The sequence below is a fragment of the Chanodichthys erythropterus genome, chromosome 11 (genome assembly GCF_024489055.1).
Source record: "Chanodichthys erythropterus isolate Z2021 chromosome 11, ASM2448905v1, whole genome shotgun sequence".
Classification (NCBI taxonomy): Eukaryota; Metazoa; Chordata; class Actinopteri; order Cypriniformes; family Xenocyprididae; genus Chanodichthys; species Chanodichthys erythropterus.
Window position 1 is genome coordinate 32,182,703 of NC_090231.1, and position 60,948 is coordinate 32,243,650.

At 40.7% G+C, this 60,948-nt stretch overlaps 1 protein-coding gene across 4 annotated transcripts; it reads right to left on the minus strand.

Moving 5' to 3' along the window:
- Positions 1–3,203: 3,203 nt before the first annotated feature.
- On the minus strand, positions 3,204–60,510 carry kcnc1a (potassium voltage-gated channel, Shaw-related subfamily, member 1a). 4 transcript variants are annotated; one of them, XM_067400761.1, is made up of 4 exons: positions 59,653–60,510; positions 19,521–20,451; positions 7,203–7,388; positions 3,204–3,268 (listed from the first exon to the last, which is right to left on the minus strand). In XM_067400761.1, exons 1-4 carry the CDS (start codon positions 60,220–60,222, stop codon positions 3,204–3,206), a joined length of 1,752 nt encoding a protein of 583 aa, XP_067256862.1. In that variant the 5' UTR covers positions 60,223–60,510. The 4 variants fall into 4 exon arrangements, with proteins under 4 accessions (XP_067256862.1, XP_067256860.1, XP_067256861.1 ...); XM_067400759.1 differs by lacking the exon at positions 3,204–3,268 and adding an exon at positions 4,205–4,344; XM_067400760.1 differs by lacking the exon at positions 3,204–3,268 and adding an exon at positions 6,448–6,575.
- Positions 60,511–60,948: the final 438 nt, after the last annotated feature.

Here is a 60,948-nt window from a genome sequence, read left to right on the forward strand (position 1 = left end):
GTCAGATGCTAGGGCAAGTGTTATTGTCACAGATGTTCATTGATCATTTTTTTTATGCCTTCCGATTTTTTTCTGTGCATCTGTGTGATGTACTGAACATTACAGTTGCAAATTATGCTGAAAAATGCCACCAAGATCAAGATTATTTGGCTTATGCACAAAATGTGAAGTTTCTTTGAATGCTGCAAATTAACCCAAAAATAAAAAAAATGGCATAATTTACTCACCCTCATGTAATTCCAAACATGTATGTCTTTCTTTTTTCTGCAGAACATAAATTAAGATATTTTGAAGATTATTGGCAATCATTTTGCTTCCCATTGACTTCCATTATATGAACAAAAAATGTAAATCAATGGGAAAAGTAACAGTTTGGATACCAGCATTCTTCAAAATATCCTCTTTCATGTTCCACAGAAGAAAGAAAGACATGCAGGTTTAGAACAACATGACAGTGAGTAAATTATGATAGAGATTTCATTTTTGGGGGAAATATCCCTTTAACATAACAAGTAGTAATAAAAACCTAATCAATTATTTGATGTAAAAACGTAAACTTAAATGTTCAAATATATAAATCTGTTTTTCTAACATATATGACCCTGGACCACAAAACCAGTCATACGGGTAATTTTTTTGGAATTGAGATTTATACATCATATGAAACTTGAATAAATAAGCTTTCCACTGATGTATGGTTTGTTACAATATTTTGCCGAGATACAACTATTTGAAAATCTGGAATCTGAGGGTGAAAAAAACGCCTTTAAAGTTGTCCAAATGAAGTCCTTAGCAACACATATCCACTCACAGAAATACATTTTTGATATGTTTACAGTAGGAAATTTACAAAATATCTCCATGGAACATGATCTTTACTTAATATCCTAAAGATTTTTGGCATAAAAGAAAAATCTATAATTTTGACCCATATATGCATTGCTGGCTATTGCTACAAATATACCCGTGCGACTTATGACTGGTGTAGTGGTCCAGGGTCACATATTTAATAATGTTACTAAAAGTAATAACATTTATCTGTGATGGCGCCAGCGGGAAAAATTCTTATTGTTGAGTCCTGAAGTGCAAACAGCAAACAAAGGCAACTGATGACTTACAGCAGCAGCAAAACAGAGAACAACATCATTAGTTTGAGCCCATTCTAATTTAAAGGCAGCTTTGTGAATATTTGTTGTGATCCACAAAAACAACAAAAAGTTAATGGATAGGTTTGACCTTATAACCCTGTAAACATTACTAGATACTCTAAATATTCATTCGCAAGCGTGGGCAACACGAAAAGCAGATTTACAGTACAGACACATGTACAAAACACACACATATTGAACACGCATGCACTCAAATACACATTTTACACACCACTTCAAGTTGACAACACTGTCAGCCACCAACAAAAATGTCCCTCTGAAATACATTTAGTCAAAACGGGTCTTCCATCTATTCTTGTACAACAAACAGGCTTATAGAGCTCTATCAGGAAGTGGGAGGGGTGTTCTGGGCCATGCACACAGTGGTTGGAACACCACGATTCATGACACACACAGAGTCTGCAGGCGGTTTGTGCCGGCCCAGCCGGGAAGCCTCTACAGACATGAAAAAGAAGAGAGACAACAGACAAGTTATTACCCAGACACCTAGAGAACAAAGACGGGTGAAGAGGGTGCGAGATGACGTGCGAGCCAGCGCAGAGGAGAGATGGAAAGGGTCAGGAGGAGTAGGAGGAAGGGATGAAAGGAGAGCAGAGGGTGACGTTAATGCGGTCTGCTAGCAGGCACGTTTAGCTGGCGTAAGGCAGGCTTTAGCATCATACCTCATTGAGCAGAGAGTATGTTGACACCGCTTGTTCAAAACTTCAGCTTGTTCACAGCATGCAGGTGTTTCACTGTTTCCTTCAAATGTTAATGGTTTAATTCATCACCATGCTCATCAGTGCAGTCTGCCATGCTGCTCCACCTGGAGACACATTTTTTTTGTTCCTTTTCATTTGCTTTTTCACCTTCCAATCCAGCTCTTTGTGCCTGTCAACTTCAGGTCAAAGAGAGTATTGGTGCAGAGAAACATCAATGGGAATCAATGGGAAAAAAACAAAAACCAAGCACGCTAACAAGTTTCATACAAAATTTATTTCATGCTATGATTGTAGTCATGTTTTCCTGTTTTTCTATGCAGTTATTGTTGCATAACCTAGTGCATGCATTTGTTTTCCCCCAAAGTTCTAAATTGCATACAATTCTCTTATAATGTAAATATACATCTGTCTTTTTTGCTTTTCTCTGTTTTAGTACCTAAAAGTAATGAGCGAAAACATCTCGACAGGATGCCATTTTTCTTATTTTTGATGTTTTTTCTCCAAAAATAACACTGTCAAAAGTTTGCACTTGATATGTGAAATAAACAGTTGCTCACGACAGTTTCCACAGGACCTATTCACTGATAATTATGACATAAAACAGAAAAATAACTCATTTTGCTCAGTTTTTTTTTCTCTATAAGATCCAGAATCACAAGCATGCCAGACAGAAACAAAGTCGAAAAGTGGAATTTACAATCTATCTCATGACAGTAACCACTAGTGTCTCATTCAGAATGTGAGGTCAATGTGACCAGAGCCGAGTCATGTGGTTAACAACAAAGACAGAATGAAACGAAGGAAATCTGTTGCTGAAATAAAGAACATCGTGTCTGAACATCTCATTATTCATGGCTACATGTCAATTCTGCAAAAGTCAAGAACTCTTGAAAGAAAATATTTGCTTTATACAGATATTCATAACAGATATAGAATATTTTCCTCTTTTTTTTTTTTTAATGTAACACCATGCAGCTCATGCTAAAATGAACAGGTAAGAGTCCACTACATCTGTCACTGCAGGTACTTTCATTAGTATTATGATTATAAAACTCATTTTGCTGGCTTCAAAGCCATCCATTCGTGTCACTCTGCAGTCGATGGTCCTTAAGGTCTTCCTTAAAAAAAGTCCTGGTCCGTGAGATCCCACACACAGTCGGAATCTGAATAAAAACGCTTGCCGCTGCGTCGACTGGCAACATCCTCAATTGTGCTCTTTTTCTCCCTACATGTACGTCCCTCCTTTGAATTCCAGCCTGAAATCCCTCCGGCCATTCTGGAGTCCAGCAAGGCTGGAGAAGGGAACCCAAGGTTTTGAGATGCTGCTGCCTTCTCAGGTCACTTTGAGCACCTCTGACTGCATATACTTAACTAGGGCAGTTTCCTCTTTGCAGGGATCTGCAGTAGAAAATACAGGGGAGGATGGGATTGCTCAGGGTCATCCAGCCATTGGGCCTTGTTTTCATTCAGCTCACAGAATGAGGAAGAAATGGGCTGAGAAAATAAGACTTCCTTTTTCTGTATGGTAAAAACGTTCATTTGGGTTGCTTTCGCAATCCAGGGCTAAAAAGTTTGGAGAAAGAGAGATGGACAGAAATGCACAGGGAGAATGAAAGAACTGCAGAGGAAGGAGAGACATTTGCCGGAGACAGCGGAGGAGAGGAAAAGGGAGTCCTGATACCTCCTACCTGGGGTCTCATTAAACAAGTGATGAAGAAAGAAGGGAGCAAGACTCCACTAGAGCAAAGGAAGTACAGCAAAAATTAAATGGGGAATCTAAACAAAAATGAAACTGAGAGAGGATAGAGATGGCTATTGTTTTGTCTTCCAGATGTCAGAAAGCATTTTATGCAAGAATGTACTCAGACGGGAGAGGATTTATGAGTAAATATTCATAAAAATGTCATGATTTATATCATTTGAAGGGAGGTTTTCCCTCATTAGATGGCAGTCTTTCTATCAGAAGTTTCCAGTTCTGAAGTGGTCCCTGGAAAAATAATGTGCTCTTAAAGAAAGGTTTACCTTCCTCATCCCCGTTCTTTTATTATGTCTGATAAACACTCGTAACTAGGGAATCCTTAAAAATTTCCCTGAGATCTTTTGGAGGTTTTCTTTCTCTGATGGCTTTGCATGAGTCAAGAGGCGGTGTATGTAAAGACAAGAAACAAGCAAAACGGACGGAAGAGGAGAGGAGGAGACAAAAACACAGCTCCAGAAGACAAGGACCAGAGAACAAGACAAACCAGACCAAATCAAACACTGCAGAGAACAGAAGGCAGCAGAGCAGGAGGAAGACCCAGGGAGACAGCTCTAACTACACCACTGCTCCATTTCTTAGAGAATGGAGGGGATTGGAGAATGGGACCGCCGCAGGAGAACAGGTGGGCCGCAGGACCCGGTGGACATCGATACTACCTCGGCCAGTGTTCGGGCCTTGCTGGTTATGGTGCCCAGGCTTCGGGACTTTTGATAACCTTGGTTTATTGGAGAGAAATGTGCACATGGCAGTTGCTGAGACTCAAAGGTTTAGTCTTGACATCTGTCAGTTTTCTCCACACCATGTTTGCTGCTATGGGTCAGGTTTAAAGGGTTTAAGATTGCATGCAATCTCTGTGTGAGGGCATGCAGAAAGATCGGTTGGTTAATCTGGCATTAGAGCGAGCAAAGAAGGCTGTGGATTGCAAGGCAAAGGTTTCAAGTTGAATTTAGCAGTTCACAGATTTGTTGATCTAGAAAATCAAATTAACTGAATTTGAAATTAAGGCAACCGAGAATCCAATCCATTGATTTGTCAGGGTCAGACTCTCAGTTTCAGGCACTTTTCCATAGTCTATATAAATGACTTACGCTATCATTTTGAGTCATTTTGACCAAAAAACATTTTCATTATATGCACAATGAAATGCATAATCTCTGCTTTCAAATGATATCGTTTTTATGTTTACAAACTGTTATCGAGATATAATCATTTAAATTGTGCCTGTCATGAAAAACAGTTGTTTTTTTTTCAGACTTGTTTTTCCAGAAATAGGACATTTATTCAAACATACAATAAACAATTAAAACATAATGCTAATATACTGCATATATTTAACAATATATTTACGATTTAAAAGCTATGCTATTTTTTTATGGTAAAAAGGTTTTAATTTATTAACACTCAAAAGTTATTCTTTGAATTAATGTAATTAAATCATGGGAAGGATTTCCGCGTGATTAAATGGCTTTCTTTCAGCATTAAGCACTTTTGTTAGGCTAACCTAAATTGCATAGATTGGATCAACTTAAGTAAATGAGTTGGTCCAAAACATTGCAAATTAGTTGGGCTGACACTCTTAAATTAAGCTGTACCCAACCATAGTAAATAAGTTGAATCAACCTTAATAAATTAAGTTGACCCAACATAAGTACATTAAATTGGAATAACAGAATAGCATAATGCTGAAATAAAACTTAATCAAGTGGAAATCCTTTCCATGATTTTTTTTTTTATGTTCGTTCAAAGAGTTATTTTTTTGAGTGTAGCAAGCTATGGGCAGTGAATGAATTTACTGGGGAAACTGTATGAATTGTTTTGTTGACATCTTTCTGCATTTATTGGCCGATTACTTGAGAGATTATGAAATAACAGATAAACTGAACATACCTCTGATGTTCATTCATTTTGGCTTATTTTGTGTGATACAACTATTAGTAAAAAGAAAGAGATGATCATATATGAATCTTAAAATGTACATAATTTGAAAGCAGAAGCATTGTTTTATTAAAAATGAAGAATTTTTGGCTTATCACTTTTCTCCACTAATGGCTCATTGCGACATTTGACTCAAAATGAAAGAGTGTGTCACATAATGTCAGTGGTGTATACTGCACACCATCTCCAACATATTCTTTGCCTTTGTGCAAAACCAAGTCTTCCCTTTCTCATCCAATACCACATAGGCATCAGGACAGATTGTGCAGCAAGGATCGTAAGACTGTCCCAACACATGCACAACATAATGCTACGGAAAGAAAACAGCACTCCGAAAAAGCACTACATGCGTGCACGCACGCACACACACCTCACACACATCTCTAAACTTACACAAACATATAAAAAACACAAAGACAAAGAAACACATTTGTTGGGAACAGTGTGTGTAGTTTTGCTCGGTGATGATATTGACCATCTTGTGTTGCTTTTGGCTGCGGGTAAGATCTGGAGTCAAACAGAGCATGCTCACACAGAGCAACATGTCATAAGACACAGACAGACAGCGTTACTGGTTAGAAAATGACCATGTTACAAATTGGTGGACGGTAACAGGATATTCTTTTGAATGTAATCAGAAATGGCCAGTTTATGTTGATGCTGTAGGTGGAAAGTTCCCTCTGTATGCGATCTGAAGTCTATATATAAACTACAACAGTGATGTCAGATGATATGAAAACGTGTTTATCTTAATATCACTACATTTGCTGTTGTTAATTGACAGCCTGTGAAGCTACATAGCGTGTAGGGGCCTTTGATTTATCTAAGGCTGCTGTGAGAGGTTTGAATGCTATGACTTATGACAGCGAAACAGGGATGGATATCAGGTGGTGACCCTGGCATGGCCGTCTTCTGGGCTGTGCGCCCAGCCTAGCTGCAGCAGTGGGTAACCCTGTGTGCCATGCGTCGGGCCGGCCGGCTCCGCCCCTGACCTCCCTGAGAACATTCCGGCTATGAGCCAATCGGGTAGCATAAGGAAGTCGGGAGAGAGGGAGAGATGGAAGGAGGTACAAACATAGAGACAGACGACAGGCATGTACAGTGGTGGAAGAAACAAGTAAAAAAACAAACAAACAACAAAGAAAAACAGAAAAAAGGGAATATTAAGGTTGGCCCCAGAAGGCAGTTGTATGTGTGTTAATATGAGTTTGACATAATGCAGCGTGGTGTGGAAAAAAAACTTATTTACAATATGTTAAAAGAGAAGAAGGTTGAAGAAATGTGGCTTGTGGAAGGATCTGAGCGTGCAGGGAAGGGTCTTTATTGGATATTCCCTGTCTAATCTTATTCACATATGAAAAATTTGACAGTAGTGTTTGATATTATAAGAGAACTAATGGAAATGATACTTTAAACAAAAGATGCAGTTTGTGACTGAGGAAATTTAAGTATAAATTTGGTCTTTTATTTAATTTGTGATAAAAATGGCAGCTTTGCATCATTGTTACTGTCTGTTGTGGGCGCGCTCTGCTTGTCTGTGTGCTTGGACTGTCTTTATTTACTGTGTAATGCACCTGATATACATTTGTTCATGTGCATGTGTATGTCAGACAACAGCCTCACGCAGAGATAACATACCCTTCCTCACTCGGGTGCCCGTGTTTGTAGATCGTCTGCCGACGTTCAGCAGAAAACATGGAGTGTCTCCCCGTGACTCGCTTGGGTTAAAGAGCTGGCCGTCCTCAGGGGAAATGGCTTGGTCTATGTGGGGACAATCCTCATTGGCCAGCGCTGCTTTCGCTGCCTCACCGTTCACTTTGGGATCTTCAAACACACAAGCACATGTAAGAACAACATGTAGCCATGGCAATACACCAAGGCTGATGCAAGCGAGGACGAGAGAGGGTAATGGGAAGCACAGCTTGTGACATGGATGTAAATCTGTGATGTATGCATGCATTTGAGGTGTAAATAAGCAGCTAGTGGTTTTGAAGCATACTCATTCAACAACAACAGTAATGTTCACCTGATACAGTGTTTCAGTAGGGGTTCTGGTTTAACTATGATGCTTAAACGTTTCTGGTAAAATACACTCCAAAAATAAAATTGGTTAATGTCTGAGAACCACTAAATTTGCTTTTTCACATGCTTTTCACAGGCTAGGCCACATAGGCCTTCACTTTACTCTATCTCTATCCATTGTTTAGATTAAAAGTCATTTTTAAGTAAAATCCAGTTCAAACTAATATTAAAAAACTAAAAGGTCCCAGGAATTTGTTAAGTTGTCTTTGATCATGTAAACTAACTGTTTTCATAATATGCAGTTAATAATATGCAATAGTAAAAATTACTATTGCATATTGTTAACTAGTAATAATAGTAATATGCAATAGTAAAAATATGGTGCAAAATAATAATGTGCAAAAGTAAAAATTAGTTTTTTTGTTTTCATAATTTCCATCCTATATATTCTATGTAATTTAAATTATCAACCAAATTAAAGGGATAGTCTCGATTCGTTTGGTCTGATCGCGCTCTGACAGCGGCAGTGATGTCTCGCGCATATACTTCAATGAGAGCTAGACATCACTGCCGTTGTCAGAGCGTGATCAGACCAAACGAATCGAGTGATGAACGCGGTTGGACATAGTGTTGTATTAGAGTTAAAAAATGATATAAATACTGTTCGGCTTCTCGCACAAACCGATCGTTTCGTGTCTTAGGACATCGATGTGTCGTCACGAGCCGCAGGGTTTAATTTGGATTTGTCTATGCAAGTTTTATTTACTCTTATAGTAGAAGTTCCCATCCACTAGCATTATTCTACTGAATAACAAAGTCACCTACATCTTGGATGCGCTGGGGGTAAGCAGATAAACATAATCTAACTGTATCCCACGTTTTTATCCATATATTTATTGTATGGGAATAAATTTAGCTGAGAATTAGAAAAAAAATCCAAACCTCTCTTGTTTTCAGCACTACATTTGACCAAACAGCAGGGTGCAGCTCTGGTTTTGTTCCAAAAAAAAAAAAAAGGAGGAGCAATGAATTATAGCCCCTAATATATAGAAACAGCTCATGGCAACCTGCCTTTTCACCTGTGAGCTCTCTGGCAGACAGAAGCTTCTGCTCAGTCGATTTACGCCTCATCGATCAGACCTGGGAGAGCACTGCCAAAGCTCCTCAGAGGAAAGAGCGCTGTGAACTATCATTTCTCCTACCTGGGCTTTCCATTGTATCCCCAACACTGATTCAAGCAGGCTCTTGCTAACATTTTAGTGTCAACAAAAGAGCATCTATCAGCAAGTACGTCAGGCTTCAACTTTGCGGTTATTCAAATGGGACAGGAGTCCTGTTGGTCATATTAGATGGGCTACATTTCATTATGGTCTATTGATAGATAGTACAACATGCATACCTTGGAGACACATGTGCACTATGGTGTACTTTACCATGGTGACTCAACAAATGATTAATAACTGCTTGAAGGGTCATTTCACCCAAAAATAAAATGAAAATTCTATCATCATTCACTCACCATCATGTCGTTCCTAACCTGTATGACTTCTTCCGTGGAATACAACAGAAAAAATGTATGTACTGGTTGTTCTTTTCCATTTACAATTTGCAATTACAGTGAATGGGGACTGGAGCTTTTAAGCTTCTAAAGGCATAGCAAAAGTATCATAGAGATATCATTAAAGTAGTCCATATGACTTGTACACTATATTTCAAGTCTTCCAAAGACATACAAAAGTTTTGTGATGAACAAACTGAATCAACTGGAAAGATTTAAAAGAATGATTTGTTCAACAATTCTTGTATAAACTCTGATATTTGCACCAAGGAGTCTGTTCTTCACACAAAGCTATCATTAAGCTTCTGGCTAGGAATTTAAATATATATAGAGCACAAGTCATATGAACCACTTTCATGATACTTTATGAAACAGCCCCAGGTCCTTTTCACTTTTATTATACATAAAAGAGCGGTCAGGATATTCTTCAAAAATAACAGAAGAAAGTCATACAGGTTTGGGATGGCATGAGGGTGAGTAAATGATGGCAGAATTTTCATTTTAGTAAACTATCCCATTAATTGGTGTTTTAATTCCCTTTAGGTCATGTTCTTCCAGAAAATAAAATATGAGGCTAAGCATGATCTCATATTGTCATTTGTCCAGTCTAGCAGGTTTAACTCTGCAACTATGAATAGAAAATAGAGAATTCTAAGAAATTTCAAGGCTGCTGATATTTGTATTTGTATATTCTGAGTGTGTTTATTCATGGGTCATGGTGTGTGCGCATTTATAGTATGAGCTAACTTAAACACACACACACACACACACACACACAGGAAAAGTTGTGAAGTGATACAAGCCTCTTAGATGGATGACTCATCTTTATGAATAATCTGATGAACAGGCATTCCTCTCACTCTCTCTACTGTTGTTTCTGTTTTTCTTACACTTTCCCACTGCAGGCAAAAAAAAACTGTTTCTCCATGATGGCCATTTAATGGCCAAGAAGTATTGTAAAACAAAGAAAAAAATCAAGCAAATATAAAGTCCCTTTTTCATTATATTAACAAATATTTTGTGGAGTGGCTGGTCACATGGCATTTACAGCTCAGGTGATTGACTTAAAAAGTTTCAAATATTGTTTGTAAAGTTATTTTAATATGCATACACAGTATACTTTTTTTTTTTTCTCATGTAAAATGCATTAGTAGAAAGTATTAGTCTGTATTGTCTGTATCCACATAAATTGTCATGTCTGAATGCTGGTTACTGATTCAGTGTTTGGTGCTGCTATGCCTGGTTTTGCCACCTGTCGCAGTCACATTTTTGATGTCTGTCAATTTCCTAGTCACAACACATGAATAATTTGTAACTTGTTTAAAAATGTATGAAATGTATAAGAATATATAGTACCATTAAATATAACTAAAATCTCAAAGGCATTTGAGACATTGGTAACACTTTAGAATAACTCACGCTATGAAGCATTAGTTAAGCATTAGTAAATAGTTAATTTATCATTTATAAAACATTAATAGACATTAGTAAGCCATTTATAAATACAGCTATAAATGCTTTGTTCTTGATTTATAAGCATATCTATAAAGAGTTTAATAATTGTATTTTCATACTTTATTAATGATCAATTTATCATTTCTAAATTATGTATTACATTATTCACAAAGCAGTAATTTAGGAGTTGTCAGTGGTTCATAAGATCATTTAGGAAGTGTAAGTAAATGATTAATAAAATATTTAAATGTACATTTATGCATCTTATTATTTAGACATATAGCATTAGTTACTCAGTGTGTTAATAAATGCTTTATTAACATATTCCTAGTGTCAAAACTACCTCGGTACTAACTTTAAAACATTAGAGAACAGCAGTGCAGAAGATCACTGAACCTTTAAATCTCATTTATAAAAGCTTTACAAAGCATAAACAGTCCTCACTTTAGATGAGCTCACAAAAATAGTTAACTGACCACTTCTAAATGTTTTATAATTACCTGAATTAATCATGAATTGCAGTAGGAATATGTGTTAATAAAACATTTATTAGCACACTAAGTAACTATTACTATGTGTCTAAATAATAAGATGTATAAATGAATGTTTAAATAGTTTATTAATCATTTACTTACACTTCCTAAATGAACTACTGACAACTCCTAAATAACTGGTTTGTAAATAATGTAATACTTAATTTAGAAATGATAAATTGATTATTAATAAAGTATGAAAATACAATTATTAAACACATTATATATATGCTTATAAATCAAGAATAAAGCAATTATAGCTGTATTTATAAACTACTTACTAATGTCTATTAATGCTTTATAAGTGATGAAATAACTATTAACTAATGCTTAACTAATGCTTCATAGTGTGCAGTTATTATAAAGTGTTACCGAGACGTTTTGTTCAGCTGGTTAGTGTATAGAATATAGAAAAAAATCATCCAATAATGATTCTCAATTCAATATTATGTGTACAGTATGTGTGGTTAAAGTGTATGAATACATGAAAATGGCTACATGATAACTGCAATAATGACTATATTTCTGCTGAAAAAAAAATTAAAAAAAATCCAAAGACTTCTACCTGCAGACAACGTGTTATCTCCTCAAGCAGCTCTATTTTTGAATGAATGAGAGCCTGCTCACTTTAAGTACACACACGGTCATTATTAATTACATATTTGAGGTAGAGCCCCAGTGAAGGACAGATCTGCTGGGACCCTGCTGCACCTGCCCTACTTCCTCACAGCTATTTCTGCTCTGAGTGTTTAACACTATCAAATCCTTCTCTTCACCAGTCCCCTCACTTTCTGCACTTCCCTCATTTTTATCAATTTATAAACCCCTTTCATATGACAGACCATAAAGTTTAGGCATCAATTCATATCATTGGCCACATACATAGTACATAATGGTTTTATGTTGTTCTGTACACACTGTTCAGTTGTTTATGGATTACTGGGAACAACTATTCTACAACCAAATTCAGTTTTGAAAAATTCACAAGCACATTTACAGTAAAAAAAAAAAAAATGTAGATTGTGCAGGATCACATATATGTGCATAGCATCTTCTTTGATTCTTTTCCAGCATTGACTGTATGATTTTAAGATCTTTTGGACATGCTTAGAGGAAAACTGAGGGTATCATACAGAACATTTGTGGTTGTATTCTGTACATTAACTGTATATTCTATTCCTCTACACAAACCCTATCCATCACAAAAAAAATTTGAATTTCAAAAAACACTGGTTCTGTTTTTTTTAAGCCATTTGGTTTATGAGGACACAGGAAGCATTTACGTTGTAAGCCATATAAGAACATACAGAGAGTGAGAGAGAGAGAGAGAGAGAGAGAGAGAGAGAATGAGTCAGTGGAGGAACATTATTAAAATGATGCAACTATTCCTTAAAATATACAGGGGTGCAGATTATATACACTATGTTGAACCCAAACTATGTATTAATGATAAATATTACAATATTTATATTCTGTGTTATCTTTAAATCTATGAATGACACCATTTTCAGTGAAATCAAGAGCAGCTCTTAAAATACCATTATGCTGGATGTGTTAAGTGTGAGTGGACCATTTTGAATAAAAAACAGGGCCAAAAGCATAATGATAATTACACAATTCATATTTCTCAAGAGACCTCAGATTTAGAAATAACTATACGACAGGGATGGATATAGGCACTGTCTATAGAGGACAGAGTGACTGTTGACTCATCTCAAACAGTGTGTGTGTGCGTGAGTGTGCGTGTGTGTGCGGCAGCGAGAGTGTTTGCTGTGTTTCTCTGCGGCCGTGGCCAATTCAACAGATGCTTTCGCTCTATGTGCTGGTGATTCTTACGGTTCTCTGCCCAAAGTCAAATGGATGGAGCTGATAATCAAGGCCTTTGTGCCATCTGTAAACTCATTTACAAGAGAGATTTAGAAAAGCTCCTCTAAAGAGAGAGGCAGGGAGAGAGAGAGAGAGAGAGAGAGAGAGAGAGAGAGAGAGAGAGAGAGACAATAAAGGAAAGGAACAATATCTATAGTTTTTTTAAGTAAAGAATGTAAAGACCAAAATTGAATTGGTTTCAATATGTATTATGCGTCTCGCTCTCATCTAAATTCTAAACATTACAAATGGTGCAGATGATCCCTAAAAAACAACCAGAGACATTTTATTCCTAAAAACCAGAGCACCAATTAACAGTAGGTCACGCGTTGATTTATACTGCATTCATCCTCAGACAATCTAACTGTGTGTGTTTTTGCAGTACCGTGTGAACAGCACAGGAGTCGTGCAAGGCGAGTGAATGACTGCAGCTCATTGCAGAGCGCGATTCCTATTGTGCGGTTGCTTGGACACTGTTGCCATAGCAACAGGCTCTAGTGCAGTGTAAAAATACAGAGATTGAAATAATAAAAAAATTGTGTGAAAACCCATCCTTTCACTTCATAACAAAGCTTTGTCTTAAACTAAAGGAAATTTAAAAACCCTATAAGGTATAGCCTTATAGGCTTTTCTGCCTTGTATAAATAACTGACATAGACATTGAGCTCTGTCTCTAATAGCATCATTATTCACTGAGTGAGTTCTCAAAGTTAAGTGTTTGTCACAAACTCTCACAACTATGGGATGATCCAATGATCCACCTTAAATGCTAAAGAAAGCACCGTTTGTGCTGTAGCTTTCAATGGAGTAACTCCTTTCTGCCTTTGTCTTTAGCTTTATATTTTAGGAAGTGGGTCACTCACAAAGGTATATATCATAATATTTGGGGGTCTTTGGCAGTAAAAGGCTTGAAAGCCCATTGATTATTCCATGTGAAGCCAGGATGTGATTATGCCATTTAGAAATAGGGGAAACCTTCCAGTCAGACTTATGAAGGAGTCACTCACAATTACTCTCTCACAGATTAATGAGAGATTCTTTACCCAGTCTGATCAGACACAGCCAACAAGCCCATCTCTTCACTTCTCTATTACAGCTATCCATATAATCTCCAAATTAAGGCACTCTCCACCACTTACTCATGGTGAGAATGCTGAGTGGAGTGGTTTGGAATATCTTATTTATGCTGGTCAGGCCCTCTTACTGTGTCACATTCACACATGAGTGCATGTGGTGGATAGGCAACAATGAATTTAATTCTTATTTACTTATCTAATTTGTAATTTTACCACAAAACTGAACTCAAACCAACATGAATAACATGGATACCATACCAGTGGTGGACGAAGTACGCAAATCAAGTAGGCTACTTGAGTAAAAGTACAGATACTATTAAAAGCGGGGTATGCCATTTTTCAAAAACGCTGTAGGACATTGTTGATATTTGAAATCACCCCAATCAAACCCACCCCTCCCTTCATTGATCTGCCTCCAAAACTCACCCTCCAATCCTAACCACCCCAATCACTCCTGGTATGCGAGGCGAGTGCACTAACAATGAAGCTAAACGCTACATTCTCTAGCGGTCGTCAGTGCACAGTGGTTTACAAACCAAAACAAAATAATGCTTCACGAAAAATAAAGTGCAGATGATGAACGAACGACAAGGAAGCACAAAAAATGAACGTACAGTACACAATAGTAAATACAAACAAGAGTGTGTTGTTAGTCGCCAACAGCACAGCAGCTCCAGTCAATCAACTCAACCTCAAACCCAGTGTTACTCACATGTGAAGCGGAATCAAAGCAGCCTCCATGTCTGATTTCAGGCCTTCCTGCTTAGCTCTCACCAGCACTGGAAAGCTTTTCTAATATTAACGTGGGTCCTAAAGCACTTGCCCAGTATTAAACCTTCATTCCAGTGATATTCTTCTTTTAAACTTAGACTTCAGTTTAGACTTCTTTTAAAGTCTTTTGTATTGTGTCTCATCTCTCTTTCTGTTTTTCTTCAAATCTCCCTCTTGCTCGTTCTGTTTCCTCGACCGTCATACTAGGGCTGCACGATTAATCGTAATCGAAACGAAATCACGATTTGGCTTAGTGCGATTATGACATCGCAAAGGCTGCGATTTTTAATGATATAAATATGTACACAGCGTGTTAGTATAGAGCTGCTCAGTAAATGACGCTCCATCTGAGAGCAAAGCATTAGAAAAAGCAACACACGTCAAATATACAAACTTTCCAAACATGAGAAGCCTTTATGAACATCTTATCTAACAAAAGACAACATTTAATGTGTTTTTACTCCAAACTCACTTCATAACGTCAGTTAAGTGTTTGAAATAGCATTTTGATTAGCATTGGATTATGAATATACTTTATTATTATGGAAATACCTGAGAAGGCTTGATGAAAACATGTAAACCATGTATTGTTGCAGTCGTCTGTTTATTTTATATTTTTTATTTTATTTTATGTTTAATAAATTTGAGTGTTTATACCTTCTTTTTATTCAGTCACAGTGATCGCATGATGCCCATTGGGAATTTCCTGGAACAGCGTTTGTTATATCGCGTATATTTGGAGTATTTGGAGTGTCTGCTCAAGGGCGCCCTCCAGCGTCCAGTATGAAACAGACATGTTTAGTGCCAAGTAAAGCTCACTCAATCCTATTCAGGGTAAAATAGGAAAAATAATTCCTCTCTCTATAGAACTTTGAGGAAAACACATAATTAATATGTTTTTCTTCAGCATACATAAGTGTACAGGTTGTTTTTTTTTTTATGTTTTTTTGTTTTTTGATTTTGTTTACCTCCTGACAAAAATGTTAAAAAAAAATGAGACAGATTTTTATCATAATAATATAATATTTGATAATAAATCCTTAGTGATTTATTAGACATACTGATTTATTAGACATACTGCTTGCATGTTAACAGGTAACGCCACATTTTGTCATACAAGGTTTAAATATTATTTTCTCATTATTATAGTTATATTTATAATTAAATACTAATGCTAAATAATTTAATAATGAAAGTTATTACAACAGTAATATTTCTTATTTGCCCTACGTCATACGCCCCCTAATGCTGATTGGTTACACGTTTGTTGTTGGTGTCGGCCCGACTAACTTCCAAACAATGTTTTTGAAAAATGACCTACTTCACCTTTAAAATATTTTTACTTGAGTAAAAGTGCAAAAGTACTTGATTTTTAGCATACTAATGTAAAGTATTAAAGGTGCCCTAGAGGGGCCTTTTCAAAAGATGTAATATAAGTCTAAGGTGTCTCCTGAATGTGTCTGTGAAGTTTCAGCTCAAAATACCCCATAGATTTTTTAACTGCCTATTTTGAGCCATTATTACATATGCACCGATTAAGCGTGCGGCCCCTTTAAATCTCCCTCTCCCTGCCCCCGCGAGCTCTCAACTGCCTTAAAGTTCACACAGCTAATATAACCCTCAAAATGGATCTTTACAAAGTGTTCATCATGCATACATCAATTCCTGTGAGTATAGTATTTATTTGGATGTTTACATTTGATTCTGAATGAGTTTGATAGTGCTCCGTGGCTAACGGGCTAATGCTACACTGTTGGAGAGATTTATAAAGAATGAAGTTGTGTTTCTGAATTATACAGACTGCAAGTGTTTAAAAATTAAAATAGCGACGGCTCTCTTGTCTCTGTGAATACAGTAATAAACGATGGTAACTTTAACCACATTTAACAGTACATTAGCAACATGCTAACAAAACATTTAGAAAGAAAATTTACAAATATCACTAAAAATATCATGATATCATGGATCATGTCAGTTATTATTGCTCCATCTGCCATTTTTCGCTGTTGTCCTTGCTTGCTTACCTAGTCTGATGATTCAGCTGTGCACATCCAGACGTCCTGCCCTTGCTTAATGCTTGCGAATGGGCTGGCATATGCAAATATTGGGGTCATACATATTAATGATCCTGACTGTTACGTAACAGTTGGTGTTATGTTGAGATTCGTCTGTTCTTTGGAGGTCGTTTAAACAAATAAGATTAAGAAGGAGGAAACAATGGTGTTTGAAACTCACTGTATGTTCAGTCATTTCCATGTACTGAACTCTTGTTATTTAACTATGCCGATGTAAATTCAATTTTTGAATCTAGGGCACCTTTAACAGTAAAAAGTTCTGATCAGTGAACTGTTACGTCCCTATGGACGTAGGGATTCATTTTGTTTTGTGAGTTGTGACTTGTGTATCTTTTTGTTTTTTTTCCATGTGTTCTGTTTTTTTTTGTTTTTCTCTATGCTGCTCTTGCTCCTCCTACTGTTTGCTTGACAGGCTCATGAGTGCCACCTGAATCCTGTTGTAGCTCGTTAAGTGGAGTATAAATGAAGCTGAAGACTTCCAGTCCAGGAGAGAGACTTTCCTCTGAGAGATACTACCATCTTCCGGTCCCAGTGTTGTTGGTTTTTATTTATATTGTTTTGCCTGTGGTGTTCAGGTAGAGAGCTGTATGTGAAGTGTTTCAGCTAATGGGTGTATACTTAAAACCTTACAACAATTAAGTGGGCTTCAGTTGACTGGTTTACCTGGGCTGTCTAGTGTTTCAACTAATTTTTCCAATCCTGAGACTTGTGTAAGCTGAACAGCATTGAGCTTTTCGGTTGATATATATTATATATATATGATATATATATGTTCATATATTTATTCTAGCCAAACAACTAATAAGAAAGATTAATGCATACATTTAAAATGTATGCTAATAAGCAAATGTTTTATTTTACTGCATACACTTGTTATACATGATCAAAACAAAACATTAAGCTATACTACACAAATAAAATATCAGTGTAAGTTACTGCTAATTCAAGTGTGCAAACCAGTGAAATAATATACCTTATAGGGTTTTTAAATTACATAAATTTTGAGCAAATATGTGGTGACAAATACTAAAAAATAAAAAATATAATGTACAGATGTCACATGGGCAAAATGTATTAACATTTCAAGAATAACGCTATGCAAACATAGTTTTATATCATTTGAAACCGCTACAGCAGTGGGGAAGATGCATAGGCAGCTCCAATGATATCCTTGTTGTTCTTGGCTCATTCTGACCATATCACTGAATCAGTGAAACGATGACTCAAGAACAGCTGCAATTGGATCAGTCCAATTCGCAAATTAATTATTCAGTGTTATTTTTGTGAACCAATTCAACAGGTTCATTGGAAAGAATGAACTTGTTCACAAATTGGACAGCACTCTTGCGTCGATTGCTTTAGTTCAAAAGGAATAATATGTTTTATGGAGTGTAGTGGAGTAAAAAGTACAATATTATGCTTTGGAATGTATTGAAGTAAAAATAAAAGTTTTCCATAGTACCATAGCATTAAAATCAGTATCCATCAGTGGTGAACATTAACAAAGTATTTCTGATTATAATGCTTACTGTTTATATTGAGAAAAAACAAAAACAAACATGTTAATCCACATTCCTGTCCTCCTCTAAAAGGCTATTAACTAGGCTACAAACACAAATATAAATGTAAAAATGCAAGCTATAGGTTATACATTAAGTGCATGGAAAAGTTTTAAAATATAAACATTACATTATTTAAAAAACTGTGTCTACATTGAGACTCGCTGTCTGGGCACACTTTTATAGAAATATAAATATATCTAGTACAGATACGAAAATAGCACTTAGATGCTCTAGTAAAAGGTTATGCACTGGGGAAAACACCTCTCAAGTGGTTAAACAGCATAAGCACCTGACAGGGCAACCCACCTGAAACTGCTTATGAGCTTTGAACCATTTAAGTTCCTGCTTTGGATGTGCACTTTTCATATAGCAGCTCACTCTGCCACCTTTTAAATGTGCGACACAAACTAAACTATTCGATAACGAAATTCATTGTTGTGTTTTTATTACAGATTAGTTGTTGCAGCCCTACTATATTCTTCTGTGGAATTTTCACTTGCTTAAAACCATTCAGCTATTTAGTTGCTATTTAGTTAACCATAGCAGTCAAACATGCTTAATGTCACAGAAGCAAACAAAAAATATTGCATAATGACATTTAAATAATATGTAATTAGGGCAATCTGATGGACAAAAACAAAAGCAAGCTGTTGAATGAGTGTGCTCCTGTTTGTCTAGGTGAATATAATTGATCCTCACAGGAGTCTAATGGAAAAACATATAGATATGCAAAATGTTGCACGGGGTATTGGTCGTTATGCAACCATAGTGAAGACTGTTTGTTTCTTTGCGCATCTTTGTAAAGAGGCTGAATAGAATGCAGTGCAATGAGATTTTATAATGTCTCCAGATGGTTGAGCTGTATTTGAACGATTCCCAAATGAGAGATTTTGAAAACAGGTTACATGTGTGATTTCAGGCTGGTCTAGAAACATGGTGAGGTGGAAGGGAAGAAAAGGTGAGTTAAATCTAATTTCTGTGCTTAAATGTGCTCTATGATATTAATTCAGAAGGATATTACTAAAACAAGTGTCCTACCTGCTCTGTTCATTTCTAAAATCTCCTCCTGGGCAGCGAGAGCGCAATGCTCACTTTGTGGACTGTGGTGGGGTGAGTTCATAGCAGACTTACAGTAATTTGGTGAGCCAAGCTGGGGGGCACGGGGAATATGCTTGTTCTTTTTCTTTGGTAGCTTCTGCTTAGCCATGGCTAGAGAGTAGTACATCCCAAAGTTATTGACGATGACAGGCACAGGCATGGCAATGGTTAATACACCCGCCAGAGCACACAAAGCACCAACCAACATGCCTGACCAAGTCTGAGGATACATGTCTCCGTAGCCCAATGTGGTCATAGTCACAACAGCCCACCAGAAGCCAATTGGGATGTTTTTGAAGTGGGTGTGCTCGCTGGCACGAGGGTCATTGGGATTGGCACCGATTCGCTCGGCGTAGTAGATCATGGTGGCAAAGATGAGCACTCCGAGTGCAAGAAAGATGATAAGCAGGAGGAACTCATTGGTGCTGGCGCGGAGAGTGTGTCCCAGTACACGCAGACCCACAAAGTGTCGCGTCAGCTTGAAGATTCGGAGGATCCGAACAAATCGCACTACTCTGAGGAAACCCAAAACGTCCTTTGCTTCGGAACCAGACAGCCCGCTCAGGCCCACCTCCAGGTAAAATGGCAGGATGGCCACAAAGTCTATGATGTTTAGGGTGTTTTTGATGAATTTCTTTTTGTCTGGACAGAAGGTGACACGCATGAGGAACTCAAAGGTGAACCACACCACACACACTCCCTCGATGTAGGTTAGGTAGACCACCGTCTCTGTCTCCAGGTGAAACTTGGAGCTGTTGTCATGAGGGTTAATAGATGTGCGGTTAATGATGGGATTGAAGGCCTCGTGTGTCTCCAGGCAGAATGTGGTTATGGAAACCAGTATGAAGAACAGCGAGGCAAATGCCACCCACTGCAGCAGAGAAAGAGAGAGAATGGAAAAACATAATGTTAATTTAAAAAAACTTTAGTTTGCATCCAAAAACAACTTCCCAAAGAGGCAGGAGTGTACATACTATACCTTTACTGGTTATGACCACTGTCAGTGCCACACAACACTAATTGATTTGAATAGATGGTTTTATTTTTTAGCTTAGAGCTGACAGACATATACTAGCCAAAGGTGTCTGATAGGGGCTTTGAGGTTGGTAAGATTTTTAAAAATGTTTTTGAAATAAGTCTCTCAAGTCTGCAAAAATAGTCAAAACAGTAACATTGTGCAATATTATTACAATTTAAAATAATTAGAAGTTTCTATTTGAATATACTTTAATATGTAATTTATTCCTGTAATGGCACAGCTGAATTTTCAGCAGTCTTCAGTGTCATGATTCTTCAGATATCATTCTAATATGCTGATTTGGTGCTCAAGAAACATTTATTATTCTCAACATTGAAAACAATTGTGCTGCTTATCTTGTGAAAACTTTTTTTTCAGGATTTGTTCAAAATTTAAATTTAATTTAAATACATATTTTGTAACAGTATAAATGTCATTTCTGTCAAAAAATTATTAATTTACTTACTGAACCTGTAATTCTGCTTATTGTCAAAAGATTACTGAAAAGCTCAGTCTGGCATCCTGACATCTATTGAAAAAACACTCTCAAACCAAGCTAAGGAAAAGCAAATTAATAGATAGAAGTGGTCCTCTGTTGGGTCTATTATGATTTTGATATGATTGTCAATTCTATTCATATAAGTCAAGTCAAGTCAAGTCACCTTTATTTATATAGCACTTTTTACAATGCAGATTGTGTCAAAGCAGCTTTACATTGATAACTGGTACATAATTTGGCTGCACAGCAGCTCTTAAATAATAGTGTCAATGCAGGCAGATCAAAGCACTGTTGAATAAATGTCAAGAATACTATTGAATATCAAATGTCAAGTGTCCCCAACTAAGCAAGCTAAAGGCGACAGCGGCAAGGAACCCAAACTCCATCCATTTATGACAAAACAGATATAAAAATCAAAGGTACATTTATTAAAAAAAGAAAAAAGTTTTATGTTTTATAATATGTAGGTCCTATGTGTTTATTGTTATAGCAATGTTAGCCAGGAAAAAAACACTTCAATTCTGTGACACTGCTTATCGCAGGGCATCCCCCTGCGGCCTCTTCCTCCACTCTGTTGCAGCCTCAGCAGCAGCCTTCACCTAGGCTCCAACATTGAGCCCTCCGCAATGTCCAAGCGGCAACCCAGAGATGGAGGGAGCTGCTCTTGTCCTGCATGTGGAGATTGCAGTCCTACTGACAAAGGACGTGATAGAGCCGGTCCCTCCAGCCGACATGAGTCCAGGGTTTTACAGCCCATAGTTTATTGCGCCCAAGAAAGACGGTGGGTTACGACCGATCTTGGATCTGCGAGTCTTGAACCAGGCCCTTCACAAGCTCCCGTTCAAGATTTTGATGCAAAAACGCATTATCACGTGCATTCGCAACCAAGATTGGTTTGCAGCGATTGGCCTGAAGGATGCATACTTTCATGTCTCGATTCCACAGACCACACAGTGTATGTCAGTACAAGGTCCTCCCCTTCGGGCTATCCCTGTCACCCCACATCTTCACGAAGATTGCGGAGGCTTAACAAGCTTACCCTGTTAAAGGAGGTAGGCATTCGCATCCTCAACTATCTCAAAAACTGGCTCATACTGGCCCAGTTGTGAAATCAGCTATGCAAACACAGGGACCTGGTGCTCAGTCATATCAGGCGTTTGGGGCTTCAGGTTAACTGGGAAAAGAGCAAACTCTCCCTGTGCAGAGAATCTCTTTTCTTGGTGTGGAATTGGACTCAGTCAACATGACAGCATGCCTCATGAATGAGCGAGCCCAGTCAGTGCTGAACTGCTTGAATTTGTTCAGAGGCAGGACAGCGGTTCCACAAGAACTGTTTCAGAGGCTCCTGGGGCATATGGCATCTGCAGCCATGGTCACACCATTCGAATTGCTTCATATGAGACTGCTTCAGCTCTGGCTTCATGACCTTGTCCTGAGATGGGCACGGCACTGTGGCACACATTGAGTGGAAATCACTCCAATCTGTCGCCATACGTTCAGTCCGTGGTCGGACCTTGCTGTTCTACGGGCTGGAATGCTGTATGCAGTTGGCAAGCAGCAGCGGGCTCCTGGACAGGACCTCGTCTGCAGTGGCATATCAGTTTCCTCAAGTTGCTAGCAGAACAACTTGCCCTCCGCCAGTTTCTGCCATTGCTGTGGGGCAAACATGTGCAGGTCCATACCGATAACACATATACTGTTGCATACATCAAGGCACCTACCTCCAGGGGTAGTTCAGCGAGAGTCCCCTCAACAAGGCGCCTTTACACTTTGAAGTGGAACCTCTTTGTTGCTTGGTTTTCTTCCCGTATGGAAGACCCCGTAGATGCCCAATCAATGTTGTGCTTTATTTTTTGCAAGATAGGTTGGAGTGAAAGCTGTCTCCATCCACCCGAAAGTGTATGTTGCCACTATTGCTGCATATTACTATGCAGTAGACAGTAAGTCTTTGGGGAAACACGACTTGGTGGTCAGGTTCCTGAGAGGTGCCAGGAGACTGAACTCTCCTTGGCCAAACCTCCTCACCTCTTGAGATCTCTCTCTGGTCTTGACAGCCCTGCAGAGAGCTCCCTTTTTGCCTTTACAGTCAGTGGACATAAAGATCCTGTCCCTTAAGACAGCGTTCCTAACTGCGCTCACATCCATCAATAGAGTGGAGCACCTGAAGGCATTTTCGGTCAACAAAGTAAATCGGGCTGGCTGACTTTCACATCATCACGAGAACCCGGCCTGGATACATGCCCAAAATTCCCACCACCTCTTTCAGAGACCAGGTGGTGAAAGGCTGTCTCCAAACAGAGGTTGGCCAACTGGATAGTGGATGCCATTGTCTTGGTGTACCAATCACGTGCCCCCTTGGAGTGGGAGCTCACTCAACAGGAAGTGTTGCTTCCTTCTGGGCGTTGGCACACAGCACCTCTCTGGCAGACATATATAGAGCTGCAGGCTGAGCGATACCTAAAACATTTGCGAGATTCTACAATCTCAGAGTGGAGCCATTGTTTTCCCAGTGTGTTGTGTACAAACAGGTAATGTGCAGGAAGGATGGATCTGTGTCTCGCTTGCTGCGCCATTCCCCACTCAGGATGAGAATGAGCGCTTATGTTGACTTCCCTGGCTGGTGAACCCTGGAGAGTTCCTCCAGAATCCTCAGCAGTCAGATGTGGTGGAGGCATTTTACGCCATGTCTAGTACAGGGGTTCCCAAACTTTTCAGCCCACAACCCCCAAAATAACAATGCCAGTGACTCGCGACCCCCACTATCCTCGGAGGTGGTTAAAGTATAGAAACATTGTGCGCAATGGCGCACATGCACTAACGCCTGTTTCACACATACTCTGTTTGCAGTGCGCATTTTTTTTCTGTGCCTATATTAACGGATTAGAGCGTTCACACTGCACGCGGATGCAGTCCGGCAGTGCGTTCCAGGAGCGGTGTGTCTGCAGCAGTGCAGCGATCGTTTCCACGCTGAGTCTATTTTTGCTGTACTGCACAGTACTGAATTAAAATGATAGTGCATTGTTTGCATTAAAATAAACATTGACACGAATAAAATAGTAATGTCACCATAGATGCATATAATTTAAAGTCTCTGTTACACAGTTTACACATGGCTTTTTTTGCTTTGGGTAAAGCAAGGAAAATGGCACCTTACCTGGCATTTAGGTGAACAAGGAGACATAAACGATAGCACTCGTCTCTTCATGAAGGTGGAAAAACAAAGTTCTTTATGACCTGAGGGATTTCTTGTAAAAAGATTTTAAAGGAAAGAAGAGACGAGAGTTGCCTGTTTTTGTCTATTTTAAGTTTTATTTGTTTTTACATAAACATAAATCTTATGTTTAAATGTTTTGCCACTTGCATGAGCAATATAATATATATAATATAAATATTAATATTAATATTAATATTAATATTAATATTAATATAAAGTAATGAAATGAATAAAACATTTAAATGTAGTGCGTTTAAACGTGACATCAAAAAGAATTGCAAAGCTGACACGCCATGTTCAGTAACAACTTTTGGATTTGAAATAAAAATAAGTAAATGTTGTGTTTGTGATATACAGCCATGGATCAGTTGCGCACTGCAAACGCGGCATATGTGAAAACACAATAGCGTGTACTGCATATTATGTACTGCAAAGACATGACGGTGGTGCTTCTCTGCTCTCCTCTGCTGGCCTCCCTGCGTTGTCTTTTTTGGTCGATAATAACCAACGTTTCATTTCGAAAAAAATAATATCCAAAGCTTAAAGCCTAAAGAATTACCTACGTGCACATGTCTGAATGTTTAACATGGTGCTGTAAATTGACCTGCTGCAACTGATGCTGTTGCTAATATGCCGTTAATCTGACATAATCACCTCAGGAGTCACGGTTGAGAGGAAGGAAAATCGAAAGGTTGATGGCTTTTTTATTTGCATGGTTTAACTACTTTTTTTAGTTTTTTGTTACAATTATTGATAAAATATGCCATTTCTAATCATTTAAAAATGTTTTTTTATTTTTATTTCTGGAAATCATCTCGCGACCCCTCCCTCGCTGTCTCGCGACCCCCACTTGGGGAACCACTGGTCTAGTACTTGTGTGTTATGCCCGGTTAATCACCCCCTGTATTAGACTAGATGCCCATATGTTGTTGTTCCCCCCTCTGGGTGACCCCATATGTGTATTCCACGGTACGGCTTCCCGGTTGGTGACCGCTTGTCTTTCCCTTGGCAGAGTTCACTCAGCCATCTATGTTACGGTATTGACTCCACCCCTGCATAGGCGGGATCTTACATATTTAGTACTGCCCTTGTCGATCCATATGAGTATTTTCCACATGTTACTTCCCTGTGGACAGAATGTCAAACGTGACTGACTGAAAGGGAACATCTGGGTTACTATTGTAACCCCCATTCCCTGAAGGAGGGAAAACTTAATTTGAGTATCTGCATGTTGCCTTATATACCCGGATGCAGGGGAGCGGCTGCCATGCAGATGTCACTTGCCAATCTGCATTGGCTTGTTTTGTTACTACTCAAAGGTGATTGGGGCTCTCAGGCAATTTCCGAATTCATCAGTCACTGTCTCGGTACCCTCCTTCAGGGAATGGGGGTACAACGGTAACACAGATGTTTTCTATATACAAGTTGGAAACAATGTATCCAACCATCTAAACAAAACCAGCGATGATAAAACTAAGCAAGAAAGATACTAGCAGTAATTTCAGGATCTCAAAGATGCTTTAGAAGTGTTGTGATGAGCACAATGAAGGAACAATAAACAAATAACTGATAATAACAGACAGATCATGGGACCTGAATCACTTTTTCTTTCACTCACACCCTCTCACTTGTTCACTCACTATGCTATACTGCACACTACAGTGAAAATAGCAATATGATATGTCACTTCTCTGTTTCTTTGTTTTATTGCATCTTTTATGCCCTATTAGTCTAGTAGTCCCACGGCTAAATAAATATGGACTGTTACTCCATTGCTCTTCTCTGAAAGGTGATGGTGAACTGAGTTTACAAAATATAAGCTCACCAAGTTAACAAAATGTATGCTATCATACACTGTATTGTGTATCCAAGCAAAATTTTATTATTCCCAAATAAATTTCTTGATAATTAAAGGAACGTTTTGACCATGCACATTTGATTTCTACTGTTAAAAATAACCTCAAGAATATATCCTTAAGCTGTCCTCTCAAACTTTTTATTTTACATAGCATATTTGATATATTTGAAGCAAATGAGTTCCCTTTCGATACTTCACTCGTACTGCGTATGGGGAAAGGTCTCCCTTTTTCCCCGCTGCTGAAGCCTTTTTCAATAACGCAGTGTAACTGCACCGTCATTGGTTCACTCATAGACAAGTTGTTGAACCAATGGCGGCGCGGCATAGCTGCGCGGCCTATGGCGACAAAGCGCGCGAATATTCCCGCCGAAATGGGCGGGGTATAGGGCTATATAAGCAGGCGTTTCGCCATAGGATTTCAGTGTTTTCTCCTTCAGCGACGACATCTACTTCTCTTCGCTGATCTCCGCCTGAAGCCGAAGAAGCTCGCCGCCTTCTGCTCTCGCCGCCGTCTGAAGAGGCTCCCGCAGCGGACTCGCCTGGACTCGCCGGTGGAAGAAAGCGCCGGCGCCCTCGCGGACTGCAGCTTCTAGCGCCGTCGCCGAGCCGCCGCCTCCCGCTTCCCCGCTTCCGGCCGCTTCCTGTGCGTCCCCTGCCGCCATCCGGCGCGCCGCCTGAGAGCTTCATCCGTTGCTTAAACGCCGCTCTAAAAGAGCGATTTCCAGCGGTTTTCTGCGCTTTAGGTGCTTCCGCGGCGCTCGCCGCTCTAAAAGAGCCACCCAATTGCCGTTTTCACGGCAGCGGCGTCTCACGATGCCCCGCCACTCATGTGGTACTTGCAGGGCCCCCTGCACGACGACGATGGACACAGCGAGTGTGTCGCTTGCCTGGGCAAGCCCCACGCAGACGGCGCGCCGCTGGAGACTCATGCCCGCACTGCGAGTGTGGCGAGTCTCGCTTCCCTGCGCTCGCGGGTCGCCTTCTTCACTGAGGGCGATCTCGCCGCTCGCGCCCTCCCGTTCCCCTTCCTCCCGCGGTCCGGCGAGGAAAAGACAGCGGGGTAGAGCGACTCAGCGCCAGGAGTTGAGCGAGCTCACGCCGGCCCAGCCCCCGCGTGCCTCGCCCTCTCCTCCCAGGGAACTCTCTCCAGTTCTGTTCTCTCGCCCTGAGCAGCGTCCCTCCGCAGAAGCGAGTGACCTCGTCTCATTCGGGGGAACAGACGACGAACAAGACGACTCCATGTCTCTTGCGGCTTCCGAAGCGGAAGGATGGGCTGGCGAGCCGGAAGACCCCGCTCCACCGCCTCCCTTGGAACCCATCGAGCATGGCCAGGGCATGGATGCCGAGCTCTTCCGCATCCTGTCTAGAGCCGTTGAAGAGCTGGACCTCGAGTGGGCCCCTCCAGAGGAGCCGTCTCGCAGCCGCCTGGACGAATGGTTTCTGCCAGGCCGCCGCCAAGCACCTCGCCAGCGTTCAGCGCCCTTCTTTCCTGAGGTCCACGAAGAGCTGACGAAGTCGTGGCGCGCTCCTCTTACTCTGCCCGCCTCCACACTACGCACCGCTCCGCCCTCACCGCCGTCGACGGCGCCGAGGAGAAGGGATACGAGCGCTTGCCACCCCTAGATGAAGCGGTGGCTGCTCACCTCTGTCCTCCCGCGGCTGTGGGTTGGAAGACGAAGAGGGCCCTTCCTTCCAAGCCCTGTCGGACCACCTCTACTCTGGCTGGACGGGCTTACACCTCGGCGGGCCAAGCTGCCTCTGCGCTCCACACCATGGCCATATTTCAAGCATTCCAGGCCAAACTCCTCCGCTCTCTGGATGAGTCTGGAATCGACGCGCCAGCCTTCAAAGATCTCCGCAGCGCCACGGATCTTGCCCTGCGAGCTACGAAGGCTACGGCCCAGACCATCGGTCGTTCCATGGCCAGCCTGGTCGTGTTGGAGCGCCACCTGTGGCTCAACCAAAATAACGGAGATCAAAGACCTAGACAAGACGGCCTTCTTAGACGCCCCGGTCTCGCCTTCTGGTCTCTTCGGGCCTGCAGTGGATGGCTTCACTGAGCGCTTTACTGCCGCGCAGAAATCGTCTCAGGCTATGAGGCATTTCTTGCCTAAGCGCTCCAGCTCCGCTTCTGCGTCTAGCCGCCCCAGGACTGCGCCGGCTCAGCAGAACAAACCAGCCCCACCTGCAACACAGGCAGCGCCGCCCAGGAGCATCGCCAGCGCCGCGCCTGCGAAGCGCCCTCCCTTCCCGAGGCGCCAGGGACCCCGGCCCAGGATTGTGCTGGACCCGGTGCCTCCGAAGTCGTCCTGATTCGTCGGACAGGAAGAGGATGGGGGACCGTCCCGTTACGACCGGACCACCCCAAAAGCTCCCACGGGTACTTCTCCGCCTCGTTTATTTCCGGGCGTGGGAAACATACTCCAGTGACAGCTGGGCCCACACCTGTTGCGCCCAAAACGCCGTTTTCACGGCGGACAAATTTTTACCTCATCACAAAAAGAGCAAATTTCCTCTTCCACCCCTCGCGGTGTACGACCCTCTCAACGGCGGTCTGTCACCCAACATTATTCAACCCCTAGCCACTCGGGCCGAGGCCTGGCAGGCCATCCCCGATGTGTCAGAATGGGTCATGGGGATCGTAAACCAGGGCTACTCGCTCCAGTTTGCACGACGGCCCCCCGCTTCGCCGGGGTGCTTCAAACATCGGTCAATCCGGACGACGCTCATGTCCTCCGGGCTGAAGTCATGTCGTTGCTGGAAAAAGGAGCTGTGGAAATGGTTCCTCCGTCAGAGAGCGAGACAGGCTTTTACAGCCGCTACTTTCTGGTCCCCAAAAGGATGGCGGTCTCAGACCCATCATAGACCTCAGGCTTTTGAATCACTCCCTCATGAGACGGAAGTTCAAAATGCTGACGCTGAAGCAGATCCTCGCGCACATTTGCCCCGAGGACTGGTTCTGTTTCGCTGGACCTGAAGGATGCGTATTTTCACATCCAGATAGCCCCCCGTCACAGACGATTCTTGAGATTCGCATACGAAGGGGTGGCATACCAATATACGGTCCTGCCCTTCGGGCTGTCTCTGGCTCCCCGCACTTTCACCAAGTGCATGGACGCGGCGCTATCCCCTCTGGAGACAGATGGGAATCCGGGTTCTGAATTACCTCGACGACTGGCTCATCTTAGCCCGTTCGCGAGACGAGCTGGAACGCCACAGATCCGTGCTCCTCAGCCATCTACAATGCCTGGGTCTCAGGGTCAACTTAGCCAAGAGCTCGCTATGCCCCACTCAACGAATTTCGTTTCTGGGAGCAGTTTTCGACTCGGTCCGTATGACGGCAGTAGTCTCGCCAGAGCGCGCCCTGGCAATTCAGCAGCTCACGGCATCTGTCACGAACAAAGCCTATCTCCCTCTGAAGTTTTTACAGAGGCTGCTAGGGCTGATGGCTTCCGCCTCCCGGTGCTGCAGCTAGGCCTTCTTCGGATGCGGCCTCTTCAGTACTGGTTGAAGTTCCGGGTTCCTCCCAGCGCATGGCGGCACGGCCGCCTATGTCTCAAGGTCAATCGGGCCTGTCTTCTAGCCCTGAAACCTTGGATGGATCCAGTATGGTTCCAACGCGGAGTCCCCTTACAGGCGGTCTCACGGAGGACGGTGCTTCAACAGACGCCTCCAACTTGGGCTGGGGCGCTGTGTGCGAGGGCAGACCGGCCTTCGGCTCGTGGAGCCACGAGGGAAAGCCATCTACACATCAACTGTCTAGAGATGCTAGCAGTGATGAAAGCCCTTCAGTTCTTTCAGGCTTACTTGACGGGACGTCATGTTCTAGTTCGGTCAGACAGTATGACGGTGGTGTCATACCTGAACCACCAAGGCGGTCTTTCGTCCAGCCGCTTATGCGCTCTGGCGAAACGACTGCTGGAATGGGCTCTTCCGAGGCTTCAGTCGCTCAGAGCGACTCATGTTCCTGGCAGGAACAATCTGGGTGCGGACATGTTGTCACGGAGCAACATCCCCTCCGACGAGTGGATGCTCCACCCCCAAGTGGTCCTCACGATCTGGGAGTTCTTCGGGAAGGCAGAGGTAGACCTCTTCGCCTCAGAAGACAACTCTCATTGCCCAACATTTTTCTCGAAGGAAGTAGATGCTCTGGCCCACACATGGCCCAGCACGCTCCTTTATGCTTTCCTCCGATCGCACTGATCCCCCAGGTCATCAGGCGTATCAGAGAAGACCAGCACAGAGTCCTTCTGGTGGCCCCGCTCTGGAGGAACCAGGTTTGGTCCTCAGAGCTATTCAGGCTCTCTCTAAGAGCCCCGTGGCCGATTCCCCTGAGACGGGACCTCCTCTCTCAGGCAAACAGAACAATCTGGCACCCACAGCCGCAGCTCTGGGCTCTGCACCTCTGGTCCCTCGATGGGAGCCGACTAGCCTCCCCGAGGACGTCCTAAATACCATTTCTCAGGCTAGAGCCCCATCTACGAGGCGCCTCTACGACCAGAAGTGGTCAGTCTTTGTTGATTGGTGTTCAACACGCAACATAGACCCTGTGGAGAGTGACGTATCTTCCATACTGTCTTTCCTCCAAGAACGCTTGGAAATGGGGCGCTCCCCTTCCACGCTTAAGGTTTACGTAGCAGCCATTGCAGCGTTCCACGCTCCTATTGCTGGCCAATCGGTGGGACGAAACGGGCTCGTGATCCGTTTTTTGAGAGGTGCTAGGCGTTTGAATCCTCCTCGCCCTCTCACTATTCCCTCCTGGGACCTCTCGTTGGTCCTCAGGGCCTTGAAAGGAGCCCCATTTGAACCAATGGGTTCAGCCGACCTCAGGCCCCTAACACTAAAAACCGCTCTGCTACTAAGCACTAGCATCGGTAAAGCGTGTTGGCGATTTGCAGGCCCTCTCTGTGAACCCTGCATGCCTCGAATTCGGGCCTGGTGACTCTAAGGTCGTTCTGAAACCTAGGCATGGCTACGTCTCCTAAAGTGCTCTCAACTCCGAGAGCTCAGGTCATCTCGCTCTCTGCTCTTCCTCCCTCGGCGGACGAACCAGAGCTGCAGCTACTCTGCCCAGTCAGGGCATTGAGGACCTACATAGACCGATCACAGTCTTTCAGACTGTCGGATCAGCTCTTTGTTTGTTTTGGCGGCCGCACCAAAGGGTCTCCGGTCTCGAAACAACGCATTTCCCGTTGGATAGTGGATGCTATTAACCTGTGCTACTCCTCACTGGGCACCAATTGCCCCATAGGAGTCAGGGCCCACTCCACTAGAGGAATGGCTTCCTCGTGGGCTTGGTCCAACGGAGTTTCCATCCAAGACATCTGTGAGGCGGCCGGCTGGTCTTCGCCGTCCACCTTTGTCAGGTTCTATCACCTCGATGTCCCGACCTTACAAGCTCGGGTCCTGTCGGTGTGATTAGCGGCTTCCAACAGGTCCCGCTTCACGCCACCATAGGAAGTATCTTCCTTCAGTGTAACCATGGGTTCGGTTAGGCTTTGCCTCCGCTTGTCCTTTTTGCCCCCCTCTGGGTGGCCAAATGCAAGCTATATCGTTCCCAGCCGTGGCACGGCGTGGTTGAATTCGTCCCCCCTACGCAGTACGAGTGAAGTATCGAAAGGGAACGTACTCGGTTACTAACGTAACCTCGGTTCCCTGAGATACGGAACGAGTACTGCGTCACTTGCCGTGCCACGAGGCTGCGGCTCAGGGTCGTCGCTTCAGTCGATTGACACTGAAATCCTATGGCGAAACGCCTGCTTATATAGCCCTATACCCCGCCCATTTCGGCGGGAATATTCGCGCGCTTTGTCGCCATAGGCCGCGCAGCTATGCCGCGCCGCCATTGGTTCAACAACTTGTCTATGAGTGAACCAATGACGGTGCAGTTACACTGCGTTATTGAAAAAGGCTTCAGCAGCGGGGAAAAAGGGAGACCTTTCCCCATACGCAGTACTCGTTCCGTATCTCAGGGAACCGAGGTTACGTTAGTAACCGAGTACGTTCTCCGCCTGTTAGCGTGTCCTTACATTTCTTTACAGGTGAGCAGAATGGTCCGCATAACATGGCCTTGTGCAAACCTCCTACAGCAAGGCCCACGCATAAAGTCTTACACCAAGACCACATGCTTGAGCAACACTTCCAATCTCAGAGATGAAACTCAATAGAGCAATACCACAGCTCAGCAGAAGGATCTCAGTAATGAGTCACGTGTTATGTTATGGTGCAGTGCATAGCAGCAGACAAACATCAAAGGAGGGAAAAACTAGCCCTAATGATGACCTTTGACCCCTGACTGACATTAGCCCTGTAACATAAAGCTCAAGTCTTATGATGGGCATTGAGTTTTCTAAACACTGAAATTTAAATTTGCTTGCATTATAAATTAGCCCATAATGTCACTTGTATTTCTTTTTCACATCAGGCTGTAGTTTCCAGGAAATTTATTAAGTGCTTTTATTTATTTGAAAGAAATTAATAGTTTATTTGGCAAATACATGTTGTGAAAGAATTGTTTTTGCATTTTCTATTTATCAAAGAATCAATATCATAATTTACAGCACAACTGTTTTCTACATAATATAAAAAAAAAGGTTAAAATCTCAGGCAAGAATTTCTGAATTACTATAATTTCTCATTAGCAGTTATAATTCAGCAACACAATGGCCATTAAAACATTAGAAATCAATTTCTGTGGGGCTGACAGGTGGCTGAATCTTGATGACCAGTCCATGTCCATGTTAAATGGCTTTGTCAGCACAATTGTTTACCCGGGATATTGATTATATTCTCTTTCTATACAAACAGATGAATTACCCCTGCTGGACTGTTTGGGTTGAGAGTCATGTTACTCCCAAACTGTCATCAAAAGATTAAAGACTAGTTACCCGAAACTCTCTACCTCAACAAAACACACAATGGATGAATTGTGTCTGATTAAAATGCTGAACACCATGTATGTTGAACACTTGCACTTTTAAAAATATATATGAACTTCTTTCTTTTTGCTTCATTTAGGCAAATGGCAGAGTAGCTGTCTTATTTTTGTATGCACTCACTCAGCCCACGTGAAACAAGCAGTTATTTTATTGCTGTAATAAAAATGAAAGTTAAAATCACTACAATAAACAAATTGGAGTAATACAATAAAATACACACTCAGACAAATCATCTTCAAGTCACGTCATCTTTGTTTTGCCAGGGGGTGCTCACCCTATGGTCTGTGTGGGTCTTAATGCCCCATTATATTGATGGGGACACTGTGCTGTAACAAGCACTGTCCTTCGATTGACACATTAAACCGAGGTCCTGACTCTCTGTGGTCATTAAAAATCCCATGGCACTTGAGTGTAACCTTGTCCTGGCCAAATTCCCTCCATTGGCACTTACCAATCATGGCCACCTAATAATCCCCATCCATTGAATTGGCTCTATCACTCTCTCTCTCCTCTCCACCTGCAGCTGGTGTGTGGTGATTGCACTGGTGCCATTGTACTGTGGCTGTTGTCGCATCATCCAAGTGGATGATGCACACACTGGTGGTGGATGAGGAGAGACCCCGATATGATTGTAATGCGCTTTGGGTGTACAGTAGTACATATGAAAGTGCTATATAAAATGCCTCATTCATTCATTAATTCATTCATTTTGCAGACAAAGATGATGTGAGTAAAAGATTAGATGAAAAGTTCAAAGTGATCCCTTTTCCAAAGCTTTTCTGCTGCACTGCATGGGCAAAAATGGAGAGGGTGCAAGAGGGAGAGACGGAGTGAAAGAGAAGGAAAGTGTCTCATTCAAGTGTCTCAGAAATAGCACAAAATCCTCCCTCTTCTCCCTTACATCACCTGCTCTCATTCTATGGTTGTACCTCTCTTCCTGGAGATGAAAGCTTGTCACGTTCTCTTATGTAACCAAACACTGCCTAACACAGTGCACCCACATTTGGGACTGCGTCTGTATTTGTGGATTCATGTGTTTTGCGTCTATGGGGAGGGCCTGGCTATTGGGGGTTTTTGTACATGGCTATGAGTGTTGCCGCTGCTGTGCTTTGATTTTTGAATAATAATGTCCCACTGGGGCTTGACAGAAAAGAGTTGGGAACTTCTAGTTAATTCCTACCTGTTTATGACCATCTGTATTAATTATAAAGGAGCTGGTGGCAAAGTTGGTTTCTTGCTTTCCTAAAAATACCAAAAACACACCAACACGATTTTTGAAAAATTTGTTACAACTTGATCTCTTTATGTTCAATCCACCTACTTAAAACCAAAGTTTACTTAATCCATTTGTATTGGGACTACATGAATCATAACTAGTTGACTAGCTCAGTGGTTAAAGCATTGTGTTTTAATCATGAAGAACCAAGTTTAAGTTGTGGCCTAATGGCTATAGCAGTGTGGGGAATGTTGATCTCGGAGTTCCACTGTCCTGCAGAGTTTAGCTCCAACCCTGAAAACAGCTGAAAACACCAAATCCTGAAGACCTTGATTAGCTTCAGATGTGTGTAAAAAGGTTTGGAGCTAAACTCTGCAGGTTCTCAACGTTCCCCACCCCTGGGCTAGAGAGTCAGACTGGTAACCCGAAGGAAATGACTGAGGTGACCTTGAGCAAGGCACTTAACACCCAATCGCTCCCAGGGCACCACAGCAAAATGGCTGCTCACTGCTCCGGGGTTGGGTGTGTGTCAATGGTTTGTAGTGTGTGTGTGTTCACTACTCCTAATGTGTGTGCACTAACTTGAATAGGTTAATTGCAGAGGACGAATTCCGAGTAGGGGTTACCATACTTGGCTTTCACATGTCACTTTCACATTCAACTGGGTAGTAGATCAGCAGTTCCCAGCATGCTTTGCAAAGAATGGCATTAGGAGAGTAAATTTAGGGATTAACCCTCATTTAACGAGTTTGTTTGCCCATATAATCTTTAGGGTATTAGTTTAGCTAATTTGGCTTGCTGGGGGGCTTGATGAAGCATCTTCAACTCGAGCTCTGATACACCCCCCCAGTGAATAAATATAGGATGTGATTACATAGGGCAAGGTACCTGAAATGAAGGTGGAGTTTGGGGAGGTGGAGGGATGCTGAAACAGCTGAGACTCTAAGAGAGGTAAGCAGCTGCTTATATACTCTGGCTGTTGATTGGAAGATTAGATGGGCTTGCTCCTCCCTAAATTACGTTTAGGAACTTTCCCATACCCAAAAATGGTAGTTCATGTTATCACATTGGACTAAAATTTACTGATTTACTCACCCAGAGTCTAACAACTTTAAAAAAAAAAAATATTGATAATTTTTGTAATTTTTTGTGGGTTTTCCCCAGATTGTAACACTTGTGTGGTGTTCCCGGTCAAAAATGACCAGCCTTCAAAACATTGCTTATAAATCTCTCCTTATGCTACATTATCACTATATTGAATTCAGTCTTTTTGTCAACTTGTTTTCTTTCAATTAGGACAAGTTTTATTTTTATTTTTGGAATTGATCGATCATAGGCCTTATTTATCTGAGCTCATGTACCTCAGTTTTTGAGTGAAAAAAGTGTTTTTTGTGGATAATTTTGTCAATTTTAAAGAAAAATTATGAAAAAATGATCATTGTTTATCACACTAGTGTGCTTTAATATTTAAGCAGGAAATGTGTTTTGAAATGTTTTTATTTTGGTTTTTATTGATTACAAAAAGGCATAAAGTCACTTTTGGTGTTCCACGTCAAAAATGACCGGCCTACAAAAATAGCTTATGAGTCACTTGTTATGCTACTTTATCACCAAATATTGGATTCAATCTTTTTGTCAAGTTGTTTTCTTTAAATTAGGACAGGTTTTGTATTTATTTTTGAAACTGATTGATCGTAGGCCTCATTGATCTGAGCTGAAATTGGTCAAAAATGACCGGCCATTGAAAATAAAGCGTGTTCATCATGTTCATGTTCACATATGTACATCAGTCCCTCTAGGATTTCGCATCATCGCAACATGCATGTTTGAGCTGCAGCTCGGACCAATAATAGACAACGCGGTGTGACTGGAATTGAGAGCAGTGGGCCGATCTTGATCACATAACAACATTTCTACACATGCGCTGAGAAGAAACTGCATGAATTCACCGCAGAATTAATTTCATCGCTGTGAAATCTTGTGAGAAGCGTTCACATTCGTCACAGAATTCTCTGTTAAACCACACTGTGTGGAGACTGTTTGATCTGATATGATATCTGATAGCTGATCTAATATCTGTGGTTTAAATTAATTCTGTGGTGAATTCCCAGTGCACATGTAATCTGGAAACCACGAGAAACTAACAGACACTAACAGAAAGAACTTGTGGCAGAAATGGTCTAATGTTTTCAAGTGCTTTTAAGTGCTTCACACAACTTTTCCTAGCACTTCAAAGCTTTAAATATTGCCCAGTTTGAATGTTTTTTTTTTTAATGTGATGTCCAAAACATTATTTGTTCATACTTAATAGTTTGTCCCCATTTGTAAAACTAATTTCATGATGTAAAACAAACACTTATTTAGAAATAAAAAAGAATAAATTATCACTGTAGTAGATGCTGCAGAGTAGCACTTATTGGCTTATTAGCCATTTCCACACCCTAGTATATATTTTTAATATTTACTAATAATAATTAAAAAATGTTATTATCTGCATCTCAACTCAAGCTCAGTGCTTTTCTGTCAGTCCTCACAAATCAGGGGCTGGTGCAACCTTAGAACTTAAAGGGTTAGTTCACCCAAAAATGAAAATTCTATCATTAATTACTCACCCTCATGTCGTTCCACACCCTTAAGACCTTTTAACACAAATTAAGATATTTTTGATAAAATCCGATGGCTCAGTGAGGCGTCCATTGACAGCAAGTTAATTTATACTTTCAATGGCCAGAAAGCTACTAAAGACATAAAACGGTTGATGTGACTACAGTGGTTCAATCTTAATGTTATGAAGTGATGAGAATACGTTTCTTGGACCAAAAAAAAAAACTTTATTCAACAATATCTAGTGATGGGCGATTTCAAAACACTGCATCATGAAGCTTTGCAGCTTTCCGAATCTTTTGTTTCAAATCAATGGTTCGGAGCGTGTATCAAACTGCCAAAGTCACGTGATTTCAACAAATAAGGCTTCGTTACGTCATAAGTGTTTCGAAATGTCAATGTTTCATCACTGGGGGCGATGACAAATATTTGAAGAGATGAATTGCTACCTCTCGCTCCTTCAAGAATGGCCAGCACCATGTTTTCCATTAATCTCCCATCAGTGGAGAGGGCCACTTATTTCTGCTTTGAGTAGAGGAACTTCATTGTACATTAATGGCATAACAGTGTAATGTATATTTAACAGCCCTTCTCCTATCTGTACACGTCATCTTCACTGACCAGGCAAACTGGGCAATCTGAGGCTTGAGTGGAATATATTTATGAATTACTGCAAGCTAATGGAATTTTGTTGTGTGGATTCAATGTCAAGCATTGATAAAACACATACACAGGAAGTTTGTGTTAACATGGTCCACAGCCACTTGCCTGTGAGTGTTTTTATTTTCTGTTAAAATATTTAACATACATAATTTAGAGAAATGTGGTTTGCAAACATAGCATAGTTTGAAAAGGCTGTCCTTTTTGCCATTTTGTAATAAATAAAAACAAAATAAAACCATTTCAAAACAAATTTCCTGTTTAAACATTAAAGCACATTAGTGTGATAATTGACCCTTCGCAAAGACCCGCCCCCCTTAGTTACTGTTGCTTTGTCCGACAAACCGTGGCGCTGTCACACCACACGCAGTGTAAAATACATTGCAGAGCAAAGAGGATACTGACAACACATTGACAGACAAGACAGAGCAGGTTACTTATGATAAGTCCCAGCTTTCAAACTGTGTAGTTATTAAAGAAATTCAAACAATAAAAAATGTTTTGTGGCTCTTTAATGTGTCGTGACCATGGTCGTGATAGATTGCTGTAGCGCCTCAGCTCAACAGGCTCGTTAACCGATCATCTCTGGAATGGAGTATGGCCTATTCATGAGAATGAATGTTGTTTCAAACGCGGAAAGACGTCAATATACACAATTTTTCATTTTTCATGCGGCCTTGTAATTCCTGTAGTTACGAGATTCTAGCTTGTAAAAAGCGTTCACGTCCTCGTAGAGCTTGTAATTACAGCTTGTAAGCTGGGAGGTTTCTGAAAGCTCCCAGATGTACCACGTGGCCGCTGTACCACTTGACCGCTCTAGATTCATTTAGGCGTTGATAGTGGTGCCATGGAAATGCATAATTCCCAGTCCAAGGACCAAAAAGACATGAACAGCTCCGAATATAATGTCACGTGTTGTCATTTCAAGATTCCGGTAAATACATGGTGGTGTGAACGCAGCATAACTCCACCAAGGTTAATCTTCTAACTACTGGCTGCTTTGTCGGACAAAATGGTGGATGCGGCGTTCTGATTGGTTAGATCGCTTGTCAATCAAACTCCCGGCCAAGGGTCAAATTGGGTCAATTATTAATTGACAAAATTATCCTCAAAAAACAATTTTTCACTCAAAAAAAAACCCTCTTTTTTTCACTCAGGTACATAAGCTCAGATAAATAAAGCCTACTATCAATCAATTCCAAAAATAAATACAAAACCTGTCCTAACTGAATGAAAACAAGCGGACAAAAAGATTGCATCCAATATTTGGTGATAAGGACGGTCATTTTTAACCTGGAACACCACGAGTGTGATAGGGTTCCCTTTAAAGGGAACTTGTGCTGCGTCCAAAGCGCTGTGGGAATGCCTCTGCACGATTGCGTCATGAAGCACATGTGAAATCAGTCCATTGGCGAGATGGAATGTCATAGGAAACGTCATGACGTCATGACCAGGAAACTATAAAGCACACTTGAAACAAACAGTGTTAGCTTCTGTCTTCAGCAAGCGCTCTCTGTGAAACTGCGTTTCTTATTTGGTGTTGTCTATGTCTATATCAGTTACATTATATATAGACAGTTATTATGGTGAACAAACAACAATTAAACACTGTGTTCCTCCTTGCCCTCATTTCATCATGGGTGGGGATACACACAATCTTTGTGTTGTTTGCTTGGGAGCAGAACATGCTCAGGCAGCCCTCGAGGGGGCTTGTCTTTTTTACCGATCTCTAAACTGAGGTATCGAGATCATGGAGGAGGCCAGTTTAATATCATGTGTTCAAACTTAGTGGGTCTAAAATACTATGGTTATGGGGCGATGCCTCAGGTAGAAAAGACATTTGTAGCTTTCTCTCCCGAGTCAGCATCGTAACTGAAAGCCGGTCAGAACAACGTCGGCTTTAGTGGGCAAAGCTTTTTCGGCAGCAGGTCAGGCAGCCGTGGGCTTGTACACGATGTCTATCTTGCAAGCTTATCAAGCTGACCTGCAGAAAGATCTCTGGGTCTGCTGGTCGGGAGCAGCCCCAGCCGATAGCAAGCTCCTCTCACAGGATGCAGCAAAAAGTGAACGTTGCCACCTAAGGTGGGCGCTCACACAATCTTCTCTTGATAGGGTGAATCTGAGGGCGTCCTTATTGCAAAGATGGCTTCGGCAAAGAAGCCCTGATGCCAGATGTGCTGGGCTTCTAAGGGCAGTCCCCTCCGGGTTGAGTCAGATTACACCTCATTATACGATGCCTGTCTCCTCTCCGTGCCCTCAGGGGGTAGTTCTGTCAAGCCTGCGGGGGGTTCACTTCTTCACCCATGGCAGGAGCAGAAACTGTGGGCTTCGCCTCTGAGGGGGCCCAGCTCGTAGGTTCAGGTCTCTCAACCGAGATTATAGAGGCCATACTCCATTCCAGAGCTCCCTCCACGAGTAGGCTGTATGCCCTAAAGTGGAATGTTTTCACTTCATGGTGCAGGAGTCCTATGCTGGACCCAGGTAACTGCCCAGCTGGTACAGTACTGGAGTTCTTGCAAGACCAATTTTCTGCAGAGTCATCCCCGTCCACCTTGAAGGTGTATATGGCTGCTTACCACACTCCTTTAGATGGTACTTCAATTGGGAGACATCCATGGATAACTCGCTTCCTCCATGGCACTCTGAGGCCTTTTGTCCGACTCCATTTCACAAACCAGGAGAAACTAAATCTCCTTTGCCTAGTTAGGGCCTTAGATGCTTACGTCCACAGAGCTGCCCTGTGGCATAAAACAGAACAATTATTTGTGTGTTTCGGGTGCCAGCGGAAAGGGTACCCTGCATCTAAGCAGACTTTGAGTAAGTGGATAGTTGACGCTATATCACTTAAGTCGGCCGGCCAACCTTCACCTCTTATGGTCCAAGACTGCTTCTAAGGCTTTGCTTTCAGTTTCCCTTCAAGAAGTGTGAGATGCTGCAGGTTGGTCCTTGCCGCACACATTTGTGAGGTTTATAACCTGGATTTGGCCTCGACCCTGGTGTCATGGGTGCTCTTGTCTTAGTGTGCGCACACCATTTCACACAGACAGGCTCTTGGTACTATGGCTGCATGGGAATCACGTTTCCACAGTGCTTTGGACGCAGCACGAGTTCCCTTGAGTTCCCTCAGGTTATGTATGTAACCATGGTTCCCTGAGAGGGAACGAGACACTGCGTCACATTGCCATACTCACAGCATGCCTGTGACCAACTTGCTTTGACCTATCAGAAGATAACACTTGTGGTTTCAAGGGTGCTTTATAGTTTCCAGGTCATGACGTCACCTGCCTATGACGTTCTGTCACGCCATTGGACTGATTTCACATGTGCTTCACGACGCAATCACACAGAGGCGTTCCCACAGCACTTTGGACTCAGCGTTTTGTTCCCTCTCAAGGAACCATGGTTACATACATAACCTGAGATGCTTTTAACAGCACAAAGGTTAAGGGTAATGAATTCATTTTTGAATGTATTATGAATATTTTAATTTTAAGTAATTAGCCTGTCCTAAAAATGTATATACATAAAAAATTATGTAACAATTAATCAATCAATCAATCATACTTTTTTAATGGTGGGGCATTTTGTCCCAAGCCCTCATTAATTTCTGAAGCTCAGTAAGCATTAGACAAAACTATAGGGTTATTATAGGAAATGGCAGTTAACATTTCCTTATCTTTTACTTTTGTGTTTTTGCCAAATCCAGTCTCTATCTTCTTCATAAGCACGTTGTGGCGACCAGAGCGAGAGCCGTGAGGGAACGGCGCGAGGCCGGTGGCGCGAGTGTTAATGAGCTCCACCTGGGAGGCGCACCGGCCTTGAGTCCCTCACAGAGGAGCTCCAGGAGCATAAAAGGAGGAGCGACTAGTGAAGGACGAGAGAGGACCAGGCCTGGATATTATTTTATGTTTTATTATGTTTGTGTGGCCGGCAGACGTCCGCGAGGGTCTGCCGGCATTATTTTCGTTTTGTTCTTTGTTTATTTTATATTAAAGTTTTGTTGAATGTTCGCCGGTTCCCGCCTCCTTCTTCCCACATCTACTAACCGTGTTACATTGGTGCCGAAACCCGGGAGGAAGGAGGGACATGCTGTCGGAGAGCCCTCGCTGCTGAGGGGGATCGCGGTGCTGCGGAGTTCGGGCAGCGCGGGAGTGTGAAGACCGCGAGAGGCTGCCCGAGGCGGTGGTGCTGGAGCCCAGTGACAGGTGGGACGGAGAGCTCGAGGCCGTGCCCCTGGGACGAGGTGGGGTGGCTGCCGTCCAAGAGGGAGCAGAGGAGTCGCCGCCGTTCGCTGAGGGCCGGAGCCTGCTGCCATCCGCCATAAAGAGGAGGAGCAGGGAACGGGGGACTCGCTGCCGGCTGCCCTCAGTCGGAGGAGCCATCGAGGCGGTCGAGGATCGGGCTGTCCACCGAGCGTCCAGTGTCACTGCATGGCACCGCGAAGAAGAGCCTCTTGGCAGTCTGAGGACGGAGCGGCAGTGTGTCGGGGAACCGGACCAAGATTTTTTTTTTTCTCTTTCTTTTTCCTCTCTCCCCTCTCTCGTCCTGTCGCTCACCTTGCTTCCGTCTCCTTTCTCTCGTCTCGTCTGTCCTTACCCCCAGGTGCTGCGGCCGCCGAGACAGGCCCCGGGGGGGAGTAAAGCGCAATCTCGGGAGTACCCCCCGGCCTGCGAGGGGCGATGGGGGTATGTGGCGACCAGGGCGGGTGAGAGCCGTGAGGGAACGGCGCGAGGCCAGTGGCGCGAGTGTTAATGAGCTTCACCTGGGAGGCGCACCGGCCTTGAGTCCCTCACGGAGGAGCTCCGGGAGCATAAAAGGAGGTGCGACTACAGTGAAGGACGAGAGAGGACCAGGCCTGGATATTATTTTATGTTTTATTATGTTTGTGTGGCCGGCAGACGTCCGCGAGGGTCTGCCGGCATTACTTTCGTTTTGTTCTTTGTTTATTTTATATTAAAGTTTTGAAGTTTCGCCGGTTCCCACCTCCTTCTTCCCACATCTACTAACCGTGTTACACGTGTATCTATCAGTTAATATTTCATAAGCACATTTAACCATGGACAGCCTTTTCAAACTATGCTATGTTTGCAAACCACATTTCTCTAAATTATGTATGTTAAATATTTTAACAGAAAATAAAAACACTCACAGGCAAGTGGCTGTGGACCATGTTAACACAAACTTCCTGTGTATGTGTTTTATCAATGCTTGACATGAATCCACACAACAAAATTCCATTAGCTTGCAGTAATTCATAAATATATTCCACTCAAGCCTCAGATTGCCCAGTTTGCCTGGTCAGTGAAGATGACGTGTACAGATAGGAGAAGGGCTGTTAAATATACATTACACTGTTATGCCATTAATGTACAATGAAGTTCCTCTACTCAAAGCAGAAATAAGTGGCCCTCTCCACTGAAGGGAGATTAATGGAAAACATGGTGCTGGCCATTCTTGAAGGAGTGAGAGGTAGCAATTCATCTCTTCAAATATTTAACAATTCATTCAAATATTTAAGAATGGCTAACCTCTTTATCCTCATCCATTGCGCATTAGAAATGGCTGAGATGCAGTAAGACATTCCACTAATTTAGCAACCACAATCAACTTCATCAACTTCAAACTAACTGTCAAGAAGCCCATTGTAGATGCTAGAACTGACAGCAGTTTATTTAAACAGACTCCATCACAAACCTCAACTGTAATTTTTTACAGCCGTAAAGGCCGCCATTATAGCTCAGCCTTTTTCACACTCTTTTATTCACAGCAACACCCAAACCAACACTCTGCTCTCAAAATGTAAACACATCCTCTCCCTTGACTTCCTCAAACAGTGGTTAACTGACACTCTTTCATCTGGTTTGTTGATTTCTCTGTGTTTGTTGGGTTTTCTGTATTCATGGCTAGCAGCAGAGTGGTTCGAAATATACTTTTGAATATGAAAGGAGTATTACTGTATGATATGTACATGCTTAAAGGTGAAGTGTGAAATTTCTACATCAATCAGAATTGTAATTTATTTGTTTGAGTGACCTGCTGGGGATGAAAGAACACTGGCTCAACCAATAGCGTGAATTTGGGGTTGGATTACATATTTGAATGGGGTGAAATTATCATTTGAGCTGCCTCTAATACTAGGTCATGAAGTGAGTCAGATGCTTGCTTTGGTACACCTACAGATGCAGCATTGCGTCTTTACAGACCTTATGCGCCAGAGAAAGAAGCGAGTGCCATCTTCAGAATTTTGTCTTTTAACTTTCATTTTTGCGGTAGCACTGTATAATTCTATGACATCGCTGTCGAAGAGTACTGTAATTAGCTGGTGAAGTGGATTTACTTATTGTAGAGTTTACGAAAGTTATCATGAGCATTGTAATGTTTAAAGGCGGGAAGATTTTAATAGGAGAGGTTCATTCATAAAGGTGTAAGATCTTACCTTCATGCTGTGGAAATACAAACCAGAAGACAGAATGTAGCACTGAAAAGGGGTGGGGCTACCAAAGGTCAATACAGAATTTAATTTGTAAGTGTGTAAAGATGCCTGTTCTTGCTCATTGTGTGCAGTATACAGGGATACACCCTGTCTTTTTAAAAGCTCTGGATATTGATCCAAGAGTGAAACCCACCGCTACTAAGTGCAAATGTGCTTTGTTGTTTAAAAAGTATGCAAACAGAAGCAGGATGCAAAATCACAAACTAATTTCCTGTCTCTGTTTCTTGTCGGTCACCGTGATTTTGCCAAATAAGACATGTTCCTGGATCAACACATTTTGTTGATCCTGGAACAACATTCCTATCCGAAAATGTAGTCCTAACCTTTTCCCAAACCTCAAACCTAACCCTACCCATAACTTATCCCTAAAATCAGAGGGAAATGATAGGTGAATAACACTGTTGTGGAAGCACCTAACTCAGGTTGTAAGCCTAAACATGATATAAATGGTAAACTTGTCCCTCAAATCTGATTGGTTGATTGGAATGTTGTTCCAGTATCAACAAAGGTGTTGATCAAGTAACATGTTGTACTTGGTGAAATCACGTTTACCGTTTCTTGTCTCAGTCTGTGAAAAAGTGATTTTGACATGACTTATTGTAACTCCTGATTACCTGGCTGCATTTAATTTGTTATGTAGAAAATAAAAATGCTGAACACATTGATTGATGCATTTATTTGTTTTCGGCCAGCAAGGGGCTCATCAAATCTCTTACGTTTTTTGCATCCGCATTAAAAAAAAAAAAAAAAAACTTGATAATTGCATTTTTTAAAATATAAAAATATAGATATTTTTACAATTCTGCTTGGTGTCACTAGTGGTGCAGATATTTCACCTCAAAGCTTACTGACGCTTTACTGAAGCAATAGGGACTTTAAGCAACAGCTGTGGATGGAACGGCAACAACGACCGGAAGTAAACTGTCAACTGCCGTAGCTAAAGAACGCAAAAATCACTAAGCAACAACAAAGAAAAAGAAAGGTCATTTAATCATTTGACATAGTAAACAATACATTACATGTAAATAAAAGCAAGAGAATGGTTGTTGTTGGCATTAAATGACATACAGATACAACTAAAATACCACATAACCATAGAACATAACATTTACTTATCTAGTCTGTCACGTATTATCGACTACGGCAAATCGGCTACCCTGCCGTAGTAGACGGTTACAGTAGAACGTCAAGAAGAAGCAGTTAATTTTGCGCATGCGCAACGGAACGCCAGAATGCCATTGCCGTTGTAGCAGCTGCTGCTTAAAGTCCCTAATAAAGGCTGAGCGCAGGTAAGACCTGAACAGCACACGTTGCTATCTGTGTTTAAACTAAACTAATTTAAGCCTTGCTAATTTAAATATTTGAGTGCAAGACACGAAAGGGAACTCGCGTGTGAGCTGTGAGAAGATTTGTGCACTAATCCGAAGCATGCACACGGAAGTGCCTGTACAGTGCGCAAACATTGAGTTCTCTTTCAAGTCTCAAACAGTAGGTTATGTCTTAGGTGAACTTGAGAAAGAACACTCGAGAAAGAACGCATGTCTGCAGTATCAGTGTACTTAATGTGACAGCAGCCTAATATTCCTGCTGTCTGAATGTTTTTAATGTTAATCAAACAATAAAAAACCAGGACAAGGAAATCACTCATTACTCTTGATGGAATAGCTTTTGTAACTTAATTATAATAATTAATAATGATTAATTTGTATTTAATTTATAGAGTGAAGATTACATTCAATGATGTTTTACATTTGATTAATTTATTCAGTTTCTGGACCTGAAAACTACTGTCGATACCTGAAAAACCTGTAAAGCACTGTTTATTTTATTATTACCTTTGTTCTACTGTATTTATTTGTGATGTTGCTTGTAGTTTGATTATTTGTTTTTATTTTGTTTATTTTTATTTGACAATAGTCCTTTTTTCCCTGAACATAGCACATACCGAACCATACCAAAACGGTGATACTGTTACAATCACGCCTTCCCGGACTCCAGTTCCCAGCATCCTCCTGTTCTCCACACCTGTCTGCACTTCCCTCATCAGTCTTCCCACCATCTCCCTTTAAGTTGGACTCACTCCCTGCACTCCTTGTCTGTTATATTGTTTGATAATGTGTGTGAAGCTGTCTCTCTGTTCCTGGATTATTAATAAAGCCTGTGTATTGTGGATTTCCGTATTTCGCCTCATCTCTACAGCACATACATAACAGATACAAACCGAACCTTGAATAATTTGAACCGTTGCACCCCTAGTATACACACTATTCAAAATTAACATCCACAGTAAACAGATTTTGAAGTCAGTCAGTTAATTAACCAGGGTTGAATACTGTAGCTTCATACATCAAGTTTGCATTTGTTCATGTTATCACCATTAGATCTCAATGACAACAGCATTGTCCAAAAGATTATTAATAGGGCAACTCGTATCTACACAACTGAGCACTCATCACTTTCTAAATATCTAGATTTATCCATGAGCAAAATCACCAACTGCATAAGGTATAAAACACAGGTCCATCTCAGCAAACAGTAGTTGTGGGGAAAAAAATAGATTCACATTTGAATCGCGATTCTATCTTCTACCGATTCTAAACGATTCGCAAATTTTAAAAGTTGATTTTCTGTTAATAATGTGATGTTGTCAAAACAAAGAAGATGGCAGTCAACTGTGAGAGTGCAGCACCCAGACAGTTTAGAGGGTGCACAGGTTCACAACAGTTCAATACTGTATCTTAATAATTCAAACAAGCAAATATGTTTATTAAAGCTACAGTATGTACATTTTTCACCACTAAAGGTCGCATATTCAAAACAAAAGCATAGCTTGATGACGCCGAGTTTGAGCACGGAATCTTGGGAGATGTCGTCTTCACCTCACAGCTAGTGGAAAAGAATCAGGACGGGACTCGAGCAGAAATCATGTTCATGGATGAGATTATTAACATTACTGTAGTAGGAAGCAGCCCAGGGCCGAGTGATGTTGGAGCTGAACGAGACCGCTGGAGAGATTACTAATGAAAGACAAACGCAACACACGCCTCGCGATCAGCGGAACTTTTATTATATTATATTATATTATATTATATTATATTTATTTTATTATATTTTATTATGCAGTCGCCACAACCGCTTCTTCGGGTCAAGCGTACGAGATACCACAGCGCTGTTTATCATATTAGAGACATTTGTGTGTGTTGAAAATTATGTTATGACGTTACTCTGCTGCTGTGACTGTGAGACACTTGTTGCACACTGCTCGATTTTAGAATATCATATAATAAATAATAAATGCTGGGTGGCTTGTGTTGATAAATGGCATGCAATTAATTTTAAAACGTATTATATGATGGAGGAAATGCTGTATTACTTAGCTACTTGACAAAATAGTGTTTTTCTCTGAGGCATGGTACTCTCGGAAAATCAAGAAAACTACATTTAAACAATAAGACTAAACATGTTGAGCTATATAACAATAATTTGTTTTCTGTCTACAAATGTAACCAAACAGCTGTTCCCTTGTCTAATAAAACATGTAATATATTAAAGCGTCTTTAGTGTTTCCATGGTTTCTACAAAATAAAACCGGAAACCGAGGGTAACACGGATATGACTTCCCTATCCTTGGTTAAAATCACAATTTTCTCACAATTTACAAATAGTTGGAAACATTTGGGATATTTGAATTACTCAACTGAACAAAATTGAATTTACCTTGGCATAGTTGAATAACAAGTGTTTAGTACATGGAAATGACATATAGTGAGTCTCAAACTCCATTGTTTCCTCCTTCTTATATAAATCTCATTTGTTTAAAAAACCTCAGAGGAACAGGCGAATCTCAACATAACACCATCATTAATATGTACGCCCCCAATATTTGCATATGCCAGCCCATGTTCAAGGCATTACACAAGGGCAGCCAGTATTAACATCTGGATCTGTGCACAGCTGAATCATAACACTAGGTAAGCAAGCAAGGACAACAGCGAAAAATGGCAGATGGAGCAATAATAACTGACATGATCCATGATAACATGATATTTTTAGCGATATTTGTAAATTGTCTTTCTAAATGTTTTGTTAGCATGTTGCTAATGTACTGTTAAATGTGGTTAAAGTTACCATCATTTATTACTGTATTCACGGAGACAAGAGCCGTCGTTATTTTCATTTTTAAACACTTGCAGTCTGTATAATTCATAAACACAACTTCATTCACTCAAAAAAATGATTCTAGCTGCTTGTTCAGTTTATTTAAATAAAATAAGCTGAACCAACACAAATCTTTAGTTTTTTACGTAATTGGCATTTGCACTCAATTGTATTATGTTAAATGAAATGAAATTTGCAAAATGTTAGGTTAACCTAAACCATTTGTGTTGGGACGACATGAATCATTTATGTTGCATTGATTGAAACTGGGCAGTGGATTTCTAGTTCCCAGCATGCTTTGCGTAGGGAAAGATCAGGACAGTAAATGCTGAACTTAAGTGCTGTTTAATGTGTTTTTTTAGTAAAGGGAAATACCTTTTAAAGTTTGATGTTCAGTTACATTTGACATTTAAAAGAGTCAATTTTTTTTTAGGTTACCATTATGCTGAAGTGTAGACCTTGTGGTTAGGCTCTGGGTGGCTACATGAAATAAATCTGTTGTTTTCAACAAGCTTTAACTGTGCTAAAGCCAGTTCTAAAGAACTAAACCTGAAGTTCTAAACCTGATCATTACTTGCATGCTATAAATGTTATTTAACATATGAAAAAGTGTTATTTTAGATTAGTTTTTATAGAAATATAAATAAATTAGTTTGAAGGCTAGCACATAATTTACACAGTCTACATATGGTCATCAGCTTTATCCCTCTCAACGGTCATGAAACATGTATGTCTGTGTACAACAGCTATTCACAGCCTAAGCACAAGCGCACATCTTCACCACGATGGTACCAAAAAAGAAAAAATGTATACGCTACAAACTCTTTTAAATGTTCAAAATAACTAAACATTAAACACTAACAGGTCTTTCCATTTCCTTAAGTGCCGAAAACTTGAGCAACACTGCACAAGGGCACCAGTCTGAATTGCAATAGCACTGGTTGGATCAACAAGAGTGAATTATGTTCAGGAAACATTCACAGAATATGTCAAATGAAACTGGTTTGATCTCATTCAATTAGGATGAATTTTACTCATCAGTACAATTAACCTAGCTTAAGTTTAAATAAATCAGTTCAACTGTGTGGAAATAGGTGTCATAATTGAATTAAGTTAGACCAACAAGTTATTTTTTTGAGTGTTCTTTATAAATCTCTCCAATAGTGTGTAATGTTATCTTTAGCCACAGAGAACTATCAAATTCATTCAGAATCAATTGTAAACATCCAAATAAATACTATACTCACATGATCTGATGTATGCATGCAGCATGCATGACAAACACTTTGTAAAGATCCATTTTGAGGGTTATATTAGCTGTGTGAACTTTGTTTATGCTGTAAGGCAAGCGTGAGCTTGAATCGGCGCATTTCTAATTATGCCCCAAAATAGGCAGTTAAAAAAATTTATAAAAAAAAATATATGGGGTATTTTGAGTTGAAATTTCACAGACACATTCAGGGGACACCTTAGACTTATATTACATCTTGTAAAAAAAAACATTCGATGGCACCATTAAAATGTAGCCATTGAATTCATGGTAAATTTAAAATCCTGTTTTATCCTGAAGGGACATCCCAGAATAGAACAACACATTAAGCAGAGTTTAAAACAAAGCACACTGTGAGAGCTTGGGGTATAAAGTACTGGAGGAGGGGCTGTAAAAGTGGTTTCACTGCGAGAAACATGGCAGCTTGTCTGTGAAAACAGGAAGATACCTGATACCTTTCTTTTTAATGCACTCTATTAGTCGGACCACTGTTTGCTGTTCTGAGAGAGTTTCTGCCTTTGTTTCTGTGACTACCGCAAACAATGGGTCAACATGATTCTCAACCCAAATTGTCCAGCAGGGGTAATTCATCTGTTTGAATATGGAAAAAGAAAAGAATCAATATCACAGGTAAACATTTGTGCTGACAAAGCCATTCAACAGTGCATGAATTGGTCATTCAGATTCAGCCACCTGTCAGCCTCACAGAAATTAATGTTCTAATGGCTATTGAGGGGTGGCTTATTATGCATACAGCCAAAAGGCATTTGGGTAAACAAGAGAAGATAACTGATACCTTTCTTTTTAATGGACTTTATGGTATGCTGACTGTTCTGCTTCCTTTGTAGATTAGTCAGACCACTGTCGACCACAACGTTGTGTGCTTTATTGAGGCAGAGCCAGCTGTCTGTTTTTTAGTCAATAAGCGAGGTTATATTCACTCAACCTAAACAGCAGCAACAATATTTTATCTGAATACAATGACACGGGCAAAGCCATTGACCATGGACATAAAGTGCAACTCATTCTGATTAACTTGCATGGTACTCCAAGGAACAAAATGTATTTTATACCCCGGTTTCACAGACAAGGCTTAAGTCTAGTCCCAGACTAAAATGCATGTTTTTTTGTTTTTTTTGTTTTTTTTTTCTTTTTCTAAGGCACATTTATAAAAGCTACTTAAATGCCCTAATTTAAAGGGATAGTTCACCCAAAAACGAAAATTTGATGTTTATCTGCTTACACCCAGGGTGCACAAGGTCTCGCTTTCTGCTGCAACATTCAGATGGCAGGGTCAGAAACTGACATAAACAATATGAAAGCATGTATCCTTTCTGCCTTAAATCAACGGTTTAGGCTGGTGCTGGTGGTGTAATTGTGTGGAGGGTATTTTTTGGCACACTTTGGGCCCCTTAGTACCAACAGAGCATCGATTAAACACCACAGCCTATCTGAGTATTGTTGCTGACCATGTCCATCCCTTTATGACCACAGTGTACCCATTATCTGATGGCTATTTCCAGCAGGATAATGTGCCATGTCACAAGGCTCAAATCATCTCAAACTGGTTTCTTGAACATGACAATTCAATAAACTCAAATGGCCTCCACAGTCACAAGCTCTCAATCCAATAGAGCACCTTTGGGACGTGGTGGAACGGTCACCTAGTCAGCAATATGATATTTGCTGATGCCTCAAAACATGCCATGATATGATTTGATTAGATTCAGGGGCCTGATAAAATAAATAAATAAATAATTTTAGTATTTTAAATAATATAGAAAAATAAATGATGGAAGATATCACACAAGATCATCAATCACCTCATGAGAGCTCATAATTAGCTTGTGCAATGAGATAAACAGTGACATCTGTTAAATGTGCAAATCTAGTAATCCAATTAGGATATACACACAATGAGGAGCTCCAGTTTGAAAATTTGACATCTTTTTATAATCAAACAAATCCTCTAGTGTATCTTATAAATATATAATTTGATCAGATCATCCAAATCGATGTATTGTAACAGCCCTAAAATATATCCATTCTTATTTGGACCCCACTGACTTTTAAAATATCTTTTGTGTTGCACATAAAAAAGAAAGTAATAAAGGTTTGGGATAACATGGGGGTGAGTAAATAACAGAAACTGTATTTTTGGTGGAACAATGCCTTTAAAACTGTTTGTGAGCACAGGAGCAAAATCCTCTAGAGCTTAAATGCTCCACCTGCTTTGAGCAAAATCCACCATAAAACCAGAACTCTTCGCATTTGGGTGCCCCAGTTTGAACATCTATCACCTAATTCTCATGGCTCATGGTATCAAGGCTATTCACAGTTGCTGGGTCTCTAGAGCCACTGCTCTGCAGCTTTTTAAAAGGGTGTCCTGCTCTACTTACTCCTCATAGACAGAACTGGGAGAGATGGTAGGGGTAGTCAAAAATAAAGGGTGTCCTAAAAATTAGGAGGAATGGGACAGCAGGATTTGTATATTACAGTACATGTTGCCTTGCTTTTTTGTGTTTCATGAGTTCACACTTGATATAATCAGAATGAAACATGCATATTTGGCGTGCTGTCCAAGGGGAGGGCCCCGAGCTCTGTATTTTGGCTTGAACCCAGAATACTTCTCCCGTATCTCTGGTTAGGATAGTAACCAGGCAAGTGTGAGGAGACAGGGTGGTGGAGGGATGCAGAAAACTGTTTATATATATAGGCCCTTGCTGATTGGATAGGTAATTTTAACCTTTTTTTGCTATAGATAAGGATTACCTTACTCTGTCCCTTTCACAGCAGATCATGTTGAGTGGAGTGAGCCAGAGGTTGGCATGCATGCTGTGTCAAGGTACTCCACTCTCTCCGGTAATTAAGGGGGTCTGGGCTCTGCTCTGCTACTGCAGTCTAATTAACGTTAATCACCGTAGGCTTCCTCTGGGGCTGACTTCTGTTCTGCATTTATATAGCAAGAATCTGTGCAAGTCTCACTCCAAGGATCAGCTGCCAGTTCAGACGAGAAAAGGGTAAGACGTCTCACAACAGGAATAGGTCTGTCTTATTACAAGCCTTGCCGTCTAATCATTCCATGGCTGCCGGTGCTAACGTCCGATGTCTTGGAATACTGTCTCCAAGAGAAGAACTTGAACTGTACCATAATAATGAAAATGAGAATGTAAACAAATGACTCACTAAGAGAAACAGAGAGGGGAATAATTACGAAGGAGAAAGAAAGAAATGTGTTCTATTAAATAAAAATGAATTCAGGGATTGGGAAACCTCTTCCAGTCCTGTTTCAATTTTTCATGCTGACTTATATATTACATAAAAAAAATACATATTACATAAATACACTTACGTGTGTACCAAAAAGCTCTATTAGCATATGTTCCCAATTTCTTATTCTGTCTTGAAATATTCCAGCACTTATCCACCTTATTTTTCAAAGCAGAAGTAAGCTATTTCCTGTGAAAGTGTGAGACTTCTGAATCATTAGCTGAAATAGGTAAATGACTAGAAGAATATCTAAGTTAACTAAAGGCACAATTATGCAGCACGTTTATGATTACTATAATAAATTTAAACAAATTTCAGTTTGTAACATTATGCAGCATAAAGAATGTTTTTGTATAGCTAAAATACCTGGAAGTGGTTGACACTAGAAGCTTTGTATATTCAACTTAAAAACGGCTTTTTCCTCACGTCATGAAATGTGAAAGGTTTTTTTATCCTCCATAGAAAGCAATGTAATTCCCACATTCAAGGTCCAGAAAGGTCCAGTGGTTCAATCTTAATGTTATGAAGGGACAAGAATACTTTTTGTGTGAACAAAACAAAAATAATTACTTTATTCAACAATTTCTTCTCTTCTGTGTCAGTCTCCTACATGTTGCAGCGCTTCCAGGTTCTACACCAGAACACTGACTCAATATTGGCCAGTTCCTGCATCAGCAGCACATGTATGCGTTGTGATGCTCACATGTACAGCATCGGCCAATAGTGAGTTGGCATTCTGATGTAGATCCCGGAAGCTTGCACCGTCTATGTAAACAGCGTAGGAGAATGACAGGGGAGAGAAATTCAACAAGAAATTGTTGAATAAATTTGTTATTTTTGTTTTGTTTTTGTGCACAAAAAGTATTCTCATCACTTAATAACATTAAGTTTGAACCACTGTAGTCATCTCGACTATTTTAACCATGTCTTTACTACTTTTCTGAACCTTGAATGTGATAATTTGATTAATTTTATGGAGGATAAAAAAGCTTAATGGATTTAATCAAAAATGTCTTAATTTGTGTTCCGAAGATGAACAAAGGTCTTACAGGTGTGGAACAACATGAGGGTGAGTAATTAATGACAGAAATTTCATTTTTGTGTGAACTAACGCTTTAAAGAGTTTTTTGTCCTATGAAAGACACAGGTAGCAGAAATCTTCAGATTTAGCCGATGTGTTCAGTTTAAAATCTGGACCAGGCATCAGTTACAGTAAGTCTCTTTCCATTTAAATCACAGCCATGATTAATGACTCAGCATAAAGGAACAACAAATAACACACAGAGGGACCTGTTATACAGCTAAACATTCTCTGTCCAAGCTTCTGGAGCCCTGGTAGACCCAGCAAAGCACACACAATGTGCAACTTGGCCTGAACAAAAACACCCAGTTTATTATAACAGATGGTGTGCTTGACTTGTAATGTGACCAAACAGCACAATACATTATTGTGCACATTATAATGATTATGTAAAAGGTACAAAAAACTATTGTCATTTGATTTGACGTTTAACCTTTGGTGAGTGTATATTTTTCTCTGATTAGAGAAGTCGAAGGTGATCTCAGTACCATTCAGTTGTCATCAGTGTTCCTTTGTTCCTGATCTGGACCCAGCCAAGCATGTTTAAGACATTTCTGGCCAGATTTCAGCAACATTATTTTTTAAATATGAACTAGCACACAGGCGCTTTCAATTGTGTCTTATCCAAATGTGCAATACTTGCAGGACAAAGGAAGAATTATCCTCAGTGATTGGGATGGTTATAGAAAAACAGGTAGAATAGGCATTTCCTCCCAATTTATTTCTTATGTAAATATAGTTCTGTGTACTCTACTACGGATATTTCCATGTGGATTCATATTCTCAAACATATACTCAGATTTTTAAAATATTTTTCCTCAGTTTTAATATTTTTGTAAAAGAAAAAAAAAATTAATTGACTTTGGAAAATGTTTGATCCTCTTAAATTTTCATCTGCGGCCCATGCAAGAACATAATTGAAGAGCCCTGTCTTTTTGATAAACATTTTAATTATTGAAAGTCATGATAACAGATTTAATCTGGTCAACTTTGTTGGTTCTGTGGTGGGTTTCCTCTCCCAAATGATTCCTAAACCCCCTTTTAATGGCAAACGATGGCAAACAAGTGAATTTGATGAGCATCTTTCAGATTTCATGCTACACACGTTTAAAATGAAAGTTTGCCCCAACACTCTATGTCCATATGACAATACATATGACTGTCCCTAAATTTCTTTTTAAACATTTCTCTGTTAAGAACTGTATGCAGAGCCAGTCATGATCCATTCAAATGCAAAAACAATTAGCAAAAACAAGGCATCTAAGAACTTGTTTTGTTCCTAATTAGGCTGTTTCGAGATCTGCCAAGGGGCATGTAGGACTAGTGTGGAGAGGCAGGAAAGTGCTTTCTGCTCTATGTTTGTGACAGTATCGGAACAGTGGGTGAGAGGGTTTGGGGCAGGAGGGAGTCAAGGTGTTGAGGTGAAGGTGATAATGTGTGAATCCTCCCTCTCTGCAGGTAAAGAAACAAGAGTCGGAGGTGGGAGGTCATGTGATCTTACTGAGACAAACTCAACATGGCCAGGCCCAAACAGAAAAAAATGAAAAAGACAGTTGGAATGACCTGCGGGACAGCATGGAGTCAGATTTTCTGTACATCATGACAAAGAGAAAACTGACAGACTTCTCTGCAGGACTTCTCCAATCATTTAGTCCATTTAAACCAGTTCCCCTCCTGAAATGACTACAAACTTCCATTTCCGTTCATTTTTGAGGCCAACACCTACATTTCAAAATCCAATCAACAACTAATGGATAGAACCAAGTCCTCGCCCTTAATTTTTTCCTTTTTGATAATCAGTTACACTTTGACATATTTCACAATACAGAAGAAAAGATCTGTCATTATTTCTGTTTTATTGTGATTTTAATTCCCATAAGCAGTATGCACATGACGCAGATTCTAGTTATTTCCATGTTTTTTTTTTTTTTATTCTGTACAATCAGAAATGAAATCTTACTGTTTATCCTAAACAGCTGTAGGTGTCGCTGATACTTTCATGTCCCACTATAAGCTTTTAACTGGATCTGTATTTTTACAACCCCAATTTTGGATTGCAGCACTTTTAATAATTCATTGCTTGTTTTGTATTTTACCTTTATATGCAAGTTACTTTGGAATAAATGTATCTCCTAAATAAATCCATCTTTCATTATATTGCTCATAAAGGTCTTCAAATCTCCATTTTTTTGTTTTTTTTTTGTTATCTTTGTTTAAAATAGTTGTTGCTAACCACAGTGGGGAAAAAGTGAGAATTGCTTTGTTTCTCACTAGACAAGTGTGATGAGAAAACAAGATAAATCCCTAGCAGCAACCATTCTTTGTCCCACAATGGTGGGACTTCCATTGGGAGAGCCTGGAAGGAAGTCTGGGAGACATGCCAATTCCCTCATCCAGGAATCAGCCAGCAGGTGCATTCACATATCGACCACTGCATTAATTACCAACACTTTTCCTGTTGTTGTACAAGGCAAGGCCCACTGGAGCATGTAATGGCCGAGATGGCCTCACAGGAGAATGGGACATTATGGGAATATCACATAGCATAACTGGGAAGACACCTGAGTATGGGCTGCATTTTAAGCAAACTGCCTTTGTTGTTTGTATAATTCATCTGGTATATGAATGATATGTGGTATAAGTTGAGGTTTGTGTTTACCCAGACAGCCTGGTTAACTATTTTGTTAATCATTATTAGCCTCCAAACTAGGTAAACCTTTGTGAACTAATAACAACTCTCGATTTCTCTAATGTGCTTGAATATTTATATTTCATTCCAGTGTTTTATTCATATATTAGCATATATTTTGTCACTGGATAAACAAAACCGCACACTAAATGACGGAATTGGATGAAATACAACACCGACACATGGGGCAAACATGTACATAGACAAATCATCATCCGAAAGCCTCTAGAGAAGTTTGTCGCGTGTTCCTGCATCTCCCGAGGAAGACCGGCTTTCATCGGTTTCGAGAGAGCTCTGAAACCGTTGCCATGACAACTTATTCCCAAGACATACACTGTAAAAAGCAGCATCTTGCCTGCCAAGGACATGAAAATATCAGGTGCCTTTGGGAACCAGTGCAAACATCTGCCAGATGACAACAGGATAACAACTCTGTCTCTCTTTTCAAGTCTTCAAGTCTCTCAAGCCCATGCTCCCACACATGTGCAGGAACAATATACATAAAGAATGTCCGAGGCATGTCCATCGTGTGTTGGGTAAAGCCTGCAGTTCATTCAGATGCATGACTCATTGTTTTTTTAATATTAATTCAGATGTGCTGAATAGCTGATTCACTGATTGCTGAAAATGCTATAAGGCTGACTTGCTCAGATCTGATTCAGAGCAGTTCACAAATACTTTGCCACATTATTAATCAATATACAAATAATTTCAGGAAATTAATCATATTTAAATTATTAATATCCAAAACAATATTATGTGCCACATTATCAAAAAATGTTGGTGGGTGTTTTCATCATCCAAATGAAATAACTAAAATTAAAAACGACAAAACATAAATTTGCTGCATATTTTGACAAAATGTGAAGATGGAAACCTGTCATCTTTAAATATAACATCAAATAAATTAATGTTTTGGGAATATTGTTTACAATTAAAATACAAATAATCTACAAACACTTGTATATATATATATACAATCAAACCAAAATTTATTCAGACACCTTGAACATTTCATTCATTAATACAATTTATTCACCATATTAAAAAAATGGTAATAAAATATGACAAGATCTCAGAGTTAAACTGTGTCAGAAAAAAATAATCTTAATTATGTCAGATAATACTTGGTCAGGTCAAAGTGTCTGAATAATTTTTGGTTCCAAATTTTTATTAATTTTACTGGTAGTCCACTGTATGAAGAATGTTTGGGTATAATATGTCACAGTTTACTTTATTTTGCTATCCTCACTTACATAAATGAACTATAGTGTCCTGCACCCACTAGTAAAAATATATCAAAAATGTCTGAAATATTTTTGGTTTGACTGTATATTTCTTGTTGCAAAAAAATGCATACTCCCTTGTTAGTAATAGCACACTTTGATCACACTTGCCTCTGGCTTTGAGAAGTTCAATGTTGTCTAATCACAGAAAAAATTCATCTGATTGATTGATTCCTGACATAAATCTACTCTACTTCTAACTGTACATCGACATTCCTTGACTCGTTTATCAGTGTCTTGTAGCCTAGGGTGCAATACCCAGATCTTGGCAGTGGTCCTGGTCCATTTTACTCCTATTAAACAGGCATAAAACAAACAGGACAATCTCATAATTGTCCAAATCAGACTGGCATTGTAATTGGCATAAATAGACTGCATAAAAGTCTATTGAACAGATCTGGCTGACACTTATCTAAATCAACTTAAATTGCATTGAAGGTATACATTTTATCAGTTTTTGTGTTCCCTGGAATCGAAACCATGCCCTTGGCTTTGCTAGAGCCTTGCTGTTTGAGCTACAGCATACGGTAAATACCTTACACATTACAACAGCTAATGCCCACTATAAAAGTCTGACAGGACCAAACTAATGCTCGACATGTAACACTAAATCATCTAGCATCTCAAGTGCTGTCACTCAGACCTGCTGATCAGAATGATGTTATCGGCCTTGTGTGTCTTATCTCAAAGCAGCATGGGCACATAAATAAAGAAAAGCCTTTGCTTCGTGATGTATTCTCTTTAATGTTCTCCCAGAGTGATTAATTTGTGCACGAGCACGCCCGCAGCGGGGAAGGGATCTCTCGGCGTGTGGAACAGCAGTATTGCAGTCAGAGGAGCTGTCGATCAATGCTACATGCAAGACGCCTAGAATGACTGCACATGTTTTCCCCAGGGTGACTGAATTTAGGCACTTCAGTTTGATATAGGCCTATCACTAATAACAAGGAATAGCAAGCAAAGAATGTAATTCAATCAAACACACTGTCAAATATATAGATGAACAGTTGCTTCTTGTTTGTTTCAACAGCTACAGAGTGATCAGCTTTTTAGCCTTTTAGCAGATTGGTCGTGAAAGTGACATCAAAATGCATAGTGTTTCATGCTTCAATTAGGGATATAAATTATAAAAATAATTCCCTTAATCTGTATTAAAACATGTGCCAAGTTACTTGTATTTGGTTTCAAACTATAGTTTATAACTATAAACATTTTGAATTAATGACAAGTTTTTTGAATTAATGATGGCATAACTGCAAGTATCAAGTTAAACGTAATAAAATACTTTCTTTGCACCTTGAATACATGTACATGCAACTTCATTATTTTCCAATAAATAACGTAATATTTTCAACATTTTTTTTAAGATTAAATATATACTTTAACTGATATATAGAGTATATTTTCTTATGGGGTCACTTAATTTGACCTGGGAAAAAAACTAAAGAGGTCTTCTCTGTTTTTATGTTTTTCTTGTCACATGACAAAATGGCCACCTCCATGTTGGTTAAGCCATAATGACTTTGGTGGACAAATGTTTTTAAATGTTTATATATATATATATATATATATATATATATATATATATATATATATATATATATATATATATGCTTCACTGTTCGTTTTCAAGAGATAATAAAACATTACGTCAAACTCAACTTTTTTATTAGGCCTAATTCATAACATAGGCTACATAGAAAACGTTAATATAGACAGGCTATTCTTATCCAATGCAACATGTGCTTAGATGTGTTACGAATAGTGAATAGTGGGCTAAAGACAGGGCTGCCACTTTAAAACGTGTTCATAACTCACCCTTGCATATTTCGAAGAATAGGGATCTTCAAAGAGCGCCCAAACACGACGCTGCCAACGTTGCCACAACCCTGCACCTTTGGCGTCAGGTGAGTCGCCGAGGGCCAGGCGTTTAGTCATCTCAAGTTCCTCGTCTCCATCCCCTGGATCACCCAAAACTTCGGTGTCCATGTCATCGTTGCCCATTTCAGCTGGCCCTCCACCGAAACTGTCCAGTGCCTCTTCGGCTTCCCGGTGCTGCCGGTACGTCATCCAGCAGCAGGGCTCCACATCTGTCTCATCGATGCCCCAGAAGGCCAGCTCTTCCTCATAAAGAGGGCCACAAACATCAGCGGGGCAATGCAACTTGCCAGTCCTATAATAATTGAGAATGTGTGCAAAAACTCCGGGGTGGCGGTCAAAGAAAAACTCATCGATCTGGGCGTCATAGTCAAAGTGACTGTGGGCATCGGGCTCGGCGAGCCAGGCTAAACGAGTGCCGGGAAGAGTGCGCAGGGTGCTGCGGTAGGTCTGGTGTCGAATCCCTCCCACGTTAATCACAACACGGTCTTTCTCGTCGCCCTGGCCCATCTCGTCGCTTAGGCATGTCTCGAGCCCGGGCCAGGCATTAAAATGCTGAAAGACCCGGAGGATACATGTGCGCAATTGTTAGGCAACGGAAAACGGACACTGAAATGAATAAACGCAGAAAAAACAGGTGCGCAAAGGCAACTCAGCTGCAGCAAATCGGTGCATGAGCGTTTGATGTTCTTGTCAGGTGAATAAGAGATTGCCTCCAGATGCCGAGAGAAAATTAGAACATAAGACGTTAAACAAAACAAATTCGTGGAGAGAATGTCATAAATCTGCGCTCCATACCATCAGGTCCAGATGAGGTGCGAGGCTGATGGCTTGTGGTGCACCGCTGGTGGCAGAGTAATGCCTGCGTGTGTGTGTGTGTGTGTGTGGTTCTGAACGGACAGCTCCAGGACGCACGCTTTTTTCCCCTCTCTCCAAAACGAGACACGTGCACTGCCCTGATTCCCAGTAAGACGACTCCTCAAATCCGACGAAGTGGAGGGATCGAGGCTACACGGAAACGGTCACATTTTAAGCGTTTTTTCGATCTGACATCAGTCGTTTTCTTCAAAGCATGTCCAGATGCCCAAGACCAGAAGCCGTTTGTTGACAAACACGACAGACATCACATCTAGAAAATGTTTTGCCACTGGATGTGTAGCTATACTTATCACAGGAGACGTCAGCTTTGAAGTGGAAGAGGAGGGGTCCTTCTTTTGTCTCCACAATGTCCAGTTT

What these genes read in the sequence shown, in the direction of transcription:
- kcnc1a (XM_067400759.1), bottom strand. Translation starts at nt 60,222, where the DNA reads ATGGGCCAGGGCGACGAGAAAGACCGTGTTGTGATTAACGTGGGAGGG. An exon ending in TTTAGAAATGAACAGAGCAG is followed by an intron (nt 7,389 to 19,520) that starts GTAGGACACTTG and finishes GTGTGTTTGAAG; the next exon opens with ATCCCAAAGTGAACGGTGAG. An exon ending in GGGCACCCGAGTGAGGAAGG is followed by an intron (nt 4,345 to 7,202) that starts GTATGTTATCTC and finishes CAATAAACCAAG; the next exon opens with GTTATCAAAAGTCCCGAAGC.